The 72,089-nt window shown below is 37.2% G+C and overlaps 3 protein-coding genes across 6 annotated transcripts; 2 read left to right on the top strand and 1 right to left on the bottom strand.

The window, feature by feature from the left end:
- Window positions 1-6,285: 6,285 nt before the first annotated feature.
- Window positions 6,286-11,469, top strand: LOC148879014 (phospholipase A1-Igamma1, chloroplastic-like). Its single transcript, XM_088966007.1, is given in 3 exon segments — window positions 6,286-7,554; window positions 7,556-7,684; window positions 11,012-11,469. Coding segments are annotated over 3 exon segments (1,575 nt in total). The 5' UTR covers window positions 6,286-6,352; the 3' UTR covers window positions 11,256-11,469.
- Window positions 11,470-35,522: 24,053 nt separating this feature from the next.
- LOC148879013 (protein transport protein SEC23 G-like) lies at window positions 35,523-41,859 on the top strand. 2 transcript variants are annotated; one of them, XM_088960383.1, is made up of 3 exons: window positions 35,596-35,988; window positions 36,072-36,621; window positions 40,071-41,859. In XM_088960383.1, exons 2-3 carry the CDS (start codon window positions 36,334-36,336, stop codon window positions 41,727-41,729), a joined length of 1,947 nt encoding a protein of 648 aa, XP_088816509.1. In that variant the 5' UTR covers window positions 35,596-35,988; window positions 36,072-36,333; the 3' UTR covers window positions 41,730-41,859. The 2 variants fall into 2 exon arrangements, with proteins under 2 accessions (XP_088816508.1, XP_088816509.1); XM_088960382.1 differs by having other exon boundaries at window positions 35,523-36,621.
- A 1,779-nt stretch (window positions 41,860-43,638) lies between these two features.
- Window positions 43,639-59,751, bottom strand: LOC148879012 (uncharacterized). Of its 3 annotated transcripts, none has more exons than XM_088960380.1 (8): window positions 58,327-59,751; window positions 56,949-57,138; window positions 56,721-56,816; window positions 54,088-54,175; window positions 45,102-45,186; window positions 44,894-44,957; window positions 44,698-44,792; window positions 43,639-43,938 (listed from the first exon to the last, which is right to left on the bottom strand). In XM_088960380.1, the coding sequence occupies exons 2-7, from the start codon at window positions 57,057-57,059 to the stop codon at window positions 44,703-44,705; spliced, it is 534 nt and encodes a 177-aa protein (XP_088816506.1). In that variant the 5' UTR covers window positions 57,060-57,138; window positions 58,327-59,751; the 3' UTR covers window positions 43,639-43,938; window positions 44,698-44,702. The 3 variants fall into 3 exon arrangements, with proteins under 3 accessions (XP_088816506.1, XP_088816504.1, XP_088816505.1); XM_088960378.1 differs by having other exon boundaries at window positions 44,698-44,787; XM_088960379.1 differs by having other exon boundaries at window positions 44,698-44,787; window positions 56,949-57,064; window positions 58,327-58,438.
- Between the last annotated feature and the right edge of the window lie 12,338 nt (window positions 59,752-72,089).

Below are 72,089 nucleotides of genomic sequence, written 5' to 3'. Positions count from 1 at the left end.
CTATAAAAATCATTCTTGTTCGTCACACTTATTTTTTAATTATACCTACTTAAAATTACATATATCGATTTATTTAATATAAATAAAAGGGGATGTAACTCAAATGGTAAAGCGCTTGCTTTACATGCGAGAGGTACAAGGTTCGATCCCCTACATCTCCAGCCAAACATGAATCTTTTTCTCTTTTTTTCCTTCACCGGCACCCCCCTTGCTGGACACTTTTTTGTTTTGACAATGATATTTTCATTAGCATTGTTAAATAAGTATGTCACCTTATTCTCTCTCCTCTTTGTATTGTTTCCCAACTCTTTTAGAAATTGGGGCTATTGAAACTCACCATGACCAATCCAGTTTCCTTGGTAGGAATAAATTCAACTATAATCCCCTACAATTCTAAACGAATGGATTTTCTTTTCCTTTTCTATTTTACTATTAATTGTGCACATGTAAAATGTGTCAATTTTGATGATGATGAATATGGTAAATAATCTGTTTCCATTTTTTTTAATTTTTATATTTTTATGTCTATAAAAATCATTCTTATTTGTCATATTTATTTTTGTTTAATATGATGAATATATGATATTAAAGATGCGTCCAAATGTATTTTACAATTTATTTTATGGTTTTTATACTTTTGTGCTTTTCATCTTTTTAATATTAATTAATTATGACATCAAAGGTTGGCACATTTGACCCAAAATGTTGTATCATCAAAAAAACTATTATTCTTTGCCACACTTATTTTTCCTTTAATAATATGGTTAATTATTATAATATTTAATGAAAGAATGGGAGTTAATACAAAAATTATAAGACTTAACAAGAGGGAATTGGATTAGGAGAAATGTAATAGTTTAAATTACATTTTGTTTCCTCACAATTAGAGAGGTACCAAATTAGAAAATAGGGATATTCTAGTCAATAAAAGGATTCAATGAATGTTAATAGGAATTAATACCTTTTGAATATGGAGAAAAATGATTGTTCAAATTATGTTTCTGCCCTTTCAATTAGAGAGAGGCCAAATTTAAAAATTACATATATCGATTTATTTAATATAAATAAAAGGGGGTGTAGCTCAAATGGTAGGGAGCTCGCTTTGCATGCGAAAGGTACGGGGTTTTATCTCTTGCATCTCGAGCCAAACATGATTATTTTTTCTCTTTTCTTCCCCCCACTAGTGCCCCCACCCCCCCTTGTCGCACACTTTTTTTTTTTGTTTTGACAATGATATTTTCTTTAGAATTGTTAAATGAGTATGTCACTCTATTCTCTCTCCTCTTTGTATAGTTTTCCAACTCTTTTAGAAGTTGGGGCTATTGAAACTCACCATGATCAATCCAGTTTCACTAGTAGGAATAAATTCAACTCTAATCCCTTACAATTCCAAATGAATGAACTTTTTTTTCCTTTTCTATTTTACTAGTAATTGTGCACATGTAAAATGCGTCAATTTTGATGATGATGATAGTAAATAATATGTGTCCAAATGTATTTTACAATTTATTTTCTGGTTTTTATACTTTTATGTTTTTCATCATTTTAAATTTTAATATTATTTAATTATGACATCAAAGGTTGATACATTTGACCCAAAATGTTGAATTATTGACTCACCATCAAATAGGAAAATAAGTCCTTTAATAATATTGTTAATTATTATAAGATTTAATGAAAGAATGGGAGTTAATACAAAAAATATAAGACTTAATAAGAGGTAATTGGATTAGGGGAAATGTAATAGTTCAAATTACATTCTGTGTCCTCACAATTAGAGAGAGACCAAAATAGAAAGTAGGGATATTCTAGTCAAGAAAAGGATTTAATCAATGTTAATAAAAATTAATACATTTTAAATGAAGTGAAAAATGATTGTTCAAATTATGTTTCTTCCCTTTCAATTAGAGAGAGGCCAAATTAAAAAGTTAGATATATCAATTTATTTAATATAAATAAAAGGGGATGTAGATCAAATGGTAGAGCATTTACTTTGTATGTGAGAGGTACAGAGTTCGATCCCCCGCATTTCCATCCAAACATGATTATTTTTCTATTTTCTTCCTCCACCGGTTTGACAATGATATTTTCGTTGGCATTATTAAAGGAGTATGCCACATTTATATTAAATAGGAATAAACTATAAAAATCATTCTTATTTGTCACACTTATTTTTGAATTATGCCTACTTAAAATTACATATATCGATGTATTTAATATAATTAAAAGGGGATGTAGTTCAAATGGTAGAGTGCTCGCTTTGCATGATTCTTTTTTTGTGTCCTCACAATTAGAGAGGGACCAAATTAGAAAATAGGGATGTTCTAGTCAAGAAAAGGAATCAATGAATGTCAATAGGAATTAATACCTTTTGAATGAAGAGAAAAATGATTTTTCAAATTGTGTTTCTGCCCTTTCAATTAGAGAGAGGTCAAATTAAAAAATTACATATATCGATTTATCTAATATAAATAAAAGGGGATGTAGCTCAAATGGTAGAGCGCTCACTTTGCATGCAATGTGTACAGGGTTTTATCCCTTGCATCTCCAGCCAAACATGATTCTTTTTCTCTTTTCTTCCTCTACCAATGCCCCCCCTTGTCGGACATTTTTTTGTTTTGACAATGATATTTCGTTAGCATTGTTAAATGAGTATGCCACCTTATTCTCTCTCCTCTTTGCATATTTTTCCAACTCTTTTAGAAGTTGGGGCTATTGAAACCCACCATAACCAATCATGTTTCCTTAGTAGGAATAAATTCAACTTTAAGCCCCTACAATTCCAAATGAATGGATTTCTTTTTCCTTTTCTATTTTACTAGTTATTGTGCACATGTAAAATGTGTCAATTTTGATGATGATGATGATGATAGTAAATAATATGTTTCCAATTTTTTTTATACTTTTTTATATTTCAATGTCTATAAAAAGAATTCTTATTTGTCATACTTATTTTTGTTTAATATGATGAATATATGATATTAGAGATGTGTCCAAATGTATTTTACAATTTATTTTGTGGTTTTTATACTTTAGTGTTTTTCACCTTTTTAATTTTTAATGTTATTTAATTATGACATCAAAAGTTGATACATTTGACACAAAATTTTGAATTATTGACTCGCCATCAAATAGGAAATTAAGTCCATATTAGGGTTGGTTTTAATTTTATATTTTATTTCTATCATTAACAAAAACAATTATTCTTTGCCACACTTATTTTTCCTTTAATAATATGGTTAATTATTATAAGATTTAATGAAAAATGGGAATTAATACAAAAAATATAAGACTTAATAAGAGAGAATTAGATTAGGAAAAATTTAATAATTCAAATTACATTTTGTGTACTCGCAATTAGAGAAAAACTAAATTAAAAAATAAAGATATTCTACTCAAGAAAAAGGTTCAATGAATATTAATAGGAATTAGTATCTTTTGAATGAAGAGAAAAATGAGTATGTCACATTTATATTAAATAAGAACGATCTATGAAAATCGTTCTTGTTCGTCACACTCTCATTTCATATTTTTAATAATATTATAGATTTTATTTTACATCGGCAATGACTTGATCCTTGTCAAGCCATCATCATTTCTAAATGCTAAAGGTGAAACCATCCAATGTAATGTCGTTATTGCCAAACACTTGGACAATGATGTTTTCGTTAAAATGACAAATGCCACGTTATTATTTTTGCTAATATGGTTATCTTAGAAATTGTTTATTTTAATTTTTATGTAATGTTAATGATGTCATCTATACTGTATACTTAAAACACATTTGTCCACACCAGTTTATTCTCTCTCTTCTTTGTATTGCTTCTCAACCCCCTTAGAATTTTGCATTTTTAATTAAAAAAAAAAACAATCATGGGGTTATTAAAACTCCACAATTAATTAATGAGTTTTCTTTTCAGGATTAATTACAAGAGACCCATGTGTTAACATATGTCCATGTTTTAGAGGGTTACATTTAAAAGGAAACTAAATTAGCTGTGCTATGAGTAGCCATGTTTGATTTTTTTTTATGTTTATAATAAAAAGCAGAAAATTCAGATTACTTTAATATAATTGTTAAAGCATATATTTAGGCAGCATTTGGTAATCCTTATTTTATTTTAAGGACTTATCTTTTTTTGCCGTTAAAAATTTAGTATTCATAGGGGTATTTTAATTGCAAAAATGAGATAAGTCCTTAAAATAAGAATGTTAAATGCGACCTTAAACATTAGTATTGATAAAAACAAATTAGGATTAGTTTGAAAGGAGTACAAATACAAATATGTAGAGTATAAAACCATGTATATTATATTATTTTCTATATATTTGTACTGTGCATATTTGTATTTGTACTCTTTCCAAATTGAGCCTATTAGGAAATCAAATGTAATGGTTCCCTTATAGAACATGATGGATGACTTTTAATACCAACCCATATATAGCGCGTAGCGCTATTCATAGGTTGGGTTGGATCGGTTTATTGGTGTTTTTCCAAACCAACCCGACTTGGTCGGTTTACCTAGAAATGAAACCGAAACCGACCCAGTACTAAGTAAAACCGACCTAGTCGGTTTGAATCGATTTGGGTCGATTTTGTGAATGATTCTCTCGGTGTGAATGGTAAAGGATTCAAGTCTAACAAAGCAAAGGCTGGATGCGTGAAAATTAAAAATGATTTGATGGATTAAAACTAATATTTTATATATAATATGTATATTTTTGAAATAAAGCTGAAATATATATATTTCCACAAATATATATCTGAAATATATATTAAAACTGAAATATATATAGTAAAACTGAAATATATCTTATATATATATATAATATACCTGAAATATATATAGTAAAACTAAAATATAATATATATATATATATATATATATATATATATATATATATATATATATATATATATATATATAATATCTAAGCCGGTTCGGGTTGGTTTGGTCGATTTGGGTCTTGTTATGAACAACCCTAATAGCACGAGTCTCTTGGTAGTAATATTTTTAGACCAATATGGAATTGGGACCATTTTACTATTTGGGTGATAGGTGAGTGGTTCAATTGTTCAAGTCAAATAGATCAATTTATGACATCATAATAGAATATAAAGAATAGATAAAATGCAAATATCACGTGTAAAGTAACAATGTTATAAACAAGCAGATGCATCATTCGAAAAGTAAGTGTGATAAATTAAAATTATTTTTATTATTATGTAACCTATGATTCAGTGGTGAAAACATGCTCGGAATTCTAACTAGGTGAAGGATCAACTAGTGTGGTTAACTTGGATGATTGCGGAAAAACATTATTATATATCGTTGTTTATTCTTATTTCTTTAAGCTGAAGAATAATCTTATATCTATATAAATATATTAAGCTGAAATGTGTACGTAAGAAGGCCTGAGGATGAGGGAAATGGAATCTAACAGTATTTTTTACCTTTTTTCTTAGAAATTACAAAAATGCCACTCTCTACTAAAACTCATCGAGAGAGGTTCCCAATACATGACGAGGATGTGTTGTGGGGCGTTGTGGGACAGAGATGTGATCTCCCTCTAGTGACATCAAGTCATGTAGTACTTCTGAATCGTTGCTTAATATTTAGGTGAAATGTAGGTAATAAGTTGCCTCTACCAAAATGGAGTCCACCTTGGATACACTTTGTATAGTGTTTCGATGCCACCTCATCAGGGCCGACCTGTAGGCATCTTGGAATAGGTTGGCAATCTCAGGACCGAGCCAAAGAACTTGGCACGAAGGATGACCTCTTGCCGAGGTCCCATTGACTTGATTGAGGCCTAGTTGATGACTTACATGATGTAGTGACCAACTTCCCCTTCATTCGACTTATCATCTCTGAATCCTTCGGTGTCACATCGCTTCATTGATGAGATTGACTCCTGCACTGCCCGCTTCGAAGGTAACTAGATAAGATCTGTCACTTTAACTAAAACTGTCTTTGAGCATGAAACCACCTCCGAGTGAGTTGGACCGATAAGCCACATCGTTAAAGAGAAGGTATGTGCTGCATGAAGCTCAATTAGCTACGCCTATATAAAGGCATCCCATCAACTATAGAAAAGGTATGCAGGATTTAACTCTCAGAACTCTTTTGAATCCAATCAATTAGTTTATCTTTATTTAATTAATATCACCCCAGGTCTCGGAACTGTCCTCGACGGAGCACCGGATCACGCACCATAACCACCCACTAAAATATTTAATTAATATCAACTTCTTTTGCTCTCAGCACCCACCTAACATCCCACCCTTCTGGCTACTTACTTCTATTTGAATCCAATCAATTAGTTTATCTTTATCCAACCAGAAAACTCCATGGCCCTTCCACTTTCCAACTTGGTTTTTAGTCTTTTGACCTTCAATGGGTACAGTTGCCGTATGTTTCCGTCAAGAACAGCCGCCCTTGCACCGATCTCCGGCAATAAATCACGATTTCTAGGCCTTGATCCGGCTGGGGAGCTCGCTACAAGAAAGATGGTGATAGCTGGGGTGCTGTCTAAATCGAACCAAGACTCCATGTCATCGATCCTCACCGAGCTCGAAGGAGAAAATGTGCAAGAAGAAGAAGAAGATGATGCTGATGATAGTGATACAACGGCCAAACAACCCAAGAGGCGCATAGCAGATTGCTGGCGCGAGATCCAGGGCCAAGATGACTGGGCTGGCATGCTCGACCCCATGGATCCTCTCCTCCGCTCGGAGCTAATACGCTACGGCGATATGGCACAAGCTTGCTACGACGCCTTCGATTTCGATTCCTTCTCCAAGTACTGTGGCACCTGCCGCTTCACACGTTGCAAATTCTTCGACTGTCTGGGCTTGACCAGCCTGGGCTACGACGTGTCCCGCTACCTCTATTCCACCGCCAACATCAACCTCCCCAACTTCTTCAAGAAATCTAGGTGGCCCAAGGTCTGGAGCCGGAACGCCAATTGGATGGGCTACGTCGCTGTGTCCAACGACGACACTTCGGCCCGCCTAGGCCGCCGTGACATTGCCGTCGCTTGGCGGGGCACAGTGACACGACTCGAGTGGGTCGCAGACTTGATGGACTTCCTTAGACCGGTCTCCGCTGATAAGATACCGTGCCCTGATCCGAATGCGAAGGTCGAATCCGGATTCCTCGATCTCTACACTGACAAGGACGACAAGTGCCGTTTCTGCAAGTTCTCTGCCAGGGAGCAAGTCTTAACCGAAACCAAGCGATCCATACAGCAGTACCTGAATGAGGAGCTGAGCATAACCGTCACGGGTCACAGCCTGGGCAGTGCCCTTGCCATTCTGAGTGCGTATGACATTGAGGAGACGGGTCTGAACGTGACGGCAGACGGTCGGACCATACCCGTAACCGTGTTCTCGTTCTCGGGTCCAAGGGTTGGGAACGTGAGGTTCAAGGAGCGGCTGGAGGGATTAGGGGTGAAGGTGCTGAGGGTGTTCAACGTTCATGACTCGGTGCCCAAGGTTCCGGGGATAGTATTCAATGAGCACGTGCCGGAGATGGTACAGAAGATGCTAGTGGCTGCCGTGGAATTACTCGCACGTGGGAGTGGAGCTGTGTCTAGATTACAAGAAATCTCCCTTCCTGAACGACACCAGCGATCCAGGCTTCTTTCACAACCTGTATGCTCTCCTGCATTTGATTGACGGGTGAGTAGTTTCCTAATTCCTATTTTCTTTCCTCTTTTTTCTCAAGGTTATTTTTGGTATTTCGATACAGTTTCCGATATAAGAAAGGATCATTGACGTCATCGAAACATCATCATCATGATGAGATTGACGGTGACGTGTAACCGTGGGGCCCTTCATAATAATCGCAGGAAATGTGTTTTCGGAAATAGTACGCCCATAGTTGCAGCTGCGGTGTATCAATGATTTAACACGACGTAATGAAGATCACTAGTCCATCCTCTTACCAGAAAAGATTGGATAGACCTATCCTTTATATCACACACGACCAACCCTTACGGAAAGAACTGGGTGAGATGAGCTCAACTCAGCCCCACATGATAGTATTAGAAATGATGAAGTGTTATTGGAAGATGTTTTCAACACATGATAGGGATGTGCTATGAGAACGTTGTGGAAAATTATCTTGGGGGGGGGGGGCTGATTTCAACTCAGATGAGATAGAACCTTGATCAATCAGGATTTTTCATGAATTTTTTAATTTTTTTCTGATATAAAAATTAGGCTCAATGTGGAAAGAGTATATATACAATACTTATAAATATGATTTAATTAGAGTATATATTTGTATTATATTTTTCCCAATTTGGGAAGGGTGTAAATGCAAATATGTTCAGTGCTTGTATTTACATTGTATATGTTTGTATTTCTATTCTTCCCAAATTAGCAAAGTGGGCTTAGTTTGGAAAGAGTACAAATGTACAATGCAAAACACCTTATATTTTGCGCTGTTTTATATTCTTCTCAAGCTAATCCTTACCCTCACTTGTGTTTGTTCTGTATATATTTGCATTTGCATTCTTTTTAAATTGAACCTTAGGTGCATTTGGAAATGATGCAAATGGAGTGTAAATCCCAATTTAGGGTAAATTGCACTTTGATTCACTTTTGCCTGTGTTTGGCAATATTACATTTACAAATGTCAGACTAATGCAGATTTACATGTTTGCATCCATTACAACTAAAAGTCAGTTTGGTGCATTATTTCCAAATGCAGCTTTAGGCTCAGTTTGAAAGGAACACAAATACAAATATGTAAAATATAAAACTGTGTTTTGTATTATTTTGTATATATTTGCATTATACATATTTGTATTTGTATTTTTTTCAAATTGAGCTTTGGAAGGAGTACAAATATAAATATATAGAATGCAAAACCTTGTATTATATATATATATATATATATATATATATATATATATATATATATATATATATACTCTCTTTAGTTTAGAAAGAGTATAAATATAAAGATGTAGAATGCAAAACCTTGTATTTTGTATTTATTTGTATTGTTCACATTGTATTTGAACTCTTTTCAAACTAAGCTTAATTAGGCTCAATTTATATTTGCCCTATATATATTTATATTTATATTTATACTCTTCCCAAACTAATTTTTAGGCTCATTAAAAATACAGATATATATATATATATATATATATATATATATATATATACATACAAAATAATACAAGATACAAAGTTTTACACTATATATTTATGTTTGTATTTGTACTCATTCCAAGATGAGCCTAAGGTTGCATTTGGAAACGGTGCAAATAAGTGCGAATGCAAATTTGTAGTATAAAATGGTTCATATAAATTGTAAAGTTGTGTTAGTTTTGCACTAACAAATTTACCATCTTACCAAAATTTAGATTTAATGGATGCAAACATGAATTTTAATAAAATATTTTTTTTTATCAAAAGCCCACTTGAATGCAAATTTACTTCTTTTTTATTGATGTACTTTCACATCTTATTATCAATGTAAATATGCATTGGTCTGTCATTTGTCAATGCATAAATGTAATATTGCCAAACACATGCAAAAGTGAACCATAATGTAAATTTACCCTGAACCGGAATTTACACTCCATTTGCATAGTTTCCAAACACAGCCTAATGAATTAATTAAGAGTTGGGACAAACAAAATTTAAAATATCCTAATGCTTGGATGTACATAATAATACAAATACACCGATAATAATTGTTTGTTTCAATTATTTGAAAAGTTGGTAGTTGATGTGATCAGTCTTCACTCAAAACCAAAAATAAAAGGTCAGAATTTATAGGCTAGTGCATAGAATGTGGGGTTTTGACCTTTTAAATATTTATACCTCTGCAGTGGAAATCAGAAATCTGCGTTGGGTCTATCCGTACTTCTCTAAAAAATAAAAAGGAGAATGACTAATCAATTCAGATCAGAATTTTGTAGCCCCACCATACAGGGGGTGCATCCTGACCTGAATTGATGCCAAATTCATGGGCAGGATGTGATTTACAAGAGACTAATAGTAAACTAAGGGGGACTATCATTCAGAATTCTGCAATGGGTTGCAGACTACTGAACCCAAAATATAAAAACCAACTATAAGGGCCTGTTTAGTGATTTGGAATCGGACCAACTGTTTAGTTGGGCAGAATTTAAATCTCATTCTCATTTTTGTTAAACTTTCTAATGTGAGGAAATGGTTATTTCCTGCTGTCCTTTCGAAATGGCATCCAATGTTTTCGAATGACTGTTGACTCGGATGATCGAACCATTTAGTCAACGACCTGTTAATTTAGTTAGGTAGTTGAACCATTCATCCATTCAATGACTTTTTATCATTTTTTATTTTTAAGTTGGAATGAGCCATTCGTTCAAATTGGATGACTACATTGTCAACCCAGAAATCAATGATCAGAATGGTTCCAGTTTTGGGCCGTTTTTTAAACCATGATGACATCCTGTTCCAGCTTATTCCAATTCTATTTTCCTGTCTAAGCCAACTAGACTTTGAGAATAGACCATTCCTGTCTAAGCCAGCTCTATTCTAACTCCAATTCCATTAATTCTGAATAAAAACCAAATGGACCCTGAGTTTATGCAAATCATATCCTTCGCCCCACTTGTTGAAATTTGGATGTAATCCTTATAAAACGCTCCTCACATCGACCTCACTACCACACTCCACCACCGCCGTATATTAAAAAACATCACCCCATAAATAATAAATATAGATGTTTCTGATTTGCGGCCAAGATCCGGATCGGACTCCACGTATCCATCATACCCATGAAAATGAATCTGTAGCAACTGCACTTAATGGCAATTTTAGGGCCTCTTTCATATGTATCAGGCCCTATACCTAATTAATTAAGGAATTCTTCGTTTATAAATAATGAATATAAATGAGTTGATAGAGTCAACTCACTGGTACTCAATAAAGCACCAGAATCTCTGGTAGGTAACTACACAATATCCTAATAATAATATTTGGTTTTAAACTGAAATACAGGTACCATGGGAAGGGCCAAAGATTTGTGCTTTCAAGCAGAAGGGATCCTGCACTGGTGAACAAGGCCTCTGATTTCTTGAAAGATCACTTCCTGGTGCCACCTTACTGGAGGCAAGACGAGAACAAAGGAATGGTGAGAAACCAGGAAGGACGGTGGGTACAGCCGGAAAGGCCAAAACTTGAAGAACATCCTCCAGACATTCACCTTCACCTCCGACAGTTGGGTCTAACTTTTGGTAAATAGATTTCTTTTAACGAATATAGATTATATATGCTATATATAAACCGGATACTTGACTTCACTTCTTTACAATTTATAAAAGTTAAATCCAAATACTATATATCGTATATGAATCAACGCACATAATATGCATACTTATATTAATAAATATATATATATATATATAAATATCTTTCCTTCAAGGTTTTTTTTTCATATTCATGTCATCAACGTTGTGATTCTGTGGAGCTAATTAATTAAATAAATTATGTATAAATTGGGTTGATCGAATTAGAAGGATGTATAAGATCTGTATATGAAAGCTGTTGTAAAGTTACTTCGTCTCTTAATTGTTGATGCAAAATTCAAGCTGCAATACTATGCTATCAAGTGTCATATATTATATGCATGGGCTCCTACAAAACCTTTTTTTCTAGGGAAAAGTACAAAGCAGATTTCTAAATTTTAATATATACCTATAAACATTCAAAATATTAAATACCTCCACTCTATACATCAATGTCTAATGTAAATTAACATTTAATTCCCAACTGACACCTACTTCGATTGTAATTTAGACCTACAAATTTTGAATCTGGGCTAAACCGTCATCATCATTATCTACTGAATCTGGGCTAAGCATACATGTGAGTAGATAGTCAAAATTGGAGTCATCATCATTATCTACTGAAGTTGAAGGTTATTTATTCTAATCTGAATTCCTTCTTTACTTTACCCATTTTACTGATTTTTGACATTAAGATCGACCCACATCAGTGTCGAGAAGAATAAAACCATTTGTCAGCAATCAAAGGCAGAGAACTATAACCTTAATTGGATGGACTGAGAACTCAATCGTCTAAGCCATATTTCAGTTCAAGGGTTGTTTGTAACAGCTGAAATTGTCAAATTGAATGACTGATAGTTATGCCTTTAAATAGATAAAATATTATATGAACAAAATATCTGGGGGCATATTAATTATCAATCTAACTTACAGCTTCAGCTATTTATAAAGGGTTAACAACCTCTTCGATAATATATAAACCAAGTAAGGGAGGGCTTTCGCAACACACGGCTTCTCGCATTGCAATGTAGGCCCCACACGAAAAATCACGAAGTCATATTTGAGGAAAAAACCTGAAAGCTGAGCATATTCTTACATGAGTCATGAAATCACCTTTCTGGTGAAGTCATGATTAGCACCTTCTCCAAAACAGCTCAACCAATACCGAAACCCTCCCAAACGGGCTCTAAAATGATAAGGCAATAAGCTACGCGTTGACTTCAAAAGGATTTACTAAATAAATCCTTTTAAAGATATTGGTAAATGTAAAAATACATGCCTTCGTATATATATATATATATATATTGAGAGGTGTTTGGCAAGTTTTTTGGAAAGATTTTTTGGTGGCAGGATTTCACAACTCCTCTTGCAATAGAGATCTACGACGATAAAGCCAAATGGGGCGGAGAAAGTGGTCGGGACTGAAGAGATGGAGAGGGAGGGAGAGAGAGAGAGAGGGAGGGGGGGTATTAACCGCCGCTGTTGACAGTTGCAGCGGCGGTGGTGGGATTTCACAGTGAAGCCTCTTGCATCAGAACTTGAAGCGAACTCAAAGCCAAATGGGGTGAAGAACTCAAAGCCATTAGAGTCGAATTTCCGCCAAAGATAGACAACAAAGGACATGCCAATAGAGGTGGAGATCGACGATTTTTTCTCTGTACCAGAGAAACATAATAGAAATGATCGTGAAGGGCCGGAACCCTTTCTTCGAGTTCTCAGAGAAACTTGCATCAGAGAAATTTGAATAGAGGTGGAGATCGAAGCTACCGAAACCCTTTCTTTGAGTTCTTAGAGAGAGAGAGAGAGAGGGAAGAATGGGATTTGAGAGATTTCCATGCAGGTTTCTTCAAGTTCTCTCAATCGCCATCTCCCTTCTCGTTCGATGGCAATGAAATATGAAGGATATGATTTATCATTATTAAAATTATAAAGGATATTTTAGACTTACGGCCAGGTATGAAACGCATCTGACCGCGTTCAGTGCCTAGCCTGGGTGTTAAAGTTTAAGATCTGAAAGTGGCATTCAGACAACTTTTAAGAAATGACTCCAAACGCCTATTACCTCTGAAAAGTAAGTTTTTCAGAGTTAAGAGGCAAATTCAGCATTATCAAACGTGGCCTAAGGCCTAAGTTACTTGTGCAAAAGCCAAAAATAATCTTAAATCTCTAGCCTAAGGATTAAATTCTAAATCAAAAGCTTAATCAATCTACACAGCCTAATCTATCCATATGTTACAGCAGAGCATACATAACCCAACTCTAAAATTCCATACAATTTTTATAGAGATGGATTTACCAAAATATAATAATCAATGGTGTGACTTTTACTTTTATTACACATCCATTTGTATATCTTCTTCCTTTTTTCAAAGGAATTCCTAGTTGGATGCAAAATTCTGGTAGGCCAAACATTGCTTGTTGTTCACCCCATCTGATAGAATTACTTCCTGGTTATTAGTTTTTGGTTTCCCTATTCTGCGTTTCTTTTATTTGGATCAGGAAATAAAGAAAAGAGAAATAATGTATATGAGTATCTATTATAAGTAACAACATATAAGATTATATAATATGTTCCCCTTTGATGCATACAAAAAATACAGATGTATATCTTTGCTTGGAAAGATAATAAAGAGGATATATAATGAGTCACCATTTTAATCGCTGATAAGGAGTGAGAGAGAGAGAGTAAGAGAGTTAAAAGAAAAGTTCTAAAAACATGTTCATCATCATTCTTGTAAACTAAAGAGAGGTATAGAGATTATAGGGAGTAACAAATAAAATAAATTAAAAAAAAAATACAGAGACGGAAAGGAGAAAGAAGCCTTCTCAGTTGATTAGATGGTGCCTTCGTTCAATGTGAGGTCCCATCCTTTGAATAAGAAGAACTCTTCATGAAGTAACAATTGGATATTGTCAACGCCACAAATACGAAACAAAATTCTTAAATATAATGCAAACAAAATATCTATATGCTCTATAGATATAAACAAAACCTACAACGAAAAGGATAGATCTTACTTTTAAGAATAGATTATCGAAAATGAAAAATTAAAAAAACATGATGTGATTATGAAAGATCAAAACATTCCACTTGCGACTCAATTGATCTACAGTTAAAACATCATCCTTATATAACTTGCATTTGCTCTCCCTCTTCCCTCCTATGAATCTAAAACCCAACATACCGAAATGACAAATCCATAATACAAATGCCTATACTTGCTAGTCCAATAAGAAGTTGTTGACATACAAATGCTTTTGTCATAACAATACATCACAGTATCACAACTTGCATCAGATGACTGAAAAGAGAAGGAAATAAAGAAAAAATAAATAAATAAAAGCATGCTTTTGCAGTAAAAATAAAAAAAAACAAAAAGCAATAATAAAACTTTGACAGGCCTAAGTTGTGTTAGATAGCATATGCCCTTAGCTCCAATCAGAATGATATGCATTATGATATTTAATGACATTTATGGTGTATTTCTGTGTAATACCCTTAAACTGGACACATATGAGACTCATGTTAGTTTAGAATCTTCATAGCCGTTGAATAGATTTGAGGAGATTTATCCTGCCAAGGCTGACACTGATGTGCCACCAAGTTGGTTGGGGTGGCTTATCTCAGCTCCCAGGGTGAGACCTAAGGTACATGCAGTGTGGGTTTTCTTGAAACCCTGAACCGGACCAGAATTTCAGTATTACCCTGGACCTTGGAGATAGATGGGCAAAACTAGAATGTTACACTTGACCCCTAGACTCGATTATGATACTACACTAGGTGTTGGATTGGGTTGCCTTTGATATACCAATCACTGAGATCCTTAGAGGGGGTCAAAACCTGGGTATGTTGGGACAATTCAAAAATTCACCTGAATGGGTGATCATAGTGAAATGATCAACACCTTTGTCGGACAAAGTGAATGATCGAGGATGCACTCTCTCTGATGGAAACAAAAACTGCCGGCAGTCAATTTCAACCGTTGAAATTTGTTTTGCGAAATATATTTATATAGATATATATTATGGTTTCAAAATGTTTACAAAATGTTTTAATTCTCGGGATCCATGTGAGTAGAAAGTGCAGCATTGTACCTTGCAGCCGAGGGAGAGGTCATCTCTTGTCGGGCAGTGTTTGATCATTATGAGCTAAGATGTTAAGTGTAAGACCATTGAGGGTAATACCTAATGGGTTAATCTTGCATCTGCCCACAGTCCTTGGGTTTTTATAAGGTGCCTTGACCTAGGGACCATTTAGTGTAAATGTTGGGCCCAATAAGAGCCTATGATGATGGACTCAGGGGTTCACTGTCTCCTATAGTGAATTCGGTTAGGCATTGTAACAAAGGCTGGACTGAACCCATGTGGTTGATGTGTAAATCAATGTTTGGGTCCCACGCAATACAAGGATATCCAACTGGGCAGCAGTTTAGAGGATAAGTGAGCACAGACTTAATGGACCTAAAGCCCAATTCGAACTGGCTTAATGACATTAACTAAAGAGGGGCGGTTCTGGGATTTAGATTAGCAGATAGGATAAGGATTGTCCCTATCCACTCAGAGAGTCCAGATCCAAATAAAGATTTGGATCAGAAAACTCCTAATTAGATTAGGAGGGTTGATCTTTATGTGCAGATAAGATAAGGGATTATCCTTATCTCTTAAAGAGAGTCCAAATCCAAATACAAGATTTTAATTAGGAAACTCCTAATGGGATTAGGAGAACTTCTCTTTAAGGCTATAAATAAAGGAGTAGGGCGAACCTCTAGTTAATCCATCGGTCTGCTAATTTAAGAAAGATGACAGCATACAGTTAGACTGCTTTTGTCTTCTGCTCTTGCCCTCTCTTGCTCCTACCGCCATACCAGTTCGATCTCCACCTGTGGGAGCGATCAAAAAGAGTTCTTGATATTACCTTTTGGCAGAAAAAGTAATAAGAAGTCGTGCTCACTAACCCTCCATCAGATTTTTGTTGAAGAATCAGGTTCTTGTTGAAGAGCCATCCAACTGATTATGCTTCATCCTGCATCGTGTCATCTTTGGTGAGAGTAGTCTTTGGATCTTTCCTTGGGCGTGAACACCTTCATTGGAGGTTATTATTACTTCGTATCAGGTATAACCCTCCACTCCCTTTTGGTTTCAGATCTGGTCTGGTTTAGGTTCAAGATTGATATTTGAAAATACAATTTTCTAAAATAGGAAATGTGATTCCCACATGGGAGAGATAAATTTTTGAAATTTCGACCAACCTTCCTGTAGGGTTTGGCCATCCATATGATAGATCTCTCATCCCTTTAGTGGTATCAGAGCTAGGTTCAAATCTTGAACCAAAATTAACCAGATATGGAACTGTGCAAATGGGCAGAAGGCGTTCTACCCGATTTGCGCAAATTAGCGATTTTCTGGGAAATCGGTTCCCAGATTTTTGGGCAGTTGATCTGAAATTAAATTTTATAAATCTGAATTATATTTAGAATTGTTCTTTATATTTTTCTTGAAATTTGGGTTGTTCGCACGGTGGAGATCAAAATCTTTTTATGACGCAGGAAATATGCGTTTTTGCTGTTCTTTTACATTCTAGGTCTGTAAATAATTTATTTTATTTTATTTTTTAGACAGAATGTATAGGAATTCAATTTGATGTAATATTAATCAAAATTAGGTTTTCTATTTTATTCCATTCAAAGTTGAAGCAGAAAGCGCAAGGAGGAGATTTTCGCAGATTAGGGTTCACCCATCTGCGATTTGTAGTTTTGGAAATTGCAAGCTACGTACTAACCTCTGTATTGCAGGGTAGCAGACCTATGAACAATCCCCCCCATTTTCTGATTCTTGAATGTCTTGCATCAGTAATTTAATTTCAGATCATAATCTTGAATTAAAGATCAAACCCTAGACCCATTCAAACCAGATTGGACCAAACTGGTTGGACCAAATCTGTGGTTCGATGGGGGCTGTTCTTAGCCCTAATTTTTCACTCTTGGGTCTAGGTGTTGATGGTTAATTGCAAGATGCAATTCAGCCCACACCTGTAAAGCCCAATTTTAATGTGTTAAAACTGCTTTAGCCCATTAACTGCATAAAAGCTATATGGGCCAAATTGCTCTTTACAATTCAGCCCATATACTTAGGTAATATTAATTAGTAATATTATGGATAATTATGGGCTTTAGTTATGGGTTTTACAGATATTAATTGATTGGATCAATTCTGTTTTTTATGCATGTGATGTATGGATGTGTGATGTGCAACGTTCATGGACCATAAGTACTTGGCCCATGCTGATACGATAGTGGCTCTTACGCATGCCATGGCTGAATGCACATCATTGCCATGGTGTCCTTAAGATCATTGGGTGATCTCCCTTCACGGTGGGCCCCACACCAGCTTCCTCCCTAAAAAGAACCGTGTAGAACCCTAGCCATTTAGGGCCCATCTAAATCTAGCTTTATGAAAGTCAGTGGGAGTCACTTTGGTTTGACCTAAATTAAACTAGGGCGTATTTTTCGTTTCCTCCTCTAAAATATGAGTGCATGTGATAGAGAGATTTATATGATGATCTCTCTAATGCTGCTAGATCTGTTGGAAAGTTTCATAAGATGATAGGGGTGTCATAGACCGATGTGGGAGGGGCCTATCCTAAAATGGAAGAGTATCTCACGGTACTTTGGAATTCACGAATATGATGGGTGAGCACTTACTCGACAGAAATGTTTAATCTAAAATGACAATGAATCTTGTCTGACAGAGGCCAAAGGGAAAGCTCATAAGATGAGTGAATATGATCATTCACAGAAAGGTGGTGGGGTTATGCAGCTGAAACAGTTGGCTCTATGCACCCTATGTGATTTCCCACATTTCCAGAAACATAATTCGAAATCTCCGTCACTGAGATAGGAGGGAAATCTCAGAGATGAACAAATGAGAATGGAACATAGATTAAAAAACATATCTATGTAGATAACATGAATCAAATAAGGTTGTGCACTAATATTTGCTTTTTATCAGAAATGGCAAACAGAAAATTCGCAAAATTGTTGGATGACAGCAAATTTAAGGGCCCAAACTACGCTGTCTGGTATCGTAACCTTATGCTGGTCTTGACATCTGAAAAGTTGGACATAGTAGCTAAAAATCCTGCCCGGAACGTCTGGGAGATAGGGCTTCTAAGGCCCGTAGGAGGGACTACCAGAAATGGGAAGAGAAAAATTCCCTTGTCCGTTGCTACATCATAGCATCCTTAGACAATCCGATACAGCGTCAGTTCGATCAGATCGAATTGTCCAAGGATATCCTGGACAGTCTGAGGACGATGTATGAAGAGCATAATCGTTCTACTCGACAGAAGGCCTTGAAATAGTTCATGGCTGTGCAGATTTCCAAGAACTAACAAGTTCATGACCATTGACTTAAGGTGATGGGATACATCAATGAACTTGAGGCTCTTGGATCAGGGCTTGACCATGTCATTAAGGTGGATGCCATCCTAAATTCTTTGCGTCCTTCCTTCAATCTATTCACCATGAACTATAATATGAATAAGTTAAATGTTAGTATCCAATAACTCAGCAATATGTTGCAGAGGGCCGAGGAACTGATCAAGAAGGATGAACCCATTTCCATGCTTGTTGAAACTGGTAAATCGGGCAAGAAGAAGAGGAAGGCAACGAAAAAGCCTCAGAAGAAAGCTACTAAGTCCAAAAGGTAGAGGAAAGACAGCATCAGATGCTTGTCACTTCTGCAAATAGGCTGGCCATTGGAAGAGGAACTGTCCTTAGTACCTGGAGACCAAGAAACGAGGTAATTTCGAATCATTTGTCAAAGAAACCAATTTGTTGGTAACTTCTGCTTCCTGGTGTATTGACTCCAGGGTTTCAACTCATGCGTGTAACATACTGCAGGGGTTCAGGACAAGCAGAAGACTGAGTGACAGAGAGGTGACACTTTACTTGGGGACTTTTGCAAGTGTTGCAGCTACAACTATATGAACTGTAGAGTTAATTTTTAGAGAAGGAATTATTGTACTAAAATATTGTCTTTATGTACCTAATTTGAGAAGAAATTTGATTTCTGTTTCAAAACTGTGTGCGGATGGATATTCTGTTCTCTTTAGTAATATGATTACTATCAAAAGAAACAACAAATTTCTCGCATACAGAGAACTTGAGAATGGTCTTTATGTTCTCCATCCTTCATTGGAAACTAACATAACCAAAATTACGTCGAATGATATCCCCAAGAAAAGAACTCATGATACAGTTAATTCCACATGCCTGTGGCATTACCGATTTGGCCACATTAACATAGATCGCATCACAAGGTTGGTAAAGGATGGTCCTTTGGATTTTCTAACTGTAGAAGATCTTCCAACCTGTGAACCTTGTCTTTGGGGTAAGATGGCGAAACGACCATTTAACGGTAAGCCTGAAAGATGTACAGGCACGCTTGACCTTATACATACTGATGTATGTGGTCCCATGAGTGTTAGGACACGTAACCAACACATTTATTTTATAACATTTACTGATGATTACTCACAATATGGTTACATGTACCTAATGAGACACAAGTCTAAATCATTTGAAAAGTTTAGAGAGTTCAGACAAGAGGTCGAGAAGCAGTTATGGAGAGAAATTAAGACCCTTCGATCGGATCGGGGTGACGAGTATCTCTCTGACGAATCTAGAGACTATTTAAAGGATAATGGGATAGTATCACAATTAGCACCTCCTGCTACACCACAGCTAAACGGTGTGTCAGAGAGGATAAACCAGACTTTATTAGATATGATCTGATCACTTCTCGTACACTCAGAGTTACCCACATCCTTTTGGGGTTACGCATTAGAGACTGCGATATACGTGTTAAACTGGGTTCCAACCAAATCGGTTCTGAAGACTCCCTATGAACTTTGGACCGATAAGAAACCAAGTGGGAGATACTTGAAGATTTGGGGTTGTCCGACACATGTTAAAAGAATGAGTGCGAGCAAATTGGAATCCAAGACCAGCCGTTGCCTATTCATAGGCTACCCCAAAGGCTCTGTGGGTTACTTATTCTATGACCCAGGAGAACAGAAGGTGTTCTATAGTCGAAATGCCCATTTATTGGAAGATGATTACATCCTGAACAATCATTGTCAAGAAGTTGTTCTTGATGAGGAGAGCTCAGGGGTAGTGGGAGATGTCCCACAAGCTCCAGTTAATGACCAAACTAGAAGATCTACCCGGGTTTCTAGGCCTCCAGTTCGTTTCGGCTATGACCAAGAAAATTACTTGGTGGAAGCCACAACTAGTGAGGAGGATCCTGTGATTTATACGGAAGCTATGTTGGACATAGATTCCTTGAAGTGGGTAGATGTCGTGAGAGTTGAGATGGACTCAATGGAGACCAATGGATCTAGACTCTGGTAGATTTTCCCCCTGGGGTAAAAGCAATTGGCTGCAAATGGATCTATAAGAGGAAGAAGGGCCCCGATGGTAAGGTTGAGACCTTTAAGGCTCGTCTTGTGGCGAAAGAGTACACTCAGAAAGAAGGAATCAATTATGAGGAAACCTTTTCGCCGGTGGCCATGCTTAAATCCATTAGGATCCTGGTAGCTATAGCAGCATACCATGATTATGAGATTTGGCAAATGGATGTCAAAACTGCATTTCCGAATGGAGATCTTAGTGAAGATATCTATATGCAGCAATTACAAGGTTTCATAGCTACGGGTCAGGAACACATGGTATGTAAACTAAATTGATCCATATATGGACTTAAGCAAGCTTCTAGGAGTTGGAACATCTGGTTTGACACTAACGTCAAAAGGTTTGACTTTGAGCAAAATCCGGATGATCCTGGGTGTTCGGGCACCTAGATACCAAAGCCACTTCGGCATTGGAGTACCGAAGTGACACATAATCGGCTCTGGAAGCTTCTCAGCGGACTCTGAATCTCTTGGGATCATGCCACGCAACTGCAAGCCTTATCCTCTCCCTGCCCGGATTGATACTTCTAAAGCAAAACAGATCCCATTCGCGCGGGCCGAGGATCTCAGAGCCATTTCGTGAGACCTACAGCAGCTCAACTATATAAAGGCATTGACTCCCATGACCCTGGTATGTGCGATTAAGTGCATTCTAGCTCTCCTATTTCTTAAACTCTGAGCTCACATCAGAGTTACTAACTTAAGCATCGGAGCGACCTCACCATATTAGTCACCCTGGGTTTTATGATCCTCCTTTTCTTTGCAGTTCGAGCAACCTACTTGGCAACAAACGTCTGAGCTACCCTACAACTAGGAGCATCCAGATCCCGCACCATTAATTGGCGTCGTCTATGGAAAATGATCAAAAGGTCATTTCACGTCTCACCTCTTGTTTTACCTAATCTCAATATCGATGGCATCTTCCAACAACATCGAAAAATGTATCAACATGAACGTCATCGGGGGAAAATGTCAACAGACGACTCTTCCCCAAGATTCCTCAGTGGCCATCGGATAGTTCACCATCCCCCTCATAGCTTCGGGGATCCCATCACTGTTTGTACCACAGACCACCCCACAAGTGAATGTCACACTCCCCCAGGTAAATACCACCTTCTCGGAGCCCTCTGTGATCCCACCTGGGGTCAGACAGTCCTAGTTCAATGACCTATTTCAGAGCGTTCGGGCGATGTAGATCCAGATGCAACAGATCCACTTGTTTCAATAGTTCTAGCAACACTACTTCTATCAGCAGTACCACCAGCTGTTTCCACCACTACAGCTGAACCAACAATAGTTTTCGCCTCAACATGCAGGTCAGAACCACCAGAACCAGCACCAACATAGGTCCCGCCAGAACGTCCACCAATCTCCCCATCAGGGTGAGGGGACCTTGCAAGTACCAGCCTCTCTAAGGGGTTAGACCCCACCTCAGGGTCGGACAGATTGGCCACATACTCCCCTAGTCTTTCAAGGGGAGAAACTGAAGGACAGGCCCGAGATCAGCTAGCCCAAGAAGAACAGTCAGCAGCATTCGCGACTGGAGAACAATGATTGTCAGCTCGAGGCCCGAGGTGCGGGCTCAAGGGGAGACCCCTCGGCACCCCGCGACAACCAAATGCAGGGCCTGCGATATAGAAATAGAAATACCCGATAACACCAAAGCGAGAAGAAGGACCCCTGATCCACCTTGCCCCAGCATTTGGGGCAAAATAGAAATACCCGATAACACTGAAGCCGATAGCACAAATGTAGGGCCTACGAAGAAGCAACAGCGGCAACATCACAAGACTAACCGTTCCTCAGCCACGAACAACCCGCTAGCAAAGCCCAGCCAACTAGTGGAGTGAAAAGAGAAGAAGTAAGCTTGGCGGCTATAAGAATGACGCCTGCTCTAATGAGACGACCATCTCCCTATCACCGGAGCTCCTAGCAGCCCCAATGGCGAATGACTTTAAAGTACCACTGTTGGACAAGTATGACGGATCTTTCGACCCCAATGATCACGTGGACGCCTTCCAGTCCCAGATGCATCTCGCCAGGGCCGACGAAGCTTGTATGTGTGTGGCTTTCTCCACTACCTTCAAAGGTGTAGTTTGGACCTATTATAGAAACCTCGTGTTGGGCTCCACCAAAAGCTGGGCACAGTTCACAAACATGTTCACGACTCACTTCATCACTAGTAAGAAGTGTCCAAAGCCACAGGAGAGCCTTTTGAACATGGTGCAAAGGGAAGGAGAGTCGACCCAAAGTTATATCAAGCGTTTCAATGAAACATGTTTGTAGATACTGGACCTCGATCCAACAGTGCGCCTCACCGTAGCTCCTAAGGGAATCACTCATAAGGATTTCAAATGGTATGTCGTAGAGAACAAGCCAAAGACCATCACCGAGTTCCTCAAGCTGGCCAATCAGTTCATAAGAGGAAGGAACAAGCAATAGCAAACAGAAAAGGAAAAAGAGCAAGTCCCCAAGGAGAAGAAGCAAGTCGCCACACTCAAGGATTAAGTCCCCCTCCTGAAGCTACAAGTTAGGTCGGCGTTCTAGGACCCCTGTAGAAAGAACCAACTACACTCCCCTCAACGCAAAGCAAGGAGAGAACGTAATGGCCATTAAGGACTCCTCCATTGTCAGGTGCCACCCAGGCTACAGGGAGACCCAACGACCAAGAACCTAAATGTTTACTGTCACTTTCATTGGGATCATGGTCATAGCATGGAGAATTACAAGAACGTCCATGATGAGATCGAAGAACTCATCCGCCGTGGGTGTCTGAAAAACTATATCCTGTGTAGGGAGAAAGGGTAGGGGGACTGAAAGGGAGATCGAAAGAAAGATGCCCCAGAGACTAGTAGATAGAATGAGCAGCCACCTCAGTAGCTGCTAGAAGAGAGACTGATCCGCGGTGTGATCAACATGATCATTGATGGATCCATTGTAGCAGGGTGCATGGAAGTAGTAGGGAAGACTTCAATCCAGGAACTAGAACATGAGGCAGAGAACCACCAAAGCGACCTCTATAGAAGAACCCATCTACTTCACCGAGGACGACACTCATGGGATTCAATACCCTCGTGGCAATGCCCTTATCGTGAATTTCATCATCAACGATTTCGAAGTGAAGCGGATCTTGGTGAACTCAGGCAATTCGGCCGACATCCTCTTCAAAGGGACCTTCGATAAGTTACAACTATAGCAAGCCGATTTAAAACCAGTAGATACCTCCTACTAGGGTTTAGCAGAGAATAAGTCAGACCTCTCGGTTGGATCATAGTACTAGTGGAGGTGGGCACGTGGCCGAACATCACGACCCCGTCCCCCTACAATGTGATCATAGGTCTGCCCATCACGCACGGTTTATGTGTGATAGTATCAACGTACTATCTAGCGATGAAGTTCCCGATAGATTACGGAGTAGGGGTTATATGAGGCGATCAACTCGAGTCCTGTAAGTGCTATGTGGCTGCCTTGAAGAGAAAAGCAAAGTTGGTGGAAGACGTTGAACTAGAGCAACTAGTAGACTACACCAAGGAGCAAGCTACCTCGATGGAGGATACAATCCACATATCGGTTTCTGAGACCGAGCCAGCCAAGACTTTCCAGATCGATGCCCTAATAAGCGAATCGCCCCGGATACAACTAGTAAGTTTCTTACTCCAAAACTTAGACGTTTTTGCCTGGTCTACAATAGAAATGCTCGAAATCAACCCCAAAGTAATAACTCACAAATTAAATGTAGACCCTTTACTCAGGCCGGTTAGACAAAGAAAACGCAACCTCACCACAGAGTAGTGAAGGGTAGTCGATGAGGAGGTCGGGAAGCTCCCTCACCGCGGACTTCGTCAAGGAGGTCCATTACCCAAGCTAGGTTGCCAACCCTGTGCTGGTGAAGGAGGCCAACAGTAAGTGGCGCATGTGTGTTGACTACACCAACCTGAATAGAGCCTGGTAGATGCGAGCTCGGGGCATGAGTTACTGAGTTTCATGGATGCTTACTCCAGCTACAACCAAATTAGGATGGGCATAGCTGACCAGGACAAAATTGCTTTTGTAACCAAACTCGGTTGTACTGTTATAAAGTCATGCCCTTTGGTTTGAAAAATGCTAGAGCAACATTCCAATGACTTATAAATAAGATCTTTAAGTCTTTGATTGGCAATAAAATGGAATGTTATGTTAATGATATGATTGTGAATACCTAATTTTCTAATTCTTTAATTGATTATTTAAGTGTTGTTTTTCAAATTCTGAAGTATAATATGAAGCTAAATCCAAATAAGTGTCTTTGGGGTCACGTCGGGCAAGTTCCTTGGTTCATAGTAAATCGACGTCAGGCAAGTTCCTGGATAAAATTAAAGCCATTCTAGATATGCGACCACCCCCAAAAAAGCAAGGAAGTTCAACGACTAACTAGTCGGGTAGCTGCCCTAAACCGGTTTATGTCTAAATTGGTGAGTCAGTGCCTACCCTTCTTTAAGGCGATAAAAAAGAACGAAAACTTAGAATGGATCGAAGAGTGCCAGCTCGCCTTCGATGAGATGAAAAAATACCTAAGTATCTCCCTGGTTTTAACTCGACCTGAGGAAGGAGATGAGTTGAAGATGTACCTCTCGGTGAGTGACAAGGAGGTCAGCTCGGTACTGATCAGAGAAGTAGACCAGGTCCAACTGCCAGTCTACTACGTAAGTAAGTTTTGTAGGATGCGGAGACTAGGTATCCCGACATTGAGAAGCTGGCGTACGCGTTAGTAGTAGCAGCTCAGAAACTATGCCCGTACTTCCAAGCCCACACCATTATCGTCCCCACCAGTAGACCTCTGAGGCATGTTTTGATTAAGTTTGAGGTGCCAGGGAGATTGACAAAGTGGTCTATCGAGTTTAGCGAGTATGACATCCAATTCAAGCCACCTCCAACGATCAAAACCCAAGTCTTGGCGGATTTCGTGGCAGAGTGTACGCTTAGCATACCGGCCCCAGAACTGACTAAGCCTACTAACACGTTAGAGGCATCAACCAATGCGGCACCAGTCCTGGTCAGAGTAAGATCGACTTGGGACGAGGAGCCCTAGATCCTCCACATAGACGGCTCGTCTAACCTACGAGGAAGCAGTGATGGACTAATAGTGTATGGCCCAAGCAAGGTGAAACTGGAGTACGCTCTCCGGTTCAGATTCAAGGCATCAAACAATGAGGTGGAGTATGAAGCACTAATTGTTAGGTTCAACTTAGCGAAGGAGATGGGTGTTAAACACCTTGTAGTGTGCAGCGACTCGCAACTAGTAGTAAATCAGGTTAACGATACGAAGCTCATGATAGAACTATGGTATCCTACCTAGCTAAAGTTAGAGAAATCCTATCGAGCTTCTGTTCTTGCTTCATCATGCAAATACTGAGGTTTGAGTATGCTAAGGATAATGCCCTATCACGATTAGAAAGTACCAACGACAACACCATGCAAACTGTGTATATAGAAGACCTTCCTCGGTCCAACATTCTCGGGGGGGGGGGGGGGGGGCAGAAGAGGTCGCTCCTGTGTTTCAAGTGGAACCGAGCTAGATTGACCTGCTTGCTGATTATCTACTCCATGGGACCCTACCAATGGAACACAATGCAGCTCGAAGGGTAGTGTGTCAATCAGCTCGGTACATCCTTATAGACGGACGGTTGTATATGAGGTCCTTCACGCTCCCCTACCTACGTTGCTTGTGACCCCTAGAAGCCAAGCTTGTACTTCACAACATCCATGAAGGGCTATGCGGAGGACACATCGGGGGTAGAGCACTTGCCCCAAAAGCACTAATGTAGCCCATGGCCCTTCGCGCAATGAAGTACCTAACTAGCCCATGGCCCTTCGCGCAATGGGGAATCGACATCCTTGGTCCATTTCCATTGATAAGCATCACAGCCTGGAATGTGCAAAATTTCTTTTGGAAGAACATCGTATGTCATTCCGGACTACCCAGAGTGTTGATATCGAATAACGGGAAGCAATTCGAGGACATCAAATTCCAGAATTGGTGTGTCGAGAAGGGGATTCAACAAAATTTCACTTCGATAGCACACCCGCAAGAAAACGGATAGGCCGAAGTGACGAATAGGGATATCCTCCACAGACTAAAAGCTTGCCTTGCGTGAGCTAATGGGTTGTAGGTGGACGAGTTACCTATTGTCCTTTGGGCCTACCAGACGACCATCAAGACTACGACCGGTGAAACATCCTTCAACCTCACATATGGAACAGAAGCTGTGATTCTGGCAGAGATTGAAGTATTGAAGTTATGGCTTGAAGCATACGATGAGGAGACGAATGATGTCGAGCTCCAGACCAACTTAGACCTGGTTCAAGAGGTACGCGACTTGGCCCACATCTGGACTACGACTTACCAACAGCGAGTAGCTTGGCATTATAATGCTCGAGTCAAGAAACAACTATTTTGAGTCGGTGACCTGGTCCTCTGTAAGGTGATGGTACTAGAGCCCAGTGTGGGTAAGCTTGGTCCGAACTAGGAAGGTCCATACCGGGTGAGACGGGTGTTTGAAGAAGGGACCTACGAGCTCGAGACCATGAAAGGAAAACAAGTACCTCGAGCTTGGAATGTTGAAAACATGAGAAGATACTAGTTGTGAATTTGCGACTCCAATGCAACTGAAAAATTACTAAGTCCACGAGATCACCGAGCTTATCAAAATGACGACGAACTGGAGAGAGGAATCCAAGTCACTCCCAGAGCCTAAGGGTTATGGTGTCAAACTGATAAAAGACCTCGGCACAATATAAGACCCAGTCGCCTCTTTGGCGTGGGCTTACTAAGACCTAGTCGCTTCGGCATAGGCAACCAAAACTCCAGTCACTTTGGCATGGGTAAGTCAAAAGTAGCCCGTGCGTAGACAGGTCGAGCATATACCCTATAGTGTATGTTCACCCCGGTGTACAACGACATCATATTATTCCTACTTAGGTCTAGATCGTTAGATCGGCCCTTCGGGAGTAATCTATACTTAGGAAAATTTTGTGCACAAGAGTTTTTGAACTATTGTATTTCATTATTGGGGAGATACTTGGAGTACATGGCAAAAAAAAAAAAAAAAAAAACAAAACAAGAGACTACAACTATTTAACCAAGCTTGGAAGTTCGAGACATCAAGTATATACAGGGGGTCCAAGAAAAGAGGCAAGTTACATCAATTGACTAGGGGCTCCTTGACCTGCGGTTCCTCATCTCCAACAGAAACATCAGTAGGCTGGTCGGTCTACATATGATTCTCGGCAGCACCATCTCCTTCTCCCTCCCACGTCGTCTCATCATCGAGAAGGTCATCATCACTCTCCTCTTCGGAGTCCAGGTCATTAGTGGCCTCAGCGGCCATCTCCTTGGTGATCTTGGACGTAGTGATGGCACTATGGTTGAGGTTGGGGAATTCGCGTCGGGTCAACCATCTACTAAGTTTGAAGCCCTTGTGCTAGCCCACCATCCCAGCTTTGACCAACAACTCATGCTGCTCCACCAAAGACTTATACTCCTCGACGGCCTTGACCTTGGCCTCGTCCATCTCCCCGAGCAGGATATCAGTTCGCTCCTTCACAAATGCTTCGAGGTTGCCATTCTCCCTCTTAAGAGCCTCATTCTGCTCCTTCAACTCCTCCACCATCATCAGAATCAACAACTCCATCTTAGCTCTTGTGCCCTTTTACAACTTGTTGAATTTGCTGCGAGCTAGGTTCAGTTCTACGTGAACATTCCTAGAGGACTCCTTGGCCTTCAGAGCTCGCTTCAAATTCACCTCGGACTGATAAGCCAGGGTATGGATCGCAAAGTTCACCTGCCAAAAGAAGAATAAAATCTATGTATTGAGAAAAAGTTGCAAAGAATACAATCCAAAGGTCAGGTACATACCACCACACAATGTGTCGCCGCTTTGGCCCCGAGCTGAGCTACTAGCAAATGAACCAAATGAGCAACCTCCTTGGCGAAGACTATGTCCTTGCTCTTGTGGAGACCAAACTTTGGAGTCTAGATGCTCTGAGCTGCCCCGGGTGTTTCGCCTCTCAAGGGGGTGGTTGCTTGAGTGTGTTGGGGCTTGGACACTGGGATCTCCTCGGGTAGGTGAGGCGGAGAAGCTTTCCCTTGGTCTTCCTTGACCAAATCGATAATTGGCGAGTGCTCTGCAACAGGAGGATGCTTGGGGACGGCGTTGTCGACGCTGGAAGTGGTGGTGGCTTTATGGAGACGAGCCTTTTTGGAGGCCCTCCTCTTCTTCCCCTTCTTCATACTCCTAAAGAGCTCGACAACAGCAATATCAACCATGGCTACTACAAAAAGTAAGGAACAGGCCGAGACTTTATTTAGGCTGGAACTTTCCAATGAGTTGAAAATGGCCACCCCGTAGTGTTACGAACTACAAAGTAGCGCCTCTTCCAAGCTGAGACTTTTAGGAGCTCGTGCAAGAGTTTGTACCCAGGAGGGGGAGATATGTAATAACTTCGCCTGTGCTTGGGGAGAACACATGCTGAATTCTTTTTATGGACAAGATTGAAGGAAAGGTGTCGAGGTCCAAAGGTCGGTTATAGTCATGGAAAAAGGGGATGGAACCTACAATATTGCGGATTGAGTTGGGATGGAGCTAGTCTATGGCGATGTCAAAGAATCTGATGACCTTGACTATGAAAGGGTGAAGAGAGAAACACACCCCAACTACGAGTTGCTCTTCGAAGACCACGATCTCATCATGACCGTGATCCCAAGGAAAATTACCTAAGGGAATGGTATACACAAGGTTACCAGGCAGCCTATACCGAGCTACCAAGGATAAGAGCCTATTAGCCATCATTGTAGATGGACCGAAGCTGTCCAGTGCCTAACCCCGACACAAAGTGGAGTCCACATCCTGCGCTGAGGTATCTACTTCGGCAAGGTGGGACTCCGCGACTTGCGCCGAGGTGCCCACCTTGGCCCCAACAGACTCACTGCTTTTATCTAGAAGGCTATCTAAACTGACACTAGACATGCTGAGCTAAAGGAATAGGACAAATGGAAATTGGAAACAAGGAAAGGCAAACTCACCAAGAAGACCAAAGAAAGCAGGATGACCTCGGACACGGGGATAGTTGACACCAAGTTGGGAGACTTGGCCATGATCACAAGGAACTCAATCACGCAGTTTATGGCGAGAAAAATGGGCCCTTCAGCCCCTATTTATAGCCACTATAACTGAGGTTCAATGGCCAAGATTTGCATGATCCAATGGCTCCTATGAAAATCGGCTACACACTACCCAAGGTTGAAATTAGTTGAGCATGCATTTTGATGTCTGCGGAGTTTATAATTGGCATGACGTCCACGCATACCTGATATGTGATCTGGGTCATTTCTTGGTTGAGCCAAGCGGTCATACAGGTCCGACCAAAAATCAGCCCTCCATACCATCTAGACATCATTCCAAATCCACTTGGGCTCGTCATGAACTTCCTGCACCAGGTCAGGACCCTTAGCCCGAGGAGTGGGGGGCAATTGATGAGAGGTGATTTGGCCCGACCTAATAAGTGAAGAACATGTGGACACGACCTGCAAACAGGACAACAACTCAGCAAGGAGAGCCTTGTTAGCGGTTTGGGAGCTCGGGTGTTCAGGCACCTCGGTACCAAAGGCACTTCAGCACCCAAGTACCGAAGTGACACATAATCGACTCCAAAAACTTCTCAGCGGGCTCTGAATCTCCTGGGATCACGCCATGAAACCACAGACCTTATCCTCTCCCCGCCTGGATCGAAAGGTAACAATAAACTTCATTGACTAATACGTTACTCTCCTTCTAAAGCAGAACGGATCCCATCTATGCAGGCCGAGGATCCCGGAGTCGTTTCCTGAGACCGACGACAACTCAACTATATAAGGGCATTAACCCCCAAGACCCAGGTATGCGCGATTAAGTGCATTCTAGCTTTCATATTTCTTAAACTCTTAGTTCACATCACAATTACTGACTTAAGCATCGGAGCGACCTCATCGAATTAGCCACTTTGGGTTCTCTGATCCTCCTTTTCTTTGCAGTTCAAGCGACCTACTTGGTAACGGACGTCCGAGCTGCCCTACAGATAGGAGCATCTAGATCGCACACCATCAGATAGCCAATAAGCCAAACTATTCTATTCGTGCATCTCTCTCTCTTATGTTTCAACTATATATTAAGGTTATATTTGGTTTGAAGAAACGGTAGGAAAAGGAAGGGAAAGATAAAGAAACCTATACAAGGTTTATAAAAATTTCCCTACCTTTCTCTTCCTTTCCCTACTTTTTCCTTCAAACCAATTACGATCTAAACGTTAGTATATAATGATCAGTCCCACACATACTAACTTTTCTATTTTTAGGTTAAGGGGCTGTAGAAAGGGGTAGGCGGGTAGCCTCCCCAATACCCATATCCACCACAACCCTAGCTATTGGCAGCGGGATTTGATCTCAGTCCTCCACTATATAACCAGCCAAAGAACCTACAAGTGCCACCATCACCTGTTTCTTACAGATTTTTTAGTTGAGATGATTCTCATATATGATGTAACGATATATAATCTCACAAATTTGTATTGACAAGTCCAAAATATTCACATTTTTGAATAGTTGATCAAGTGACTCTAATATGTGATGTGGCAATACATTTTTTACCATTTATATTGATCAATCCAAAACATTTCAAATAATAACAACAATTACATCAAACACAACCATGATAATTTCATAGAGTTAGGCTCTAGTCCTAAAACACAGTCCCCACAATGTCCCAACAAGCCATTACAATGGTTTGTTGGAACTAGATCCGGACTTATTGGTGGAAGAAAATGCAAGAGATTGATTGAGGGTTTCATTAATTTTTAGTTATTGTTTCCGGTGGACAACATTAAACGATGACACTATAATCATAAAAAATGAAGAGAGGACACTAAGGTTTAGTTTTCTTGCACAGAAAATTTCATTTGCACCCGTTTGCAAATAGGCTATGCAAATTCTAGTGGTTTACTTTTGTTTCATTATTTGATTTTCTCTTATTTGTTTATATAAGATCAATTAAAACAAAAGTTAATGAAGGCAAATTTGGCCCTCCACTGACATCATGACACGTGGTATCTCAGAACAACTGGATGATACCTTGGCACCACGTAGATAATGACTTGCCTTAGCCAAAATTATGGAGACCTGGCAACTACCTCCACCGACCTACCTCTACCAACCTAGTGACCTAGCGATCTACCTCCAGAGACCTAGCTACCTACCCCCACCGACTTGGCTACCCACCTCGAGCGACCTAATGGAGACCCAGCTAGCGGCCTCATACACAACTCAGGCAACTCGATAGAGCGGCTAGCAGCACATTGTCCAAGGCTGGCTAGTAGTACCTTGTCATTACCGGTCCAAAGGACCTCGACGAGCGACCTCCTCAAGGACTTGCTGACCTAACTGATGTCTAGGTGGCGACCTGCGAGACATGCTCGCTGACCTCTTCCTTAAGCAAGTTATTGTTTCCAACTTCTTCGAGACCATGACGCACGACCTTACACCCGTTTTGTCGTATTTTCTGCATCGGAGTTGATTGAATAGACTCTATCCCTCTCCTCCGGACATGTTGGATGCAGTTTCATGGGAATTTCGGATGTGTTACAGGAAGCCCTTGGTTCCTTGCGCCTATACAAAAGTCTCTTTTCCAATCTTAGATGGCGTGCACAATTTAGTTCTCATAGCTCTCTCGCTCTCTCACTTTTAGCTCTCTCAAAAATTTCCAATTCGTTGACTTAAGCATCAAAGTGCTCACCTCGGGTAAAGCAGTCTAGGCACTCTGACACCATCTTCTTGTAGGTTACCCTAGTAGACTATACATCTCGACATCCAAGTCACCTTCCAATTTGGCATTATTCAGTTAGGCATCCAAGTCACATTCCAGCTAAGAATTGTCTAGCTTGGCATTCGAGTCACCTGCCAGCAGGGAGGTATCAGATCGCGCACCATCAGAAGTACACTGTTGTAACCCCATGTTATGTGAATGAAAATGGAAGTAAGAGTAGAGATATGTCTTTGGTTGAGATATGAAGCAAGATCATATGGTCTCCACTTTACATGAAAGATAACTAAGGTAAGTAAAAGGTGGTGCAAATTTTACATCAGGTTTTTGAGTTGCAAATTTTGAATTGCTAATAAGGCCATTGATTTTCTAGTAAGCCTCTTACCTAAGAAACACTTATTTGAGTAATTGCATTTATGTGCTATTTTGTTTTTGTAAGTATTTCTTTGATCATTATCATTTTTTTATCCGTATAATCCAATTATTATAAGGGGTTGATTTTTCTTATGATCTCTGATCAAATTTTTATTAGGTGAAAAAGTTATTTATCCATATGGAAGATGAGTATCACTACTCTATCCGGATTCTTTATAAATTTGGTCTTCTCACTATCCTTACAACACTTCAGCCCTGTATTAAAAACATCTTCCTATGAATGAAAACGTAGAAACACGGAGATATTCTTAATGCATGGCTGCAATTGTAATGAGGGACGGTATAAGGACAAAATCCGATCTCATAACTACCAAAGGAAAAGTTGCTACAACCAACATGGAAGGGTAGATTAGTGTATGTAGAGTTTTTGGTTGCAAGAAATTAGGGCTCAAGTGTGTAAACCAAGTAATAGGGTTGAAGTGAAATCAGTTGGGCTAAAACCTGAAAAAAATGGTCTTTGGGGATGCATTGTTGGGACCTCACCATAACCAATTCAAAATGGGGCCACAACAGTAAATCGAGAGCTATGATTTATGTCATGGCTTTAGCATAAAACTGTGCCTACAGACATAGGAAAAAGAGGAGACAGCCCATAGTGTGTAACAGATAAATAATCAGCTACTTCGAGTAGCTCTAAGCTAAAACTGGGAATCGTGGCCTTTGATGTATTGATATGACCCCACCTTAAAAAAAAAATAACGATATCCCACCGTGTCACCATGCCCTAGTCTAACAAGACACATTGCGCATAAGAATGGAAATGGGATAGGGTGGGGATGGGGAATCACACGTCATTGTCTTCATAAAAATTTCCATCCTTACCAATTGCTATAGGTTTTCCTCGAGGTTGGGGATGATCATCTAAAACCGAAAAACCAAATAATCAAATAATTGACAAACTCAAACAAAAATTCCAACTAATAAAATTGATCATTATATATGTTTATGTATATTATATATTTTTATATATTATTTTATATTATATATAACATAGATAATAGGCCAATGATTGTATTATCTATGTATTATATAGATAATATAATTTTGATTCGGTGTCGATTCATGATTTTCCAAAAATCGGTGGTACCAGTTCAGTTTAAAAAATAGGCCAATGGTTCGATTAAGCCCTACCTTCCCAAAAATCAGGGGATTCTTACTCCCCATCATATTTTTTTGTGATGTTAAATTCAATGCAATTTTTATTTTTATTTCATTGTAATTTTTTGAATAAAATAATTACAACTTACAATCCTATAAAAAAAATTATAACCCCAATGTCCCATCAAAATTGGTCCAAATATATTTAATAATATTCAAATACATTCAATTGTGATCAACCAAAATTTTGAAATATTAATACAAATTAAAAAAGTACTAACAAAAATAGGAAAATTTCCCATCCCTCCCTGGGGAAACTCATCCCCATCAGACCTATTCATGGACCAGGCTAGGCTTAGGTTGGCTTTGTCTTTGTATTTATAGAACACATTCAGGCCCGAGCCCAAATTCAGCCCGACCACTGGGCCTAGGTCTTATGCCCAAGTCCAACCTTCATATAAAGCCCAAAGGATGGGCCCGAACATAAAGCTCATCTAGAAAATTGAAAAAAAATATATTTTTCTTTTTTAATTCAATAATAATAGTTTTATTTATATTAAAAGACCTCAAAACCCAAAAAAAATGAAAGATTTTGCTGATTTGAAAAAGAGAAGATGAACAAAAAAAATATATATTATGTGTGTCTATATATATTATATTTTTTATATAATATATTATCAAGTTGGACTTAAACTCGGGCTCAGACCGGATTTTTTGAGAAAGCATAAGCTCAGCCCGAAAAAGTTGGGCCTAATGTTTTGGGCCGAATCTCAAGCCCACAGGCCTAAATTCATGTCCAAGCCCGGTGTAAAATGAATTAGGCGATGCCAGACTGGCCCGTCGAGCTACTCGCATAAATAGGTCTAATCCCATTGAGAGATGTGTTGGATGTGCGCCTACTAGGTGTTGTGCACGGGACGAGGTCAACAATTTTTTAGTCAACTAACCCGAACTTAAAGGTATAATCGGGCTGTATTGGGCTGACACAACACGACTTTGCGGGCCGCCCCATGCTTTGGCAAGTTGTGCCGTGCCGGTTCCCGTAGGTATAACCGGCACGGCCCATTACACAAGTCCAGGCGATCGGGTCCATCAAGTCAGACTCAATAACCGATCCGCTCGGTTTTGGGTTAAAAAGTACATGTCCTATTGGGTTCAGTTTGGTTTAGGGTCCTTAATATTTCTTGTCGACCCGATCCAATCCATTGACAGCGCTAGCACTTTATTTTTTGAAGAATTAGCAAAATCCGAATACATTCAACCGTGGGACCCGATCAGTGTGCTGTAAATTTGTTCAGAAGGAAGATAAGTGGTGGCAGACTGGCTGCCTTGTAACTGCAATCGCCTGTTCGGTTCCTGGTTTATGAATATTTTACCCACAAACCAAATGCGGCCCGGTCGGTCGGTCGCCAAGAGAAAGAGAAAGAGATTCCAATCAAATCATCAGAAAATCGATCACCAACTGGTGCTTCACTTCTCTTTCCCTCCAACTCCAAAAGAGAAAGAGAGAGAGATGATTCGAGAGCAAGCAATTCCTTATACTCTTCTCTATCGATCTGAGAGAGTCTGGGTCTCAGGGTATCGTTATCTTTTCATTATTTATTATTATTTCCTTTTATTTTCTTTCGGAAAACTCGATTCTTTACGAGCCCTATCCCGTTCATCTCATCGCTCCCTATCAGGGATAGGGTTCTCACTCTACAAAAGCTACGTCGATTCTTTGAGGTTTTTGCAAGTTTTTCCTTTCATATGTTGATCGACTCAGCATCAATGGATTTTGTCCAACTAGAGGCGATCGAAGGCCTTCGATGGTCTTGGAATTCATGGCCGGCTTCGAAATCCGAGGCTTCAGCAATGGTAATCCCTTTGAGCGTGATGTATACTCCATTGATGGAATTCAGCGAGCTTCCATTGGTTCCTTACGACCCTCTAATGTGCAGTTGCTGCGGCGCTGTTTTGAACCCTTACGCGCGCGTCGATTACCAGTCGCGGCTCTGGGTTTGCCCCTTCTGTCACCGGAACAACCCGTTTCCTCGTTCTTATGTTGGGATTGGAGAGAACAATATTCCTACAGAACTTTTTCCGACTTACAGCACCGTTGAGTATCATCACGGACAGAAAAGCTCAGGCCTTGGTTCAAATCTAAACTCGAACCCGACATGGGGTGGAAACAGTTTATCCTCGTCTTCCTTATCATCTTTGATGTCGTCGTCTTCTTCTTTAGTTTCTTCATTTTCTTCGTCTCCATTGCCTGCTATGGATTCGCAGGGCATTGGGCCTGGATTTGTTTTTGTCGTGGACACTTGTTGTCCGGAGGAGGAGCTACGGGCACTTAAGAGTGAGCTGTTACTTATTCTGGCACAATTGCCGGAGAACGCATTGGTTGGACTGGTAACTTTCGACTCCATGGTTAGTGTACATGACCTTGGTTTTGTGGAGTGTTCGAAGGTTGTAATGTTTCATGGTGAGCGGGAACTGTCATCAGATCAGGTACGCCTCTACCTACGGAAGCTGACGTTCTACTTTAGCATTGCTAGCATTGCATGTGTATAACTTTTTTGTGTAATTTTATCGTTTCCAATTTCCTTTTCTTTTCATCTTAATATTCGCTAACCCATAATCCACAATTGTCATTTGATCCATGAGTTGTTTTGCAAGTGAAATTTAAGTTTTACTCCAAGGTTTTTCTCGCGTATGCAATCCTTATGTGCAGGATCTATGAATTGCTAAAATTAGCATTTCTCTTTTGAACACTAACTCTTGTGTCGTAATTGAAACAACCCTTTGAAGTGACCCACATTGGAGATTTCTTATTTTGGAACTTAATGTAACAAGATATTGTGATGATCTCAGCCATCTATCCCGTGGGCCTTTTATTTTGAAAATCCAATAATGGTTTTGGTTGTTTTCAAAATGTGCCCAGTCCTTTCACCCATAAGCTGTCATTGTAAGGAATATTGTGTGGGTCATGTTTAGGTATCTAATTCCATTAAATTTTCACCTGATTTATTCTACTTTTGGTTGAGGTTTGGTTTCCATCTTTTATGGGTGTATAAGATGAGATCCATTGAATTTGTATTTCACATTCCTTACTGTACAATGTGCCTATATTTTTCTGTTTCTGGTCAAAGTTCTTTTCCACATTTTCTTATTGGTGAATAGGTAAATATTCTAGGCACAATATGGAGGATCTGTACCTAATCACTGGGTCCCAACTTGGTGTCTTATATGGTCCTTTAATGTTCTGGACATCTCGAACTTGTTACTCCCTTCTATTTCACTTTCTAGAAGCAAGTTAACCACAGTTGATATGGTAATCCCTTTCATCCAAGATACAGTCAATGGCCATCAAATATTTGGACCATATCACATCTCACCATATATACTAATGTTCCTTTTAACAAGATGGTGCAATAGAGATTTAGGCCAGTAAAGAAGCAAAAATGTCAAATAACCATGAAGCACTGGTTGCCCAAATTCTGATTTGATGTGCGTGTTTCAGGATCTGTGTGTGTGTGTGGGGTGGGGGGGGGGTTCATTTGTTGATTATCTCATTACCTTTTTTTTTTCAAAAGGTAAAGCATAGTATTTTATTATGTGTAGAACAAGAAGCCCGTGTACAATAAGGGACTCTATATTGGGAACATACAACCAGAACAATCAGTTAAGCAGTATGCATATTTTTGTCAAAAAAGAAAAGAACTATAAGGTATTCCTTGAAAAAAGTTTGAGGATTCCATGCCATGAACAAAGGGTGCCTGTGACCTGTTCAACACATCCTCTTCTGATTTGAATTTCCCTTCAAATACTTTATTGTTTCTTTCACTCCATGGAATCCAAATGATTGCATCAGGACACATTCTACACAACAATTTACCCTCAGCCCACTAAGGTGCCATCCACTAAATAAAGCCAGTACAGACTGGGAAGCATCCCAACACCCCAAATCACTTTAAAACAGCTAGCCATAAGGATCTAGAAAACTTGCAGCTCATGGTTGATCCAGGAGTTGTATCACTGCTACAACTTCTGCCATAGGGAAGTAAATTGGTGTGCAGAGGTCTTCCCAATTTTGTTGTTTTAAATATTTTGGGGTGCCTCCTTCAGATGTGTACCACTACTTATTAGCTGATATCAGAGGTCACATTTGAATGGAGGAATAGTAGAGTGTAGTAGGTTTGTATTTTATCCTCTGAATAAAAAAAAAAAAAAAGAAAAAAGAACTTGTGGTCCAGAAATAGATGATTTACTTATTTATTCTTTTCAGAATAGAGAATACAGATGGGGCAATTTAAGAACACCTCTTTTCAACAGGTTGTCCGCTGTGAGATTTTTCTTCAAGGCAGCTGTCCAAATTTTAAGAACCCAAATTTTATCAGTAGGAAAGGAGCATGTACACTCTGAATTGGAGGAATAGGAAATCATTGACAAACAGATATTTTCATGCATTTTGCATTTTGGCATTCATATTTTTTATCTTTATAAAAATAAAGATAACCATATTTTTAATCTTTATAAAACTAAAGATAACGAATTAAATATAATCTTGGGGGGGGTGTACAGAATCTCAAATATTTTTTGCTTCAAGGATGGCATGGTGAAACCATATATTTGTCATTCTCTCTGAAAAATGATTAGGCTTTGATTTGAACTTTCTAAGATAAGCTTGTTGCCTTATCAATCTGAAATAGATATAATTATCTACAAAAAAATCTGAACTAGAGGTAATACCCAAAAAATTGTACCATGGAAAGCACAAGAACTGCAACCACTATGTTGGTAATGGTCTTGAGCAAGCTGGACAGATTGGGTCTTTGGATTTCTAGGTTTGTATTCTATATCATGCTTACGTATTGTCATGCACTCATGCTGTAGCATCTTCATATGCTGTCTTTCCTTAGGTTGTGCTTTACCTTTTCAGAGATAAGACTGCAGAGCTTATAACATTGATTAATTCTTCTAATGGTGACAGATGTTATATACATCGTGTTTTGTACCTTGGCATTTCAGTCAATGGTGTTTAAGGTAGAACCACAAGTAAGATGCACAACATTTAGGCACAAAACCTGTAGCATAGCATTACTTGAGGCATCTTAGACACATTTACACCACTAGGTTCCACATAGGACAAACAAAGCAAGAATAGCTTCACAACTGAAGAAACATCCAAAAATACATTTCTTCAGCTGTGCTATGTTCCTTTTTGAAGTTGAAAAAGCTCTCACCATACGCGATTTTCAATTATTGGTGAGAATATCTTGATGTGGCACTGATGTGATCCTGAAACAGAAATACAACACTACAGTACCTACAGTACCCGACATCCCCATATTTGAGAGTATAAAGTATATACTGTGATTTTAAAGTACCATTTGAATGTACTCAAATTCCTGAAATTAAGAGGAAACTTTTTTCTTATCTCTCATCCAGGCAATCTTGAACATATAGGTGAGCTGGATGGCTACACTTAGATGTTATGTGACCCTCTTGAAGAGGGTTGATTTGTCCGAACATATTTGAGTGCTTATGATTGTATGAATTAATGTTAACTAATTTAATAATAAGCTGCTTCCCTGCTAGATTTTTTTTTTGCCGGTATAGATGCCTTTAAATGGTCTGTTTCCAAATACTTATTTTGTTTTTCTGAAACAGATGCATTAATAGGAGACACTATCAGAGAATGTTCTGGAAGTTGGTGTATCTTGAATATATTTATTTGTAACAGTGGACATTGAAATCCAAAGGCCTAATAACAATAGTTGATATTAGGATAAAGATAAGCTAGCATTTTTCTGACTTGAAAAACTGGTGCCATGTTGCGTTTCTTTTTCACATGCTCATTTTCGTGACTGACTGGAAAGTTCACAAGTGCATTGCATACCACATTTCTCTTTTCCTGGAATAATATACTACTGATCTGTGCTATTCTTCACCTTCAGATCCAAGACTTATTGGGCATTTCTCGTTCTAAACATCAGCGGCTTGGAAAGGCATCAACCATCCACAAGCAGGGTTTTTTGCTTCCAGTTTCAGAATGTGAATTCAGCATCACTACTGAAATAGAAGAGATGCACTCCACCATGCAGGCTTTGCCTGGTTATCGTCCCAAAAGAGCCACTGGAGCAGCTATATCAACTTCAGTTGGACTTCTAGAGGGATGCTTATCTAGTACAGGTTCCAGGGTCATGGTTTTCACATCGGGGCCTGCTACTCTGGGCCCTGGGATAGTTGTAGATACTGATTTTAATAATGCCATACGAACACATCAGGACCTTATTAATGGTCATGCTCTTTACTACAGAAAATCTTGCAACTTCTACAAACGGTTGACACAGAGGTTATGTGATGCATCTATTGTTCTCGATTTGTTTGCTTGTTCTCTTGATCAGGTTGGGGCTGCAGAGTTGAAAGCCCCAGTTGAAAGCTCAGGAGGCTTCATGATGCTGGGGGAGTCATTTGAGTCAGATGAGTTTAAGAAAGGTCTACGACGTATTTTTAGCCATGATGCTGATGGCCACCTCAAGATGTATTTTGATACGACAATTGAGATACTAACCACAAAAGAGGTAATGATCTGTGGGGCTCTCGGTCCCTGTGTATCTCTCAGGAAAAAGAACAGTTTGGTGAGTGAGAATGAAATTGGGCAGGGTGGTACCAATTTGTGGAAGCTAGGGACACTTACAAACAAGACATGCATTTCTTTTTTCTTCGAAGTAGGTAATGATCAGAAAATCCAGGTGGGGTCTGCATTCTTCATACAGTTCATAACACGTTACCGGCACAGGAACATGCAAATCCGACAAAGGGTGACAACTGCAGCAAGAAGATGGGTTGGAAAGAGCTCACTAGAGATTGGTTCTGGGTTTGATCAAGACACTGCTGCCACAGTTATGGCCAGACTTGCTATCCATCGGGCTGAGAGATTTTATGCCCGAGATGTTATAAGGTGGCTGGATAATAAGCTGATTAAATTTACTTCCAAGTTCGGAGATTATGTGGCTGAAGACCCATCATCGTTCCGTCTGCCATCCAACTTCTCCCTCTATCCTCAATTTATGTATTATTTAAGGAGATCACAGTTTATTGAAGTCTTTAATAGCAGCCCTGATGAGACTGCCTTTTTCCGGCAGATGCTGAACCGGGAAGGAGTAGTAGGTTCCCTGATTATGATCCAGCCCAAACTTTTACAGTATTCATTTAATGGGCCCCCAGTTCCGGTCCTCCTTGATGTTAGTTCTATCTCACCAGACGTTATTTTGCTTTTCGATTCTTACTTCAATGTGGTCATTCATTATGGCTCGAAAATTGCACAGTGGAGGAAGAAAGGTTTTGACAAGGATCCAAACCATGAAAACCTGAGAAATCTGTTGGAGGTGGCAGAAATTGACGCGAAACAGCTGGTGGCCGAACGCATTCCGGTGCCCAAGCTTATTAAGTGTGACCAATATAGTAGTCAGGCAAGATTTCTGCTTGCTAGGTTGAACCCGTCAGTTACTCAAAATTCTGTTTATAAAGCAAGCTCGGATATCATATTTACAGATGATGTGAGCTTACAGTTTTTTATAGATCATTTACAGACCTTGGCCGTGCAAGGCTGATGCATAGGTTATTTTTTCGTTTTATAGATTATTTTATAGATCACAGGGAATTCCTTCTCTTTTTTCGTTTCCTTGTACAAAGTATATACGAGATCTATAATTATATCTTTCAAAAATTTAGGTCTGTAAATGGTATCCGGTTGTCCAAATTTGAATTCGAATTCAATCTCATTAAGGATGACCAAAATTCAACCCCCATTCATAATTGAATCAAATATTTGATTCGATCAAATATCGAATCAAAACTCAGCCCTCGCATGGATCGAGTTAGTAGTTATTCATTGTAAAAGGTGAAGATTGAAAGTTTCAGAAGATAAATACACTTGTACACAAGATGCTGGATTTTGGAAATTAGCACACACTAGCCAGTAATATATGGAACGAGTTCAGTCCACTTTTTGACGATGGTGTTACAAATACTAACCATTAATATATGGATTTTAATTTTCTATTTACTTAAATGGGCAAAAAGCATGGAGGATTAGTTGCAACATAAAATGTGAATGAATTTGGTTTTTTACTTTGGGTCTCATTCTTTTAATTCTTGCTCATTTTAGGCAAAAATGAATAACATTAGAATGTTTAGTTACAAAATTCTTGTCATGGTTTTCATTCTTGAGAATGAAAAATCAGCACATAGCACAAAACCATCATGAGTCTCCATTTTGCTCATTTTCATTTTTTAAATAAATTCCATACTTCATGGTCATGAACTGTCGCCTAGGTCTACAAAACCACCATTATAGACGTTTACTAACAGACTGCAATGGAAACTTATGCTGACAGACATTGACTGCTGGTAAACATCTACACCAGTAGTTTTGGAAACCTAGACGGACAGTTTATGACTTGGCATAGAATTTTTTGAAGATTGAAAATGAACATCGAGACATTTTACAGTCCGAAAAGAAATCATTTTTTAGGGGAAAAAAAAGAATTCAATCAATGCTTTCTCATTCTGCCAGCATGGCCTTAATTGCAACAGAAATTAACCTTGAGGGTCTTGACAAATGCACTGCGTCATGCTGCTTCTTTGTACAAAACAAATTTAGAAAATCCTCCCAATTCTATAAATGCATCATATACTGAAAGTCGGGGATATATCATGCGACATTCAGTGAACTAAGCTAGTAATGTATTATTGAAAACCAGGCCCCCAAAAATATCATTGAACTGATATGCGTATGATCATACCATCAATCTATAGTTGCTTGGGGGAAATTCAACAATGTTTTCCATTATTTCTCCCCCTCAAAATCATGGATAATCCACGAATCCTCAGTCTCTGGTTGAAGGTCTTTACCCCCCCCCCCCCAAATTAATGCTTTCTCCTCTTCTCTCTAAATCAGTAAAATGAGTTAATTTTTCTGACAAAAACCAGCATATGTAATGTGGGTAGGGAAGAATTGCTCACTGTTTCTCAAACCTTCAATCTGAAGGCGATATGAGAAGCAAAGATGCCTTGATCTCTCTCAGTTTTCCCTAATATCCAATTCAATAGCATTGTTATTTATCAACTTCAATATTTTTTGCCATTTAAGTAAATAGTACATTAATTAATCATATCATACTGAGAAATTTTGAATTACAACTTTCCTTCGAAATGAAATTAAATAGCAGTTTAAATGCTACAGACATTATATATAGCATTATCCCTGTCCCTTCAGAAATCACTTGTCTCACATTTCAAAATGCATTGCTATTATTTAGTTTATAAACAAAAATTAGAAAGGAAAAAGATGATCAGGCCCTCCACTAAGAATTTAATCAATCAGAATTCAGACCCATAGCTTTAGAACAAATAACTACTTGGGGGCCAACAAAACAAGCAAGGATATTTCATCTCTCAATCAAAAGGCCATTTGCCTTGCAAATATGCAGGGTAAAAACAAAACAAGAAATATCAGAATTGCAAGATAAATAAATTCCAATATACACTTAAATTCAGATTATACATTTCTCTTTCAAAAATCTTATAGAAGTAAGGTTAGAATATGGGTAAATAATGAGAAAATCATGAGAGCAGCAAAAGCCACTTGACATACATGTTACATTGCCAAGGAGAAATTACTTGTGACAAAAAATGAATCACCTTGACCTTCTTTCAAGTCATACAATCAGCTTTGACAACCATAATCAGCTCAAAAATTTCAAGGTTCTCCTATACCCACCATGAAATAGGACCCAAACCATCATAATCAAGTGATCCCTGCCAACAAAATGAAGATTAATGATTTAAAACACTACTTTTTTATACAAATGTAGTCTTGAGCCAAAACACCATTGAAAAAGCAAAATAATCTCCATTCGTCTCTTAGCATAGTCCACTGAATATAATTTTCTATCCCCCATCCACCTAAGCAATTTGATTCTAAATTCCTGCTATATCTACACATTGGTAGGTCATTTAGCCAAAAAAATCTAAATGACCGGGAATCCTCCAAGTGGCAACCTAGGGCGCCCCAAGGACTCCCCAAGTCCCCATATTCCGTTATAAATTTTATAAATTTTAGAGAAACCCTTTTTATGGGCATCTGTTGAACTAAAAATGAAGGCTCCTCTATCTGATGGACAGCCTGATGAACTAAAAATTGAAGGGTCCCTCTACCTACTTGATCCAGTTGGCACTTAGCAAAACCTTCTTCCTCACACACATGTACACAAATAAATCAAATTTAGTTTGATTGGTTATAAACTAAGGAATTTTAAATTGCAGAATTGCTGCCTTCATATGTTAATTCAAAGAGAACAACTCAATTACTCCTAAACTACTTGTGAAATAATTCTTCCTTGTAGAGCCTTCAGGTGTGCTGATTAATCCCTATCGGGACAATATCTTTCCAGAAGATTCAATATTACACCAAATATTTAGCTAGATTTCAGTGTTTCTTAGCAGTCACCTTTAATTGTAGAACTCAAATTAATGGAACATGGAGCAAGAATTGTTCAGAATATGACTTGAACTTACAGTGATCACCATAGGAGCAAGTGGCTTTGCTTCCTTTTCTTGCTCAATTGGGATTGGAGGATAACTAATACTATGAACTCGGAACCGAATCTGCACTTAATTGCAAAAGATAAATTTAAATCATTATCCAAAGCCTTGAAGCATTGAACCAGATTAAATGAAGATAAAAGGACTGCCAAAACATAGCAGTGCAAACCTCATCTTTTCCATCTATTGGGTATTGTTCATCTTGGAATTCCCATGACCATACGCCTTGATGCCTGTATCCTCATTACCAGATGAGTATGCTTATATTATTAAAATCGAAGACAATGAAAGGATAAAAATGAAATAATTTTAGCAAAGATCACACTGCAGGATTAATAAAGGCCTAAAAAGCATTAGTTGTAATACAAAATTCTTACTTGTTCTCTGGGTTGGGCATAAGACTGGATGCATTTGGCAGAAGATGGACAGGTATGTGGGTGTCATCAAAAAAACCAACAGACACTGCCGTAAGAGATTGAATATCAGATCAGAGGTACAGGTATAATAATTAATTCATAATCCCTTCTTATCAGTAATGGGATTGATTCATCACAAGAACATGGAGATTGGTTGATACAAGTCAACAACAAGAATGGCATAGCCAATTCAGGATCTTTCAGTGGCATGGAATTTATCTTACATGCTATTTTTAGTTAAAGATCTATTTATTTTGCAAAGAAGGGAAATGCATGTAGAAAAGGTTCTGCACCATAAAGAAAAGGCTCTACCAATTTATTTAGGAAACAATTGAGTTGAATCATCTTGATACCTGTTTAATCCTTGAGTTGAATCAACCTATTTGAACTTGCTCAGAATCCGAGCTCTAGTAATGAACCAAGTCACCAACAAGAGACGAACACAGATTTTGATTTTCCTATTTTTAGATTGTCATCCAAGATTCTTGTTTACCATGGCCCTGTTCTTCTGCCATTGATTCGAAACCATGATCATCACCATCAAAAGGTGCTCAGATATACATGTCAGTTGTTTCTGCTACATCAGAAAATAAGGTGATGCATCTTCCTCACTATTCTCTTTTTCTGAAGGTTTAACTGAAGCACAAGTTCATCTACTCTTCCTCCATCCATGAAGATTGACATACTTCTCCAGCTTTGGCTAAAGTCGTCTATTTTTGTTGTTGGCCTTCTTCTCAGATCAGAGGTAGTTTGTCCTAAGAGAAAGGGGATATAAATTCCTAGAAAGTTGCATTGTCTTTTGTGCCTAAGACAGCATTTTTCTGATTCCTGCTCAAGTGCTCAAAAATTGAGAAGTGCTACACCAACTCCACCCCCCCCCCCTTCTCTCCTTTTCTTTTTGAAAAGCCATCTCTTTCTATAGATTTTTATTTCCCATCTCCTTCATGAAATAACATCCCATGCGCCCACGACTCTTCTGAACTGTAACAAGAAGTTTCAATTCTTTGGCATAATCCATGTCATCATTGGATGAAGGATGCTTGCCATCTGCCTTCGCGTATGAAAAATCAAATCAACCATGTTTGATTTGCATGCATAGACAATGAAATTGCTTGAGAGAAGCAATTTATAAAATTGCTTTAGATCTCACTTTTTTGTCATTTATAAAATTGTTTGAGAGAAGCAGCCTTCTGCAATGGACAATGAATAGTTTTCGTTCTTTTTTTTCTTGAACAAAATGTTAGAGCCTTTGTTGGACTATTTTCCATGCATTGGGTTATTTAGGAGATTTGTTGAGGATTAATTTTTACAAAATTTGGGTTTTCCACATTGACTGTGTGTTGTATAACTAATTATCAAAGAAAATAAAGGAGAGTCTAGGAAAACCCATAACTCAACAATCATGTGTTGAAATCCTCAAGTTGTATTTCAGTTTAGGACTTTATAAAGCAAAATTAGCAAACTAGTAGCAGAAGAAAATGAAGAAAAGAAATCTGTATAATGGGATCCTTACTAAGTTATAACTACTATTCATCTTTGTAACTAACTTGTATTCAAATTTTCCATACAGAAGATTGCTAAGTTATAACTACTATTCATCTTTCTGACTAACTTGTATTCAATTTTTCCATACAGAAGATTGCTACATCATCTATCTATCTATCTATATAAGAAGGAAGTCAAGGAATTTTCTCCTTTTTTTGAAAATTTTATATGTTTAATTAATTCCATGTCATTTTTGAAACAACCAACGAGACACTCTCCTTCCCCATAAAAAATCACCTAAACTCTCCCCATACACACATGTTCCCAATAACCTAAATAATCTCCTCTCCTAAAATTTCTCCTAAACTACCTCTCCCACTTTCTTCTAAATTATCTCTAATTCCTATTTATCTCCAAAATTATCTCTAATTTAGTAGGGAGTTTCTCTCCTAAATTATCTCTAATTCCTATTTATCCTCTCCCCCACTTTTTATCTAAATCTATCTAAAGAAATTTTGGATTAAAAAAATTTAGAATCATTTAAATATTCTAACAAAATTATATAATAACTTTAAAATATTTATTAAAAACATAAAAATAATTCTAATAGATTTAATAATATTCATATTATTAATAATTTTTTATTTTTACAAAATTCATCACGAAATTATGTACTAACAATATAAATTATGATTTTCCAGATTATTCAATTTAAATGTTATTCAAATACTAAAGAATTAACAATAAAAAATAAACTATTATTTCAATATTTCAATAACTAAATATCTAAAATAAAAAAATATTAAAAATAGCTAAATAATTAAATGACAAAATATTTAATATTATGTAATAGCTTTAAAATAGATAAAATTCAAATAACAAAGTTTATTAAATATTTTAAATATTTAAATAACGAAATATTTAACATAACTAGATTTTAAATAGTTAAAATAACGAAATTATGTAATATATTTAAAAAATTAATAAAAGTAGAAAAATAATCATAACATAATGTTGAAATTAATAATAATTTGAATATTTCACAAAATTAATAATGAAATTATGTAATAATAGTATAAATTATAATTGTTGCGGATTATTAAATTTGATATATAATTAAATAACTAAATAATATTGTAAATAACTAATTTCACTTATATCACTTAATAATTCGAGAAAATAACTTTCAAAAAAATTAATATCCATTAACAATAATTTTAAACTCTTAATCTATATTTATTATATAATTATATATACTAAAATTAATGTTTATTGTATGTCAGTAATTATTTATTTATTTTTGATAAATATATTTTTAATAATTATGTATATAAATTTATTTATGTTTTTATTTAATATAAAATTTTCAATAATTATTGGAGATTAAACTACTATTATTGAACTTTTTAAATTTAATTTATTATACTTATTGTATTTATTGTATTTTTGTTATAATTTGTTGATTAATATTTATTAGAGATTAAACTATTATTTGAGACTATACTACTTATTGACTAATTTAATATATGCTTTAGTATTTATTGTATTTTTATTAGTTATTTATTGTATTTTCATTATCAATATATTTTCAATAATTGTGTATTTTTTGCTATAAATTGTCAAAAATTATTGGACATTAAACTATTGTTATATATTAGAGATTAGACTATTAATTTAGCAGAAATTAGGAATGTTCGCGAGTTGGTTCGGTTTAGTTGTAGGTTGTTTGGCCAACCAAATCAACCTGATCAAGTAGGGAGTTGGTAGGGGTGCAAATGAATCAGATTCTGACCCGATCCAATCCTATTTTGTTGGATAATCAGATCTTCGGACTGGATCAAGAAATAGGATCCTATCAGAAATCGTATCAGATTCAGATCACCCCCTATCTGATCCATATATGTGTGTGTATGTGTTATTTATTTATATAAATATATATAACACATATATGTTATTTATTTATTTATTTATTTATAAATATATTATTTATATTGCATTTTTGTAAATTTGTTATATTTAATTATTTTGTTATAAAAACATGTATATATATGATGAAAATAGTTGAAAAGATACTTGTACTTTTTGTTTTTCTTTTTTAAATTATTATATTTTATTTTTATTTTAATAATTTATTGTTTTTTAAGAAATTTAAATTGGATCCGATCAAATCCGAAAATTAGACTACTTCATTGAATTCGAATTCGAATCCATACTTATGAGATCAGATCATAATCAGATCTTCGGATCAGATTCTAATATACCCTAATTTGAATCCGATCCAATCCGTTTGCATCCCTAGGAGTTGGTCACCTAAAATCGACTAACCATTTGTGAAAATCGGCCCACTCAGGTTGTATCAGTTTGGGTTGATTTTTGGTTTGGCCAATCGGTTCAAAAGATTTAAACTTAAAAACTTAAATTTAAATTTAAAAAATTGCAGTGACATTATTAAAAAATTAAATTTATGATATAAAATATTTTAGACTAAGAAATATGGGAATTTTCCCACTTTCCTATATTAAAAAAATATATTTAAAATATAAAATTTTAATATATCTATGGTAAGGTCGTTCGATTTTGGTCGGTTTACAAATGGCCAATGTGAAAATGATCCAACCTGGTCGAGTTGGGAAATTATTGAACCAAAGCTGATCGGAAATACTAGAAAACCGACCAACTTGGATCAAGTTGATCGGGTTGGTCAGTTTCATCAATTTGATGAACCCTAGCTGAAATTAATTATTATTAAAAGTAGTATATAAAATATAAATAATTATTAATTATTTAAAAAGTTAAAAATATTAAACAATTCTATACTTATCGGTTTAACAAATCTCGTGCATCGCACGGGTCCCTGCTACTAAAATAATAAAAAGCAGTAGTGATTCATCAATTTGATTATCAACCCTAGCTGAAATTAATTATTGTTATTTTTTATTGTAAAATGTTTTTAAAAGTAGTATATAAAATATAAATAATTATTAATTATTTAAAAAGTTAAAAATGTAAAACAATTCCATACTTATTGGTTTAACAAATCTCATGCACCGCACGGGTCCCTGCTAGTAAAATAATAAAAAGCAGTAGTGATTCTCAAGCTAACAAAATTTCTGGTGGTTTGAACAAAAGTAAGTTATAGAAAATTATGTGACAAGATTTATCCAAAAAAAATGTGACATGAGACATCTACAGAGAAAAATAAATCCATTGAGGTTTATATTGCTAAATATCTAACTTGGAGCCAAGGTTCAAAATATCACAATATATAGGTGTGTATTGTACGATACTCATCAGTTTTTTCTTTTTTTTTTTTTTTTTGATAAATGAGTAAGCATTTCATTAATCCAGTAAATAAGAGTTACAGGCAACACAAGGAGAGGCAACTCAAGGAGAGGCACGAGATGCGACCTTTCCCTTAAGATTGATTACAGCATTACAAAATCAGATGAGCATAATTACAAGGTAGCCCAAAATAAAGAATCCCCAGAGACCCCCTGTTTGGCAAGTGAATCAAACATCAAGTTTGCTGATCTGCCTACCAACTGGACTCTAACTGTCAGATTTCGTGTTAGCCATTTGACATTTAAGGAGATTTCTATAGCCCCAAATCACAGTCAGCAACCATCCCACCACCACCTGAGAGTCCCCTTCAATAAGCAAACGCTCTATACCTAGCTGGTTTGCGAGCTGGATTCCTTGTACAGCAGAAAGCAGTTCAGCCCTTATGGAATCTCACAGGCCCACGACCTGAATATAAGGATATGATAATGCTATCTTTATTTCTCAGAATTCCTCTATACCCAAAGGTCCAGAGTTACCTCTGTTACTCCCATCAAAATTCAGCTTACAAAACTCTTCCCCAGATGGCATCCATTGTACCAAAAATCTATTCTACCTAGTAGAAGTATTAGCCACGGCTAACAGGTTTAAAGTTTTCAGCCACTGAATTTCCCTTGTCAAAACACAGTCCTTAATGTCTGATATGCTTCCTTTTTTTTTTTTTTATCAATAACACAATTCATTAATTATCACAATAATTATAGGGAGGAAGACAAACTTTCTTATCTTCCAACTACATTATGAGCCCCAAGAGAAGAAACAAGAGAGAAAAAGAGAGCAGGAGAAGAAAAAATAAAATTACATCTGTGCCCAAAACATGACTTCCCTGTCCACCCCTTGTTTAGCTAACCCATCAGCAAAAAAATTAGCTGATCTTTTCACCCAAACAATTTTAACTTCCATTTCTCAAACCAGCCATCTGAATTTCCTCTTCAAATTATTATAACTCCATAAACCATTCTCCATTCAACCACCCAACCACCACCTCCGAGTCCCCTTCAATTATGAGTTTTCTGATATTCATCTCCCTAGCTTTCTGGACACCTTCCACAACTGCGTGGATCTCCGCTCTGAGAGAACCACCCACCCAGTTGGGCCTGAGAACACGGTAGAAACAACCCCATTCTCATCCCTGAAGACATCCCCAATCCCTGATTGACCGGGGTTCCCTATGCTACTTCCATCAAAGTTTAGCTTTATGACGCCCGCAGGTGGGAGAGTCCAAAACACACTCACCCCAGCTTTAGTCTGGGTACAGCTAGCAATCTCACCCCACTTCCTCAGCATATCATCCATTGTATATTCTTTGAAAAGCTCTAGGGACTCCATCCACTGAATAACACTTGTGTATCAGGGCCCTCAACGCTTCAGCACCAATCTCTACATCAGAGAAGATTCTAGAATTTCTTTCTTCCCACAACCCTCTCCACATAGTCCTTCCCCTCTTCGTACGCCACCTGAAAAAAGAAGGATCAAAAAGGCCCTGAAAAAATTTGGAAGAGTCCAGGTACACCCAAAAAGAGAGCAAGCCCAATGCCAAATAGACTTTGCAAAATGGCAAGACACCAGAAGATGAAAGTCGGTCTCCCCATCAGCATTACAAAGAACACACCAATGAGGGGACAAACAAGTATTGGGTCTCTTCTTGTGGAGCAGATCACTTGTATTGATTCTTTCCAGAAAGGCTTCCCAACAAAAACTACCAACCTTAAGAGGAATTGGCATGCACCAAACCTCATTGACAGGGAAGGGGAGGGGGGGGTTACAGGATTGGTGGGCTGGCTTAGTACTTTAAAGAAAGAGGCACAAGAGAAAGAACCATAGGGTGGGGGGTCCAGATTCTAGAGTCATCCTTAAAAGGGTCCAAGAAAACATTATCAAGAAGAGAGAGGAGCCTTAAAATACTGTCTAGGTTTGAGTCTCTCACAGCCCTTCTCAGGCCCAGATTCCAACCAAACCCAGAGATGGAAGAGGATGGGGTCAAAAAAGAGGAATCTGACTCATTTTTAAAACCAGAAAGTGCATACAAATAAGGAAACTGGTCCTTAAGGGGTGCATTCCCCACCCATGTTTGTTCCCAGCATCCCATCTGTTCAGCTCTAGCCCATGTATGCTTACCACTATTTTGGCCCATAATTTATCCTTCTCTAGTTTAAATCTCCACAATCATTTCCCCAAGAGTGCCAAATTTCTTTCTCTAATATTCCCAAGCACTAGCCCACCATTGTTTGGATCCCCTCACTTCTGATTTAAGAAATTTGGCACCCTTGGGGATTCAAACTAAATCCCTGTATTCAATCCTTTGAGTCTGTTTCCAATTCTGTGTTTAAACACTGAGACTTTAAAGTTAGAGAGAGAATATATATATATATATATATATATATATATATATATATAGTATCAGCCCTTTGAATTGCATTGCATATCACATGCATAGATACTTCAAACCATTCTTGGATCACTCACTAGAAGGCCCAACTGTTGGTTGGTTGGTCCTTCAATTTAAAATTTGTCTTCAACAATGACCAAAGACTTCTGAATTAGATATGTATCTCACTATCTCTGTTCAGTTAAGTATGACAATATGATGTTTTCTGGGAATCCCCAAGGTTCTCCTAATTAGCCTTAGGCATACACAAATACTACATCCAGATAGTGAACATGGATACAGACCCATCAATAATGAGACAATTCTCAATTGTAACTCAAGATAAGTATTTATAGAATGGGGATAAAAACTTGAGTATGTCAACTGGTTATTGCACTAGCTTACTAGTTTGAACAGCAAGTCAGTGATCTAACAAACTAATTACTGCTAAAACACAGAATTCATTTTTAGTGGTGGTGTAGATGCCAGACTAAAGAGTAGGGATGATCATTCCCAGACCTGGCCCAGCCCGCACCCTGGACCTGAAATATAGGCTTGGGCCTGGCCCTATATGAGCCTGGGCTTTCTGAGCATACATAGTTACATAATACACCTACACCCATTAATTTGCATACCGAGCCAGGAATGATAATCTCTTCTAAAGACAGAAAGAATTGGATTAACATGCAAGTCATAGTTCAAGTACAACAATTCTAGGCTAATACAGAATAGTAAACAACATCTGAATAAACCAATTAAGCAATGAAGAGTTCAGTTTCTGAGAAACTGTAACCATAAAATCTAGTCAAGGAAGATCAGTTCAAGAGACTCAATCAGAACACAGATCACGGTTCTTCTTCATGGACTAAAGATGATTTTTTTTATCTTAGGGTTTCACCAAGGTTAAAATTGAAGGTGACTCATAGGTATTGGCTTGATAAGGAAGGGAATTAAGGAGTCAGGGCATTTGTGAAATTTTACTAGGGAAGCAAGATTGGCTTCCTGAGTGAACCCAGATCAGTTAAAGTTGCCTGTTAGTGTGATTAGTGAGGCTTCAAGAGATGTAAAACTTTTGGGGGCTTAACTCTAGCAGGATAGTCTTCTGGGCCAATACCAGTATTGGTTCTTGTTCATTGCCAGGACTTTCTTTTCACGTACTTTATCACTCTGAATGTAACTCATCCTTGCATATCAATATAAATATATAAAGACATAAAGACATACATTAATACATATGTGTATATGCATACATCTACACCTACATAAGCACACGTGTGTGGGCCCAGGAGTGTGTGTCTGCCAGTCAGGTTGTTTAGTAAGCCTCCCTGAATGACCCACTAATCTTCTACGTGGCAATCTAATTGGAAGCCCAAAAAGGGCCCGACATGTTTGTCTTGCTGGACTAGATCCATGGGGCAAATTTCAGCCTCAAAGTATTTGCCACAAGTCAATAATATGTTTCTGGTCAAGCATACAATAAATAGTTGCAAATCCAAACTGCTAATATTTGTTTGGGAAACCACCAATACGAGATAGAATATAGGGCTGCTGTGACCTGGAGGGTTGAACACTTGGCCAATCCAAAGGATCCTTCACATTCTGGACTGTTTGAATATGTCATCTCATCCCTCCACATGGGAAAAATAGGGTAAGTTGTGTAGAGAAGTACCTACTTAATCAATTTTTTATTAATAAAGAAGAAATCAATAAGCTGATACAGAAACAAATATAAAGAATATCAATTAAACCACCTACACTTTAAACCATTGGCATCAGATGATTTTAATTTTCCAACAATAATCTCTCCCACAAATGGCCGAAACATAACCAATCTGAATTGTACCTGCCAGGATATAATGGCATGGTGAGTCAACTGGAAAGGGAACAAAATTAAGCAAAATATTAATTGTTTCTTGATTCTATTAGGGGAAAAAGAGAGATCCTATCCTTTTCTAAACAAGTACAGTAATACCCTTCTAATAATGAATAAGAAACCCCCTATTTGTCAATTTTTCATGCAAACTTGAATTCTACCACAAAGAGTATTGCAATAAAACTACAACAGAAATATTATTATCCTTGTCAACTAATGAAAGATTCTTAGAAAATACATGAGCATGAAGCGTGTGATACCTCATCATATTAATATGAGCGATTTCATTTTTCAGAAATAAAGCAATTCTCTTTACTCAAGTTCTGAAATCAACAAAAAAATAAAGGTTGCAATGAAAAATTACTTAAAGATCCTCAAGAACTTTATTTATAAAAAAAAAAAAAAAATCCTCAAGAACTTTATTTATAAAAAAAAAAAAAATCCTCAAGAACTTTGTTCTCTTGATTCTTATCATGGCCTTTTTGTGTCTCAGTAAATAACTTACCTGGGTAAATGCACTTACCCAAGTAAGTGTTTCTTGGGAAACACTTAACCAGATAAGAGCACTTACCAGTGTTCTTTTATTCCCCAGGTAAAGGTGTACGATGACTGATTTATCCAAAAAAGTGACATTATTGAAGGGACAATATTGTCCCACCATGTTTTAGTAATTTTCAGTGTGCATGGGTAAGTAATTTACCCAAGTCTGAGGAGATTATTACTTCCCCAGGTAAATGAGACACTTGGGAATAATTCTTTTTCGTGGGACCCATTAATACCAGAAAGCGAGCACAGGTTTCTTTCTTTTATGTGGGACCTACCAACTTACCCACCCCCACTTTCCAGAAAACGAACGAAGCTCATATGTCAAATAAATACAGACTATTCTCAATATCATTATGTCTTATCAGCATTGTCCTAACTATCTATGATCTGCTACATGATGCACCATTTCTGCTCCATAGAGCACTTATCTGCTACCGGGTTGCTGATTTTTACCTATTAACTGAAGCGATGTCTTTTCTGGACTTCACCTTGTAAGTATGTCCCCTTAGAGTGCCCATTTTGCACCTTCCCATTGGTGCAACCATTGGTCTGCATTAACAAGTCCAGACATCCTTGGAAAACTCTACCTTTCACCAAATGGACCTAACCCCAAATTCTTCTGGTTCAGCAGAGTGTAGGTGGGTAAATGTTAAGAGTGGGCTAAATAGGTGGTTCAAATATTTTAAATGCTAACAGATATAGAAAATGAGGAAGCCATCTTCACATCATTAACACATTTGAAAGGCATCAGAGGAAACAGAAATCCCAGTGTCTATCCCCCTACCCAATGTGTGCATTCTGTCTCAAAAGTAGAGAAGGCTTTATTGGCAGAGAAAATCTTTATTCCATTTTTCCACATGTTTAATTTTGGAAGCCGTGTGTACCTATAAAGACATCAAATGACTTTTGTAAATATTTAGAGTTTCGAGGAAGGAATACGATAAGTGCCTCTTTGAAGATAAGATTTTTCCATTCATGGTAATTATAAAGTAGAGGAGCAGATTTTTTATCCTAGATTTTTAAAGAATTTAAAGGTTCTAATTTGACAACTTTAAGAGAGATAGATGTCTATTATAATATTCGATCTGTCTCTGACATATAAACTGTAGATTTCTTTATATGTGTTTTAACCTATGAGCATTTAATTGCATAAATGAGCTCTTCTCCCCTTTACTTGTTTAATGCACTTTTCCTTATAGAATAAAGGATATCTTATTTCCTTTTAATTAAATTTTATTTTATCATAAAAAAGGATCTTGCACATGTTGTTCTCTTATCCTCTTATGTTGTCAAATTGTGTATGCATTCCCATAAATTAAGATACTGCATATCCAATTAATGCCAAAAAGATGTCATTGCTTTAGGATTGTAAAGTGCAAATAGCCAAAATGACCTTAGTTTATATATTAGAATAAACTTACAATGATGCCAATGATTAATGCTATTTGTCATTTGCAAATTGCAATATAAAAAGAACAAAAGCAGGTTGCTTTCCTTGCATCAGGGGAATTCATGAAAACAATATAATAATGTATAAAAAAGCATCAGCACAAATTTAATAGGTATAGAGGTTTTCGAAAAAGGTGTTGGGCATAGTGTATTCATGGTTGGAAAGCCACTCTTTGTTCAGAAACAGACACACTAATACTTAATTTTGATTGGGATTATCTTTTTGTAAGGTCGTAGAAAGATCTATTTGATGTACTTGGTTATTTGTAAAGGGTCAGATATGTCTTATCCTTGTACAGAATTCTCATTGTAAATGAGCTATCATTGTGCTTTTTTGGATATAAAAATGAAATACTTTACCTTACAGTTTCAAAAAAAAAAAAACCAAATATAGAGGCATAGATGCAAAATGCCCAACATGCCACTGTAACTCGCATGTGCTAATTAAACAAAAGCTAGCATTCTAAGCATATTGAGGAAAGGAAAGTAAAAAGATTATTTTAATGAGGAAGATAAACACCGTATAGGTTGAAGCACCATCTCCAGGATAGATGAAGCCATCTTTAATATCTCTAATGTCGTAAATGGAGATGCAAAGCCCCAAATTCGGGATAACCTTCACCAAAACATATGATGCAAGTTGTTAAATGTTTAAATGTTGCATTGTTGCTCATAACTTCAAAATTCAAATAATGGAAATTTCAAGAACAAGATGAAAAATAGGAGTCAAGAAAGAAATTTGACAAACCTTATCCAAGAAAAGTGCCTCAAGTTCTCCCTTAATTGCCTCATCCAAAGGAAGGTTAAGTAGATGAGGGGGCAAACACAAAGTATGCTCAATCAAGCTAAGGAAGAACATCTAGCCTTCTCCAAATTAAAATTTCAAACTGAGTGTGTTAAGCACCAAATAGCTTGTGACATAGGTAAATGTTTACCCCCTCCCCCAAACCAAAAAAGATAAAACATATTAGTAATCCTTTTAAAGAAAATATGATGATGTAGATCCATCCCCTAAAAATACCAATAGATGAAAATAAAAACTGAAATCAAATAGCACTTATTTCCAATTTCCAAAGACAAAGAGTTTGCAAATATTTGGATTTTGAATTTTACAACACTAGGATTTACTCAGCTTGAAGAAATATTTAACAAAGAAAATTTTAGAATAATAAGATAACAATTAAAAATATGAATTTATCAACTCAATTAAAGGTCATTCAAAAGGTCCATGTTCTTGCTAGGTTTCAACTTTTTGTTGGAGGTAGATGAAAACAAACATCTATGACATGCATTAAACAAAACAAGAAGAATCAAAGGTGCATTTCTCCCCACACTTGCATTTTCTGCCTCTTTAACAAGGAAATTATGAATCACCTAATTCATTGATTGCAAGTTTACTTGGTGACACATGGTACGTATTATAAAAATAAACTCATTGAACCTGTTTTCTCAGATGAAGATGGACCGGAGTCTGGTTTCATTATAGTTCTTTTTTTTTTTTTTTTTTGATAATTTCTGGTTTCATTATAGTTGCATATATTGGTTATAATGAGACAATCTGGGAATAAATACTCTTAAGAGTAGAACTCCACCAATGGGCAATAGTGGCAGCATAGTTGTCAAGGCGATTAGGCGACCATGGGGCTCCCATGGAATCTATAAATATATTAATTTATGGATTTCTATAATCTGCCATATAATCAACCATATAATCAGCCATTTCAGATTTTCAAAATAAAGCATTTCAAATTCAAACATATCTCAGATTTTCAATTCAGCAATCAGCATACAACAAATTCAAAATAAAACATTTCAAAAAAAAGAAACAAAAGAATGGACTCAAGGACTCAAAGGGGGCGGACGACTGGTGAAACACTTGGACAGTTGGACTCATGACCTCATGCGGCGGGCGTAATGGAAGAAGAAGAAGAAGAGTGGAGAGAGGACTGAGTTGACTGGCTACTGAGAGGAGAACCCCTGTTTTTTACTTTTTCAAAAAAAAAAAAAAAAAGAAAAGGAGGTTTGGCGGAAGAAGAAGAAGAAGAAGACTGCGGCTGTGGACTGTTTTTTCGAAAAAAAAATGAAAAAAAAGTTGAAGAAGAAGAAAACTGAAGAAAGAAACTTACCTGCCGCTGCCGGAGCTGAGGTGCGATGGAGGTGGGCTGGGGGCTCGAACTGGTGTTCGGTTCTCTTCCCTCTCCAATCGAAACTTAATTTTTTTTTCATGTCTTAGTACTTAAGAGTTAAGATAGATAAATTTTAAAGGGTAAATTACAAAGACCCCCCGTACTATGGGGTACAAGGATCCCCGTACTTTGTTTTGCGACAAAAACCCTCTGTACTATGTTCATGGGACAAAAATCCCTTCCCATTAGCTTTCCGTTGAAATCCGCCATGTTCGTACTACCCTTATAATAAGAAAAATATTGTTCATCTTCCCCAACCTCACAATACGAACAGCAGCCGAGATAAGGGGAGAGAAAGGGAGATCGGTGATTACTACAGCTGCTGTGTTTTTCCTCATTAACCGCATCTGTATTTTTCCTCTGTATCAGATCCGGTTTTGTCCTTGACATGTTTCCAGGAGCGGGAACCCAACTTCGTCCTTAGCATCAGATCGCTTTTGAACCTTGAATTAATGAAGAACGGCTGTCAAGCCGCTAAGTGGCGAACAAGGTAGGGTGGGCCTCGCTATCATAAATCTGTCCATTTGAGAAGTCAAATTTTGAATAGCGATCTTTTCCTTGAAACCTTTAGCGATGTCCTCACCGAGGTGTGAATCTTCTTCTCTAATCTTCAGCACTTGATGATGAATGATACATTTCCAATTTGCCACCGGTTTGAGGGACATCACATTCTCCGGCGATTCCTTGCTCCGTTGATAACTTCAAGACTCGTAGAATCAACCTTTGTCAGAACCGGCCCTTCTGTATTCTGCAGAACACGACGAGAACACTGGTCTCTGGATTCTTTCGCAGGCTCTACTTTCATTTTTTTACCTAAGCCAAAGAACCAAGAATAGGGATTCTGCCTCTCAATCTGCAACTCCTCAGCTGCGTTGCTGTGGACGAAGCAAGGAGATTGTTGACACTCTGTAGAACACAAGGAGAGCACTGGTCTCCAGATTCTTTCGCAGGCTCTGTTTTCATTTTTTTACCTAAGCCGAAGAACCAAGAATAAGGATTCTTTCTCTCAATCTGCAACTCCTCAGCTACGTAGCTGTGGACGAAGCAAGGAGATTGTTGACATTCTGCAGAACACGATGAGAGCACTGGTCTGTGGGAAGTAGCAGAAATGTCAAGGACAAAACCATGGGAAGCATTGTCATCGAAAAGGAAAACGAATGTTCAAATTTACATTTCTCCACCCAGCACAGTTCGTCTCCATTTCTCCACCCAGGGCGCAACTGGACTGTTTACGTTTCTGCAGGGCGCAACATGGGAAGCATTGTCATCATGTTGAATCAGTTCCGCTGAGAGCACTGGTCTGTTTACATTTCTCCACCCAGCCCAGTTCGTCTCCATCATCTTCGCCCATTCTTCCATCAGTCCAGCGGACAATAGAACATGACTCTATAGAATCTGCTACATTTGGGTTTTCGGTTTTGGGTTTTGGAGCATTCCTAGTGTTTTTCTCTCAATTGACAAGGGTAGTATGGGAATTGCAACAGCAGATTTCAAGAAAAGCTAACGGAAGGTTTGTCAAAACAAAATACAGGGGGTCTTTGTCCCAGATCCCATAGTAAAGGGGGTCCTTGTAATTTACCCAATTTTAAAATAATACGCTTATTGGCGAGGCGATCATGAAAAAACGGCCTAGTGACTTTGACAACCGTGAGTGGCAGGCAAAGAGGTAAGAAACATGTCGAGGATTTAATCAATTTTGTGTAGATTTAGCACTATTTTTTTATATATTAATTGTTAGATAGGAAATGGGGACCATAGCATTTAGTAGTCTTTTATATGTTTTTAGATGCTTGCCACCCTATAAGGGCATATTAATCATTGTATTCTACTCTATATTTTTAATATAAATACTAGTGAAGGGAGCGGCCAGAATTAAGCTCTCTTTTCTTTTTCAAATATCTTCCTCTTCTTCTTCTCTCTCTTCTCTTCTTCAAGAAAATATATTTTCTTTTATAGAATTTTTTTTTAATTCAACAGATTTCTAGTTAGTGTCAGAGCAAGGCTAGGGTTTCTTAGAGTTCTCCCATGCAACCCTAGATTAGGCGATTGCATGAGGAGATAAAAGGGTTGATCGATCTACTTCAGACTACCTAGTTCTTGGATTTTTTTGGTGCATTTCAGTCATCAAGAAGGTGATCTAGGTTTTGGCATCAAAATCAAGAAGAATTGGACTCTTCATTCTTGGTCTGATCTTGGGTGCTTGGACCTTGTTGGACTTCTCTAAGTTTTTTAGAGTGGGTGGTTAGGTTTCTAAACAGTTTTAAGCCTTCTAGAGTGATCAATTCACTCTTCTCTCCAATAGGAGACGGTGGGAGAAAGGGTTTTTCTCTCCGGATAAGGTTTTCTCCTTCCAAAAAGGTCAGCTACCCTTGTGAGTAAGATCGATCTGATCTCAAAAGCTTTCTATCTAGCGTTTTGTTGGTTTTGAACCATTTGAAGTTGAGATGGAGGGTTGGAGTGCTGAACAAAATTCCAGTGGTAACATGGGTCTAGGTGTTGGAGGTACGAGTGATATGTTTAGGTCCAAAATTATTACCACAGTTAAATTAGATAGAACAAATCATTTAGAATGGATACAATCAGCCAAGATGGCCATTAGCGCCCGTGGAAAACTAGAGTACATTAATGGGGAGGAAAAGAAACCTGATATAGATTCTTCCCGATGGGTACAGGAGAATTACATGGTGATGTCCTGGCTGTGTAATTCTATGTTACCCCGCATTGGCAAAATTTTTCTATGGACTAATACTACAAAAGAGATTTGGGATGGAATGACTGAAACTTATTCTCATAAGTAGAATGTAGCCTGAGCCTATCAGTTAAGGAATCATGTTAATAGTATAAAACAGGGAAATAAACCTCTTGCCATGTATTTCTCCATGCTAAAAACCCTTTTGTAGGAGATAAATCACTTAGAAACTGTGGTGTGAAAAAGTGTAAACGATGCAACAACCTATCAGAAGTTGGTAATGAAAAATAGGGTTATTGGGTTCTTGGTCAGGCTAAACCCTGAATTCGACATTTCTAGAGAACATATCCTTTCTAGAGAGTGTGATACTTTCTCAAGCTATGCCTTTGTTTTTGGAGAGGAGAGCAAGAAGAATGTCATGTTGAGACAATATGGGATTGATCAGTCTACTATGGTTAGTACAACCAGACCTAAGCCAAATGGAGACAAGGGGAGCAATGAGACTAGGAGGGATGACAAGAAGGAATTGGTGTATGGCTATTGTAAGAAAACTAAGTATACCAAAGACACTTGCTGGAAGTTCTATCCACACCTCATACCAACACAGGTCAAGAACAAGAAGGGAAATGCAAATGTTACAATTACAGGAAACTCTTCGGAACCCTTTACCCAAGCTGATTGGGAGACCATTGCAGTAGCAGCAATCAAAACCAAATTAGAGAAGTTTGGATAGCTTATGAGTAAGAAGGATACGACCAATTCTTGTTCTTCAAATGGACAGCAAAGTCTAGGATCCAACCACACCACCTCTTTTGCTCATACAAGTAGTTCATATGTAACTGCAAATTATGCATCCACCTTACGTACGAAGGGACATTCCTCCATAGTAATTATGCTTTGCAAGATCTAAAGTCAAAAAGAACAATTGGAAGTGGTCGTGAGGTGAATGGAGTCTACCTTTTAGACAAGATACTGAGACATCAGAGCCACCATGTTAGTAGCAGCAGTAGTAGTGTATCAAAGTGAATGAGTTAGATTATGCTCTAGCATAATCGGTTGGGTCATATTTCTTTTAGTTTATTAAAGTGTTTGTTTCCAATGTTGTTTACGTCTATTCAGTTATCTACTTTGGAGAGCGAGAGTTGTCGGTTGGGAAAGCATTGTAGACATTCCTTTAAACCAAGTAATAAAAGAAGTGTTTTTACTTTTGATGTTGTTCACACTGATGTATGGGGACCATACTATATTCCTTTTATGGGTGTTTACTGTTATTTCCTCTTTTTTGTGGATGATTACATAGTATTCTAAAACATATTTGATGAGATCCCGTAATAAGGTACCTAATTTGGTACGACAGTTCCACCAGGTGGTTCTCACACAATTTGGAGTGAGAACTAAGGTTTTCAGATCAGATAATGCTAGAGAATACTTTAAGAAAGATTTGACTACATACTTTTTGGAGCATGGTGTAATTCATTAGAGTAGTTGTGCATATATGACACAATAGAATGGAGTAGTAGAGAGGAAAATTAAACACATTGTGGAAGTGACAAGAAGTCTTATGGTGTATGCTTCAATTCCTATTTGTTTCTGGGGGGATGTAGTTCTTACAATAGTGCATTTGATTAATTGTGTCCCTTCGCATACTTTAGGGTTTAAGGTGCCACTCAATCTTCTTTTTCTAGAGGGAGAGATGTTTCATACATTTGAGGGTTTTTTGGTGTGTTTCCTCTGTTCACATTCTTGGCCCCTATCATAAGAAATTGGATCCTAAGACTAAGAAATGTGCTTTCCTTGGGTGTACACAAAACCAAAAGGAGTATCATTGTTATGATCCAATGTCGAGGAATAGATTTGTCACTATGGATGTTTATCTTTTTTTAGTCCACATTCTTTTTCTCTAGAGATTCTCCTAAGGGGGAGAGTCTTGGGGAGGAAAACTCACAGTTTGTTCCTTTTTCTATTTCTTTTATGCCACCTCTTCCTATTTCTTTTGCGCCACCAATTTTACCATCAGCACCTCTGTCAAATCCATTACCTAATCCACTACGGCAGCCACACAATACTATCAACATTGCCATAAGAGAGTTGACTCCACACATGCTCAACCAATAAAACCCACACCATTCTACACCAGTCCTTTTAGGGCTCCATATTTGGTAGATATAATTCCAGGTATTTCCCTTAAGCTGAGCCTGCTATTTTTTTATGATAATATTCCTATACCTAACACTATTGTTGCAACTGATCCCATTAACCTTGATCTTGCCATTGCACTTTGCAAAGGGAAGAGAAAGTGTACTGTCCATTGCATCTCACACCATCTTTCCAATAAAGCCTTATCATCCTCCTATCGATCTTTTCTTTCTTCCCTGGATTTTGTGCCTATACCCAGGAATGTTACTAAGGCTCTCTCCAAACTTGAGTGGAAAATTGTTATGCAAGAAGAGATGGAAACCTTGGTTTAAAACCACACTTGGGAGATAGTTGATCTTCCTTCAAACGAGTAGACAATCTGATGTAGATTAGTGTTCACTATGAAATATAGGACAGATGGTAGCAATGTCTTAAAACACGGAAGCATGACGCGAAGTGTTCAACTACCTAAAGGCGTGAGGCGTAGTTCAGAACGCAAGAGGTGTAAGCCTCCTTAAGCAAAGGAGGGTTAAGAGGATGATGAAAAAGAAGGGGGATCTCATTTTTTCTTTATTTTTAATAAAAAATCTTTTATATTAAGAAAAATAAAGATGCATAACATTAGTTGAAAATGGGGGTTTTGTCAAAAGGGGCAGGGGGCAAATCACTTTCTTTCCCCTTATCTTTTTCTTTCATTCCCTTCCCTTTCCTTTTCTTTCCTTTTCTCTTGTTTTCTTCTTTCTTTTTCTTTTCCTTCCCTTTCTTTTCTTTTCCTTTCCTTTTTTTTGTTTTCTTTTTTTTTTCTGCCTTTTTATATCAGATGTGCATGAAGCGTACGCCTCTAGCACACCTCATGAAAAAAGTGGAAGAGGCATACACTTTTGGTACCTGAGGCGTACACCTCAAAGGTGTCAACATCTCTAGCGTACACCTTAGGGTGTTTTGGGAGTGCCTCGCTTGGAGGTGCACTTCCAGGCGTACACCTCCCATGCCTTTTAAACACTAGATGATAGTATAGAAAGGTACAACTGTACAAGGCAAGGTTGGTTGCAAAAGAGTATAAATAGACTTATGGCATTGATTATCTGAAGACCTTTGCACCAATTGCTAAGATGAGTTTAGTTCGAATCCTCTTGTCTCTAGCAGCCACCTATTCATGGCCCCTATTTCAGCTTGATTTTAAAAATGCATTCCTCAATGGTGATTTGCATGAGGAGATATATATGAACATCCTGGCAGAGTTTTATAAAAGTATTGGTAAAGGAAATGTTTGTAAGCTAAAAAATCATTGTATGGCCTGAAACAGTCACCTCAGGAATGGTTTGACAAGTTCAGATGGGCACTTATCTACTTTGGGTTCACATAAACACAGTCTTATCACACTCTTTATGAAAAGGAGAAATGCACTTGTGTCAATTATCATTGTGTATGTAAATGATATAATAGTTACAAGAAGATTTGAAGGAGATTGATGCTCTCAAAAAATCATTACAGCAAGGGTTTGAGATCAAAATATCTTGGTGAGATAAAATACTTCCTAGGGATTAAGGTTGCAAGAACCAAGCATAGGATTTCCATCTCTCAAAGAAAGTATGTATTAGACCTACTGGGGGAGATTGGGAAGTTGGGAACCAAAACGAGCTGACACACCTATTGACCCAAATCATAGAATTAATGTTGTGGATGGTGATTTGGTTAAGGATGTGGGGAAATATCAGAAAATGGTGGGTCGATTATTATATTTGTGTATGACAACTCTAGATATTTCCTATGTTGTCAGTGTTATGAATTAGTACATGCATGCACCTTAAGTTCAGCACTGGGAAGCCATTGAAAGAATACTTTCATACCTAAAGAAACACCCCCTCCCCCCCGAGAAAGGTATTATTTTCTCATACCATGAAAATCTAAAATTAGAGTCTTATACAGATGCAGATTAAGTAGGTTGTTTAGATAATAAGATATCTACATCAGGGGTATGTACCTTTGTGGGTGGAAACTTTATTTCATGGAAGAGTAAAAAACAGGCGGTTGTGGCTAGGTCAAGTGCAAAGGCTAAATATTGATGGCTCATGGTGTCTCAGAACTACTTTGGACTAGATCCCTACAAGTAAGATTATGGTAAAAGCAAAGGAATCTATGATATTATATTTAAATATTGCCCACAATCCAATTCAGCATGATAGGACAAAACACATTGAAATTGATAGGTACTTCATAGAAAATGTAACAATCGGAGAAGTTTGCTTGCTTTATGTCTCTTCAGAATTGCAGTTGACTTATGTTCTCACTAAAAGGGTTACAAAGAACAAGCTTGAATATGATTTACACAAATCGAGAATGTGTGACATTTACTCCCAACTTGAGGGGGAGTGTTGAGGATTTGATCATTTTGTGTAGATTTGGCAGTATTTTTTATATGTTAATTGTTAGATAGGAAGTGGGGACCACAACATTTATGTTAGATCCTTTGTTGATTGTTTCTAAAGTCTTTTATGTGTTTTTAGATGCTTGCCACCCTATAAGGGCATATTAGTCATTGTATTCCATTTTATATTTTTAATATAAATACTAGTGAAGGGGGCAACCAGAATTAAGCTCTCTTTTATTTCCTGAATCTCTTCTTCTTCTTCTTCTTCTTCTTCTTCTTCTTCTTCTTCAAGAAAATATCTTTTCTTTTACAATTTTTTTTTAATTCAGTAGATTTATACTAAACAGTTTGTGACTGACTTGTTGGAATAAATACTAGTAGTGTTGGTAATAAAATGAACAAAGTAAAAGAAATGAAAACGAGAAAGCCCAAAAGCATAAAATCGATGTAAAGTGGTTTTTTAAGACTACTATGATAAATTTTTGTTCCCCAAGTGAGACTAAGAAAACACGAGAAAATATTTGAACAATGTTAATGATAGTGTTTATTCAACTTGAGTTCTCTTCTTGTTTTGTTGCTTTCGACCTCTATAGAGAGGGATGCTGAAAAGTGGTACGGTAACAAATAGTAGTTTGGATATGTTGTTTGTTCACTTTGGATCAATGGTTACCTATATTGATAAAAAATATCTATTGGCTAACTATAGGGGGTGCTCATGGTACAGTTAACCGAACTGTGGGCTTTTTGCCAAACTGAACCAATGGTACCGGTTTTTGGAAAACTAGTAACCAAAACCAGACCGAAGCCAACCAGCTAACCAATTGATTAGTTCGGATAACTGTCGATTTGGTTGTCGGTTTTTTCAATTTTTAATTTTTATAATATACATTATAAATAATATATAAATATAATAAAAAATTAAAAATACATGTAAATTTTTATATTATAAATAATAATTCATATATTATATATTATAAACATATATATATATATTTATTTATATAGTACATATATATTCATTTATAAAATATAAATAATATAAAATATATATGAAAAATATATATAATATATTTAAATATATTTACCTATCGGTTCAACTAATTGGAATTTTTAGTTCAGTCTCATCAATTTGGTTCAGTTTATAGGTTTTTCAATTTTTCTTGATCACCTCTAGTTAATTATCAACTAGATCTAGTGCTAGATCCCAATTGAGACAATGATAGGTGTCCCAAGCCCATGTTAACCACTTAGAGCATGTGGATCTCTAATATTTCTGTCAAGGGGATGTTTGAGTCTTTGAGATAGAAAAACAATAATTAAAAAATAACTTTTAATTACTACAAAAACCTAAACACAAAGCAATTATAGCATGTAGATCTCTAATGTTTCTATTAAGGGGATGTTTGAGATAGAAAAAATTAAGCAGTTAAAAAATAATTTTTAATGAATTCAAAAACACAACCCTCAAAAGCTTTCAAGAGTTTATCACTCCCCTTCTCCTTACCTCTCCGCCAACGTCGATGTCCTGCTTGAGTCCCACACTCAGTAGATCAGTTTTAGAATTTAAACTTTCAGGTATGGTCATTATCCCTCTCCCCCTCCCTCCTCTTTGCAGCATCTAATTATGTTTGTTGTTCTACACTTTCAAATGACTATCAATGTTCATGGTTATCTACAATGATTGAAGTGCCTTATTTTCTGTCTCTAGCATCACCTTAACAATACAGAACAATCTATTTTTTTCTATCTCAAATCTCCCTTTAACAAAATCTTTAGAGACCCACATGCTCAGAGTAGGTGTGCTCATCAAAAACCTAAAAACCGAATCAAGAAAACCAAAGCAAAAAATCCGGTTAACCAAATCGACCAGTTTGGTTTTCGGTTAACCTATAAAAAACCAGTGGTTAATCAAATCGATCGGTATATATATTTTATATATTTTCAATATATCATATATTATCTATATATTATATATTTCTATTATTTATAATATAATATACATATTTACAATATTATATATATTGATGTAGTTATTTATAATATATATTATAAATATAAAATCCTGGAAAACCAAAGAACCAAATGATTGAAATTGAAACAAGTCAACTGGTTAATAGGTTGATTCAATTCAATTTCAGTTTGAGGAATTTCAAAAATCGTGGTACTGGTTCAGTTTCAAAAAAGATCTCATGTTTTGGTTAATCAAACCGTGAGCACCCCTAGCTCGGAGTGCTTCACATAGGCCTAGAACACCTATCATTGTCTTACGGACAGTTCGGCATAGGATCATGTTGATAGGTAACCAACAGATCCAAAGTGTTGTTTGTTACTGGCTACCACATTTCAGTCATCTCTCTATTTAGTTATTGAAAGCCACAAAACAAGAAAACTTGAGTCCAATAAATGCTATCACTGACATTGTTTAGGTATTTTCTCTTGTTTCCTCTGCTCCTCTTCATAAAACCAAACTTTATCACAATTAGTAGGCCCAAAATCATTTTTAGATCAATTTTTTGCTTTTGGGCTTTCTTCTTTGCGGTCTTTTACTTTGTTCAATTTACTGCAAATGCTACTAGTGTCCATTCCAATTAGTCATAAACCATTTCTCACTTGTTTGTCTACTACTCTTGCTCATTGATGGCACTTCTACTCTTCAGAGTATTTATCCCTAAACCATCTCATTAGTAATTGCATATAACCAATACATACTGCTAGAATAAAACCAAATTCCAATCCATCCTCTTTGATTTGAGAAAACATGTTCAGTGAATTTCTTTTTATAATAGATAAACTTAGAGGATTCTACCCTTGAACATGGTATAAAACTTTTGTGGTCTCATCCTACAATTCATAGAAGTGTATGAGTACTTTCCATCTAGAAAGGAATTGAAAAGTGCACGAGTACTTCATTCTTGTGCATAGCTACAAGGCATAAATTATTTTGCTTCTACAATCTATATAACTCATAGTACTATGAGTTGTTTCTATTTTATTTGTTGCTACTTCAAAAGAGAGTAGGTTACTAGCTTACTGCTCTATGAACAAAGCACAATCAATCCAAGGGTGTCCCTCCAAGGATGAACTCTCACTCCAATCCTTATCTTGAAGTACACCCCTTTGCAGAATTTTGAACTAGTTTTCTTGATAGCTCTACAAATAGAGCAACAGTTAATCCTTCACCTAGATCCCACCCTATATTTCAAGTTCCATGTGTAGGTTTATATTGAATTTGGCTTCAATAGTGTTTCTCCATATCCAGCTCCATGTTGGAAATTATAAATATCTTTTTAACTAATACAAATATGAAATCCATTTCAAACTTGTTTATACATTTGAAGCATTAAATGCAACTTGTGGATGATTAAAGCTCTAGGATTAGGTGATCCAAATAGAGCAGTTAAAATAGAATGGTCAACATGCAACCAATACAAGTCCATACTCTTCAAGGAGGTTGAGTAACTCTTGTTAGGATTGATTATGATATATGATAAATATAAAAGAACCAAGATAAACATGAAGTACTAAATTTCTGTTTGCAACCAAACTAATGATTAAATTCATTAGACTATATTGAATACCATAACTAGTACCATTTGGAGCAATAGTCCATTACAGCCAATCCCTTGTATACCATCTCAAATGGTTAATCATTGTTGGAGTCCCCACAAGGGGATTCTTTCAAATGGTTGTTTGAAGTGGTTCGCTGCCCTAGGAGTCCCTCACATACCATTTGAATTGGAGCAGTAGTCCACTTACAACCAATCCCCCGCATACCATCTCAAGCAATATTCCATTGCCCCAGTGGTTCATTGTAGCCAATGCTTCTTGGAATCAATGAAGAAAAAGACACATTTCTTAAGCATCTAATTTTCAAAGAGGGATGGCAAGCCTTGCTTAGGCTTTTGGGGGATGGCTTAGATCCTTTTTTGCTATGATTTTTTTAATAGAGAATTAATTATTTTGGGAATTCTCTTGGCAAGTTCTCTACCCCTGTGACTAAAAACTATACTATTCTTACTTGTAATTCACCATTTAAACTCTGGAGTCTGAACTGACATCTCTATGAAATAAATATTTCCTCTCCCCATTACAACATATCCCAAACCAATCTTAACATTAACTTTGTTCTTTCAATTCTAGTTGGGTTTGCAGTAACACAAAGTGGTAGTCGAACATCATGTTTAAAAATGTCTAAGGCTCCTCCACCATAAATACAACTATATTGGTTCTATATAGTGGTCCTATAGGTCACGATGCATTATTGTATAACTGCTACCAATAGGTTTTTTACCCTAGTTGAACCCAAATTTTGTTACATTGCAATGTGAATCAAATAATGTTGTGAATTCACTGCAACTTGTATTATTCCAACTCCATAGGTAGCCATAATAAATTGAAGTTTTAATTTTAATTTAAGTTATTAAAGAAGAGGTTTCTTTCTAGGAAGATTTCAGCTTAATAGTTTTGTTGTTACACACACACATTACCCTAATTGAACCCAATTATTGTTACATTACAATGTGAATCAAATAATATTGTGAATTCACTGCAACTTGTATTATTCCAACTCCATAAGTAGCCATAATAAATTGAAATTTCAATTTTAATGTAAAAACTATTAGAGAAGAGGCTTTTTATGGAAAGATTTCAACTCAATAGTTTTGTTGTTACACACACACACACACACACACACACACACACACACACACACACACACATATATATATATATATATATTGAATTTTCAATTTTAATCTAAAAGCTATTAGAGAAGAGGCTTCTTTCTAGAAAGATTTTAGCTTAGTAGTTTTGTTGTTACACACACACACACACACACGCACACATACAGATCAATAGCTTCCATACAAGGCTAAGGAAGTTTTCTTTCATTTCCAACTCAATTTTTCAAACTCCGTTGATTCTTTAACCGCTAGAGTTAATCAACAGGGAAAAGTCCAACACATGGTGGAATATGAAGCTGCCAATGGATTGGGGTAGGGAACACAACCAATCAAATGTTTCCCTATCTTATGAAATATTTGGTTCAGCAGTGTTGTCCTCTATCTAGTGGGATTGGGGAAAGTCATGCAAAGAACTTTGAGTTTCCTAACGTAAATGATCAACTACATATGCATGGCATGCAATGACAAATAGCAAGAAGTAAACATTCTAATATTTGCATCTAAAAAAATGAAATGGACCATCATTTGGTGTGGGTTTAGCAAAAATCCAAAATGATGCCAAAAATTAGAACAAACAAACTAAAATATGTTAAGAAGCTATTGAGGATCAAAGAACCTAAAAAACAAAATAAAACAAGGGAGAAGAGGGTCCAATAAAATAACAGATGGAAAATTGATCATTTTTTCCATCTTTGATTTATAACAAACTTGCAGATACGTGCAAATAAATACCTAAAAGAGATGCAATAGAGAACCACTTGCCTTGACTTGAAAGTTCAAAAGAAAATTATCACCTGATGCAACCGAGAAGGGTATAAAGATAAAGCGAATTATACTCGTTCATGTGATTCTGTAGCTTCTCTCGAGTGCAGAAAGGACTTGCATATGGTGCCAGAGGGAAACAACAGGTTAGGAGAGGGTTTTGGGTTTTGAAAAAAAAGGGTTAATTATTTAAATATACCCCGTCATTTCACTAAACTACTTAAATATACCTTATGATTTTCAAAACTACTTAAACATGTGATTGTTAAAGCATTTGACGATAGACAGAAAATATATGATAAAGATAAAAATATCCTTAATTGTTAATTAAAATTTTAACATATAACGAGGTTTATTATATCGGTATCATTAGTGTCTAGCACAGGATATGTTACAACTGGAGATGCATCCTATCATTCGTGCATATCAGGCCGATATGGGTGTGTATTAGTGCCCACTAGGCCAATATGAGTGCATCAAGAACTAAGGGAGAACTTAACATCCACACTTATAAGTTACTACGCCACTCCATCTTTCATGTTTATGAATAAATGAATGCAGATTTTATTTAATTATTACTTAAATGCAATTCAAATAAATAATAAATATTATGTTTACCTCCAACTAAAAGTTAAAAAATACTTAAAATCAGAATTTTATAAAATAATAGAAATAAATAATATATCAAATCCATTTATATCAAAATATTATTTTAATCTAAAAAAAATTATAAAAATATATAATATTAATAAGAGAATAATTGTTTTAGTACTTAAAATTTATAAATTTGCACACACACACACATATATTAATTTACATTACATAAAATAATATTTATCATTTAGAAAATATAAATATTGTTTACAAAGTATTCAATAATATGATCTTAAATAGAATCTATCAAATCTACTAATCTACACTTATACTAAAAAGAGATTTTTAATTAAAAAATTATAGGAATATAAAATATAATAATGGAGTAATCATTTTAAAAGTTAAAAATTATGAATTTGCATAAGATATGTATCTTAGAAATTTTAATAGATTTGATATATTTTAAGTT

Source organism: Nelumbo lutea, chromosome 1 (genome assembly GCF_056320005.1).
Source record: "Nelumbo lutea isolate HS-2025 chromosome 1, American lotus-T2T, whole genome shotgun sequence".
NCBI lineage: Eukaryota > Viridiplantae > Streptophyta > Magnoliopsida > Proteales > Nelumbonaceae > Nelumbo > Nelumbo lutea.
Note: the sequence above shows the minus strand (reverse complement) of the source record. Positions and strands in the feature narration are given on the sequence as shown.

What these genes read in the sequence shown, in the direction of transcription:
- LOC148879013 (XM_088960382.1), top strand. Translation starts at nt 35,881, where the DNA reads ATGTTGATCGACTCAGCATCAATGGATTTTGTCCAACTAGAGGCGATC. An exon ending in GGGAACTGTCATCAGATCAG is followed by an intron (nt 36,622 to 40,070) that starts GTACGCCTCTAC and finishes CTTCACCTTCAG; the next exon opens with ATCCAAGACTTATTGGGCAT.
- LOC148879012 (XM_088960378.1), bottom strand. Translation starts at nt 57,059, where the DNA reads ATGTTCTTCCTTAGCTTGATTGAGCATACTTTGTGTTTGCCCCCTCAT. An exon ending in ATGGTGCTTCAACCTATACG is followed by an intron (nt 54,176 to 56,720) that starts GTGTTTATCTTC and finishes ATATCCTGGCAG; the next exon opens with GTACAATTCAGATTGGTTAT. An exon ending in CAATAGATGGAAAAGATGAG is followed by an intron (nt 44,788 to 44,893) that starts GTTTGCACTGCT and finishes AATTAAGTGCAG; the next exon opens with ATTCGGTTCCGAGTTCATAG.